Raw genomic sequence first — 72,089 nt, forward strand, 5'->3', positions numbered from 1 at the left:
CCTCGGTTAATCCGTATTAACCGTGGTGGTTATGTTACAGTGCCCGCCCAGGTTAAGGATTAAACGAGACGGTTGCTAGCCTGGCTACCCTGCCTTGAATAACCGAGGCGGGCAGCCATGCCAACCATCACGGAGCCCCAAAGTGAAACGTTGCGCAAAAGATTTTCTGTAGTAGTGTGTTCAAGGTGCAAAGGAAATCAAGAGTAAGAAAGCGCGAACCTTCACTTATGCATTCTTTACTTATTCTTCAACAATTGATCAATGCCAGTCAACTATGCAAAGCAAGCCACTATTGAGATCAAACCATATTCACTCTTTGTCTTGTTTTGCCTTATCAAATGTACTTGCTTCTTCTTCATTTAAGACATGGCATGAGTTTGATATAATCATTAGCAACGAAACCTATTGATCGAAAGACTCATCAAACTCATTAGTCTTTTAATTGTTTTATATCATCCAATGACAAAAAACTACTAGATGAGGACCTAGATGCACTTTCACTTGGCTATAAACCCTGAGGCCTGAGGTCATATATATGCCTATCTTTGTAGCAGTGGTTCACTTTTTTTTTTAACAATTGTCGTTTGATATATTCTTATTAACAAAGGATAGCTGAAGCTGAAACAAACCAGTAACGTTTGTGTGAAAGATAAGAACGCGTAGCATGCGAGGAGGCCTGTGTGATGGAAGCTTAAAGTTAACAACCCAAACGCCTTTGGTTATTTCTTTTTTCTCATCCAAGATTGTCTCTGGATCGGAGGCGCGAGAGGAACAGGCACTGTCTATCGAGATCTCTTAGCCTTGCTTGTGTCTAGTCTCAGGTATTATTCTATAATAGCTTGCAAGGTACGAAAGATTTCCTAGACAGCTTGTCTCGTATAGAAAACCTATACGCAAGCACGTGTACGGACGGAATATATATATATATATGTATATATATATATATGTATATATATATATATATATGTATGATCGAAACTAGTGTTGTGCGTGGCCGCGCGCAACTGATGAAACAGTGCGTGCATATGCAAGCATGCCAAGTGATACTGGTAGGAAAACCATGGATTCATCGGCTGACGATCGTGATGAGGAAAACAACATCTTCCTGCCGAAAGAGTGCCTCAACATCGCCATTCTCTGCACCGCCTTCGCTTACAAGGCCATGGATGGCCTTGGGACGCTGGCGACTATCTGGGCGACCGTAGTCCTGCTTGGTGGATTCTCCCCCCTTGTCAAGGAGCAGGACTTTTGGTATGTCACCATCATTGCCTTCGTCCAATCCATCGGGTACGTACGTGTTTATATTACTCTGAGCTTGTTAATTAATGTTGTTGTATTTCGTTCTCTTCGATCTCTGAATTGCACAATTTCAAAGTTATTATCCCCACGTCGAGAATTAAGATTTGTGCGCCAAGTGAAACTATATTGTTTTTTGCTGAAGCATATTTGAATTGTTAATTAAACTGCACTTTATGAATTTACACAAACTGACAATATGAACATGATTTTATGTTGAGCTGTTATACAGTTCAAATCCAAACCCTATAATGCGTCAAGTCGTGGGCCGGTACCAGCTGGTACCAGCTAGAGGATTAGAAATTTCAGAAGTAATTTCATTCGATCTCTTTCTCCAGAAATTAGATCATTGGGTACTATAGTGTCGCGGAGCTCAAGTGGCCGGTGGCACACATGTCATTAGCTATTTAGCTAGCCGGCGCTGGATGGAAGGATGCTGTCTGAATCCGGTGGCACGGCAACAACGCCATTATGCCAATGGCCGATAGCCATTGCGCTCGAGCGTGACTCGTGAGGCCGAGGCAACACAGCTTCCTGTCACTACGTTAGATATGATTTTCAGGGGCGACTAATGGGCATTTGTAGGGATGGTTCGGTCAGCCGCCCCTACCATACCGTCTCTATAAATCATGTATTTGTAGTGGCGGTTCCCAGACCGCCCCTACAAATCGATTTGTAGAGGCGGCTAGTGTGATCAGCCGCCCCTACAAATCGATCTGTAGGGGCCCCTACAGATCGATTTGTAGGGGCGGCTACAGTACCAACCGCCCCTACAGTGTATTTTTTTGCAAAAAAATTTTCAAATTACCAACACGTGCTCCCCCAAATCATCCTGTGACGAGTAAAATACATGATCAAATATACTGGCAAACTTGACTGTAATATTGTGACCCAAACAAGATTGTTTAGCCAAAAATTTCTAAACATCTTCTATAGTACAAGAACCACAAGACTAACAAACAGACTCATATTATAACAACAAAACATATATCTATATCACAAAAAGACCAAGCAAGCATGGTGCATTGAGCTGTGTAGATGGCAGCAGCAGCTAGCATAGACGGGCAGAACTGGAGCATCTCGTATTCGACAAGACTCAGCTCGATCATGAAGAAAGACAGGAGTTCGAGCTGTCCAGTAGTATAAAGATTTTGTCAGGGTTTATGTACTTGTACAGCAAACCTATAGCTTACATGATTTATTGATCACAAAAACAGGAGTATGTATTAGTATCTTACCTTCTTCTCAGATTGTGCTGCCTTTAGAAACTTCTCATGAAACAGTATGGAGTCGGCACTGACATATTGAAATTAAGCGTGTTCACTATCCTCCTCTCCTGCGGAGATTTCAATGTCAGTTATCTGGTTTATTGGTATGTTTTCCGCTAAAGAAGACGTAAGCTGCCATGAAACTGATCATGTCACATATAACATGATCCCACCAAATAGTAAAATCTTATATATATGGAAGAAAGAGTGTGATCCCACGAAAAGTCACAAAACATGAGTCCAGTAGTTCAACTTACAGCAGCAATGGAAGGGCTGCTATCTTCACCTGGATGAGGATGGGTCACATCAGCACCAAATATGATGGTAGGCCTGTCAGTCACCAAAGGAATGCGTCTTGACACTGCATCAACCAGCACTGTGTTCCTTCCTCCAACCTTTGAAAACAAATAAAATTTTCTTTTTGGACTCGACAACTGAAAAAAATGCTAGACAGACAAAAGCATAGTCGATAGAAAACCAACCTTGACATTTATCTTCAGAGCGAGATTTGCCAGTATCTGTTTGTTCATCTTAAAAACATGCTTTGCACAGCAGCACTGTGAAACTAATCCAAGGTCAATTTCACAGATACGCTTCCAATCACCTGAGACCAACACAGAGCATTAACACCAATCATGAGCAAAGTATATCTTGAGGCATAGTACATACATAGGTGTCTTATTAGCAAAGTATAAAGCTACTACTAATAGTTAGGCAAAAACACAGTGGAATTAATACAGTGGTTTTACGGATTGAACGACATTTTAACATAAGCCAAAAATTCGACCGGAGGATCAATAGCTGGAAAAACAATTATCTGAACATGAATGCCCAGCAAAACTCTAGTCATAGTGCGCTGTGAAGAGAAATTGATCAAGTGGACGGCATCTTAAAAAAATTTCATGTTTCTGAACAGAACAACTTATGCATACCATTTACTCATATAGATACAGCCAATATTTTTAACTATTTGGTTATAAACATTTTTACAAAATACAAAATACTATTTAGAAAAATGTAATCGAATTGAATTTTGATAATTATACAAAGGACCTACTGACACCCTTCACATATCACTCACCTCTGACATACCGAGGAAACCAAATTGGCAGAGAAGTCTCTAAGTTCCCAGTGGTTATCTGAGAGCCTATGCCCTAGCCTTTTTGCAACAATGCAAGTGATCATTGATGGCATCAGCTGGTGCAACTACAAATCAAGATAATCATTGCTAATTTAGGACTAATATGATGAGAAGAATATACAAAATGACTAAAAAATAAGTCACACACATGAACTATCAAAACTTTATGGTTTACCACTTACATAAGTTTCAATATGAATATGTGGATTACGGAGAAGACTTTGGACTACTCTCATTAGGGCAAATAAAACAAGAAGATCACCCAAACTCCGGGTAACCTAAAATTCAGATGGTTACACACTTAATGCCATCTCAAAAAAATAACACCAAAAGCAAGAAGCTACTGTAAAACCTCGTCTGCAATGTAGTAGGAAAAGTAAGGAACCAAAGGATGGAGACAAGCAAACGAACTAGCCTGAGTTCCTATCACGAATCCCATAGCAATCGAACAGATCTAAGCGCCATGCGCACCATTCCCACACAAAGAAATCTGCATCTACGGCTACCTGAGCTCAGATATGATCCACTAATGCCACGTCGGAGGGGGGGTGTCGCTCACCTTGCTTGTGCCCGGCGCCCTTCTCAACCATGTGGCACTGCGTGCACTTGGTCTTGAAGATCTTCTCGCCCGCCTTGGGGTTCCCGGGGGGAGCCTCCGAGAACGACGCCATCGCCACAAGCAGATATCTGAGTCTGAGCCGACGGAGATGAGGAGGAGGCCAACCGCAACTTCGTCACCCCCTTGAGGAGCTTCATGGAGCAGACAAAGAGATAGGCACATCCGGAGAGAGAAATCGAGACAGAGGGAGAGGCAGAGGAAGAGACAGGCACCTAGGGTTTCATGGAGCAGATGAGATGTCGCATCGGGGGCAACTGAGCCGGCGACCACCGGTAGGTGCCGTGCCCGGGGACGCCCACCCACCACCCGCTGCATCGGCGACTTGGCCGGGGCCGCCGTTGCTGCGTCCCTGCGGCGCAAGGGGGAGGGGGCGCGAGGGGGGAGAGGCATGGAGGAAGAGGAGGGCGGCTGTAGCATCCGCTGCCCGCTCGCGCCAGCCGCCGTCGCCCTGGGCACTGCTCATGTCGGGAGGGGGAGAGAGCGTAGAGGAGAGAAAGAGAGGGGATGGGAAGAGAAGCTCTGAAGAAGAATATATTTTTTGACTATGCTCTAGAATATATAGCTAGAGTGATTTGTAGGGTCGGCTGGTGATTGAGCTGCCCCTACAAATAGAAACACCGAGGGCGGCTGGTGAGAGAGCCGCCCCTATAAATCAGACCCATTTGTAGGGGCGGCTCGTATCACTAGCCGACCCTGTTGTTCCATTTGTAGGGGCGGCTGGTTTCTAGCCTCCCGAGCACGCCACTGTAGGGGCGGCTCCATCACCACCCGCCCCTAAAAAAATTTGTCCCATTGATACAAACCATTTTTCACGTAGTGTGTGGTGGCTAACAACGCCGTGGTAGTTGGCGTTGGCTTTGGGATGCCACGTTAGCTGGTGTATAGGCGCAGTTGATTTTATTTTTTTAGCCTAGACTCCTATGTATACAAGTTGTAGTATCTAAACTCTATACAATACATTTATACCACATGCATGCATACCCTAGTACCACCAACGTCCTTCTGGACATCACCTAAGTGACTCAACCATCCAGCTAACAGCTCGCTCGTGTATAGGCATGGCGGATTGGCGTGACGGCAAGGCATATAACATATACTAGTAATAAATATGTCCATATGTTCTAACAGGAGCAAAACTATCAAATATTAACAGGAAACGAGGATGAAAATGTTATATTTTTACTTTTTTACCCTATAAAATTAAAAAGGTAGAATTTATTTTATGACGATGATGTCATCTATAATATACTCCCTCCGTCCAAAAAAACGCAATTCTAGCTTGTCCAGGTTTAAAGCTAGAATTGCTTTTTTTGGATGGAGGAAGTAAATTAATATGGTAAGGATATGACAATATCCTATTAAGTCTGTCTCAAATTGAAATACAACCTTGATAGGTTTTTTTTCTTTCATTATAAGGTATAAAAAATTTATATATCATAACTTTAATTTTCGTACTTTCCTTGTGTTGGTAGAGTTGATATTAAGTTTTGTGATTTTTTGAGGATCCATGAAGATATGTAGTTCTACTACCTGATTAAAGTCAATAAGGAATTAGTTACATCATGTCAAGGATTGGTCTGTCCATTCATAATTAGGATGGAGATCTCCCCCTTGATTTTCACATGACAGCCCTCTTCAAGGATTACATTGGTATATGCCTACAACATGAAGATAGATTTATTTTGGTTAGATTAATAATAAACTCCTTAATTTTAGTTTATGGTTCAACTAGTTGGACCATCGGCTGATCTAGGTTCTAGTAATAACAAGTTTTATTTTTTATTAAAACTATCCAACAACCTAGTGGTCGAAATATTTGCTTATATATTAGGAAAAATGTCGATGATTCAAAGACATATATTTATCATTTATTTTGATATTTATAATAAAAAAACATAGATACTCTAGTCTAGAAAAGAAAAAAAATTAAAACAGTAGGGAACGGTGGACGGAATGAAAAAGAGAAAAAAGGGACAAACGCTCAGAAAAACTGACATAAGGGAAACGATAAAAATGGATGCTATACTAAAAAACTGATAGAAGGAAAAAAACACGGTGACTAGATGGGGAACAAAAAGAAAAAATAGACGTGATTACGGATGTTGAAACAAGAAATTTACAGGCAGAAATTTTGACTCTAATATATAAATAAATGATTTTTATTAAAGGCATCATTTTTTTAAACATGATTGGATAAAAACCATATGTAGAAAATGTTTTAGAGACAGACTATCCACTCCTAAAATTGATTTGTACTAACTGCCCATGGAAATATCCTCTATTTTACTTCCAGTGGTGGTCAATGTAACCACCGACCCTAGAGATGCTACTTCTGGTACCGACCGCCGCTGAGAATAGAGGTATTTGAGGGACGATTAGAAACACCCATCATACAAATCGATTTTCAGTCAATTGGTAATGTGATTCACCTCTAAAAATATGTGTCACACAAAAATTCACAATATTTTTAAATAAAGTCAGACGAAGATAAACTTTATATGAAAGGTGTAGAGCTTAATTAGATCTAAAACTTTATATGTGATGAAATTTTTTGTTACAAATTGTTTAGTGGCCCAAATATATGTTTTAATATGTCCTATCTTGAAATATAATTTTTTCAATTTTTCAAACAACCTTCAACATAGATATGCCCTATACTAAAGTCGCGCTCAAAGAGATATGTAACACCCAAAATTTTTCATTCTTTTAAAATAAGTAAATTTGATTTAATTATGTTATTAAGTGTGCAATCAATTATAGGAAATTAATAATTTTTGGGGAATTAAAATCAATTATAAGATTAGAAACTTTTGATGCATACATGCTACTGCAATATTTATTCATGTGATGATTGTTCTTGAATTAAAGTTCAAATGAATTCAAAAATTATTTGAAAATGCTTTTGGAAAATTTGTTTGGAAAATAAAAAGGAAAAAGGATTTATTCTTTTCTCCTCTCCTTCCTCACTTTCGGCCCACATGGTTTTTTTTCCTTTCCCGCGGCCCGTTCACCCTCCTCTCTCCCCTTTCCCCGCGTCGGCCCAGCAAGCTCCGCCGGCCCAGCTCCCCTTCTCCCTGGCGCAACCGCCCGCGCGTGCGCCTGGGCAACCGCCGCCCGCGCCCGGCCTTCTCGCGTCGTGGGAGTGCCCCTCCCCGCGCCTGGCCTCTTTAAATCGAAGCCCGCACCCAAGCCGCCCCCCTGCTGCCCCTCTCCACTCCGTTTTCGCCCACGCCTCTGAGTTCGTAATTGCCGCACGGAGGAGCTTCACCAACGCCGTCCGCCGACTTCTCCCTCGCACGGACCGTCACCGCCGTGCATCGCCGTCCTCCTTCTTCCCCGCGGTGAGAGCCCCTCGGCCTCCCTCTATCTCCCGGTACCTCTATTTTCTCGTTTCTTGGCTTCTCGAGCCTTGGCTGCGAGCTTCGCGAGCCATGGTCGCCGACCATGGCGGCCACCGTGCTACCCGCCGTTTCCTGCCGCCGAAATGGCATGGCCGCGACCCCCCTTCTTCCCCCGCGCTCACCGGTGCCCTCAGATGTCCGTTTGGTGAACCCTAGCCCCTAACCGCGCGTGACCGAGTCCTTCACGCCGCCGGCCATGGCGCCTGGTCGCCGATGACACTGTTCTGGCCGGCCTTCCCTCCCCAGGCCGATCCTAACCACCCATCGCGAGATCAACGGCCAGGATTAGAAGTTACCCCTTCGCGTGGCTGTTTTGCAAAAGAGTCCCTGGACTTTTCTAAGTCCTAACCCGCAGCCCAAAGCGTATTTCCCCGAATGCGCAATCTCGATTGGAAAGCGTAAACTCCACGGCTTAAGTCAAAAATACGTTTTCAGTATTTATAGAAATGCCATTTGAACTGTTTCGCTTATAAAATTGTTGTTTTAGCTCCGAATTGATCTATTCAAATCGCGTTAGCTTTGTAATTTCATAAGCTACATGTTGGAGCTAGTGTTAGTCAAGTTTGGAACTTTTTAATTTCATGATTAGATTTAAATAAATATATGGCTATAGGAAAACCCGTTTAAATCATAACTTTCGCATTTTAGCTCCGTTTTTCGTGAACTTCGCGTTGACGTGATCGTAGCGAGACGTAGATTATGTTTACAAACATTTTATCTTGTTTTCAATACTGTTGGTGTACTGTTCTAATGATAGAAATGTTTGCTTTGCATGAATGCTTTTGGAATGTTGTATGTTGCCATGTTGGTCGCGTTCAGACGGTGAGGAAAACGTTGGAGACCAAGAACTCTTCGACGACTAGCAGGACCAGCACGAGTTTGTGAACCAAGGCAAGTATAACATGGGCCTTCCTTGATGTCCTATTTCACTTTAAATCAACTACTCATTTGCATGTGTCTAATTTTGATACCCGTAAGGACATCCTAGTGATTGTTTATCATGTTCCTTGTCTCCTATGGGTTAAATGCATATGGGTAGATTGCTAGTGCTCTAACTGAACTTGATATACACGATGATGAATGATTCTATGGAATAAAGTGAGTAACATGATTTATAACAACTGTTCCATAGGGCGAAAGTGCAAATGACCTTTGTTCATGTTGCTCCTAGCCCTCCATAAGGACTTATCTGTCGGCAAAAGCTGGGACTGACAGTGCAACCGGGAGAGTCATATGGCTCTGACTTTAGCTCAGTAATAGGATCTTTTCTAGCTAGTTAGAGGTTACCTTTTTGGCACAAATGGGGCTTGCCACGTTGGGTATAGGGCTGCCTCTGTTCCTATGAGTATAGCCACGATGGATATGTGTCATAGGAAAGGGGGGTTCCTACATCTGCCTGCCAAGGAAACCTAGCGGCTTTAACTTGTTAGGGAAACCTATGAAATGGCTTCATAGTGTACCCTGCCCGCTCACCTTGGTAGTGACATGGGAGTAATTAACCCGGGCATATGGGGATCACGACTCGCGGTGAATGTGCACCACCTCTGCAGAGGGTAACAAACTGTTATAACAGCTGTGCTCACGGTTACGAGCGGCCCGAAAAACTCACAGAATAACTGGTTACTTGTTGATGATCATTTAAAGTTATTCAATGATGATATATGGTACACTTGACCCCGATATATGTTCTTATGGGAATTAAATGGGAGCTTAAGCATAACTTGATAATACTTGAGAATAAAAGCTTGACCTATTAAAAATGCTAACTGCAGTAAACCAAAGTCTATCCTTTTTGAGCTTCATAACCCCGTGTTAGCTTGCTAAGTACGGAATGTACTTACACTTGTTTATTTTCTTTACTTGGATAAAAATCCCGGATGGGTAACAGATGACAACGGGTATGAGGATTTCCCGGAGGATTATTAGGCTTGTGGTCAACTAGTTGACCTTCCCTGTGATGAAGCCCACGAGAGTTTATTATCTTTTTATTTTCCGCTGTGTGATGTAAAACTAAGTTGTTTTATGGATCTGATGTAAGGACACCGTGATGATACTTTCTGTAATTTGTCAGCTTGTGTGTGTGATTGATCCCTGGGCACACGCGAGTTAGTGCATTCAATTTTATCCTTAAAATTGGGTGTGACAAATTGGTATCGGAGCCGTGTTGACTGTAGGACGCAAGCCTAGTTAGAAAATGGTTGTTTTAGCATCTTTGCTCCTCTAGTTTCTTGCTTACTGACTTATTCTTGTTATTTTATTAAAACATTTATGCTTTTCATACCTTAATCTATTATTTAAAATTGTTGATTTAATTCTATCTCACTTTAAATCTATAGATGTCTCATAATCCGAAGACTGCTCATCTCAGCACCGCCGGCTATCGTGCCATGTTCACCCCGCGTGCCCCACTGGCGGAGAGGGAGATTGTGATCATCTCCGACGACGAGGAGATGGCTACACCGACGCCTACACCGACTCCTACACCAGTCGCCGTGCTAGTCTATCCTGTTGTAGCTACACCTGAGGAGTCGACGGCTACTTCCCCTACACCTGCACCCTCCCCAGCTATTCCCGTGGAGGACGAGGAGATTGGCTGGAAGTGCAAGTACTACTTCAAGCCAGCTCCAGAGACAGCCTACTACCACACTCTCCTCACTCACGTGCTGGACGACTACTACCCCGACTTGCATGCCTCCATCAGCTACCACTGCGCCGAGTATCAGCATCCATTGGAGGCTACCTTCTGGAAGGTAGAGCTGGTGGTCACCGCTTGGAACGATATCAAGAATGGACATGAGGTGGAGACTATCCACTGTGCCCCTGCCAGGAGAGCCCATGCTTTGGATGGCATGGAGGATGCAGCACAGAATGCCTACATCCACTACCATGGTCGTCGCTTTGAGGCCATGAGGGAGGATCACTTCAGGTTCCTTCCTCGAAATGATCATGAGGGTGTTTGGCAGGTTTTGGCTCCACCAGAAAATAACCCAACTCTGGAGGCAACGGTGCAGCATGTCCACGCTATGCAGGGAGTGGATGATGAAGTCAAAGGAGAACTGCGTGCATCTCAGAGGGCGCAGAGATGTCTTCAGAAACAAGTGGATGAACTTCGAGCACAACATGGACAGCCTTCCCTCTACAAGAAGAAGTGCCGTTCCTTCACCATGATTGACACCGCTCCATAGGTGTTAGGTGCCTTGATCTAGATTACCACGTTGTTAGTTCGTGTTCTTATTTAGTCTTGTTGGTCTTGTGAACTTGGTTGATTAGATGTTTAATTTGTGAACTTGGTTGATTTGGTATTTTGCTTGATTGCTGGAAGTTTGTGGGCATGTCCACAACTTCCTTAGATTGGAACTTTTAGTTAGAATGAAATCTTAATGCAGATGTTTCGCTTTATCTTATCTCTGCTGTGCTGATTTCTGGAGCAGCCTGTGTTCTTTATCTGGTATCTCGAAATCTGGGATGATAAAAATTCTGAAATTTTTGTGGAGATAACTAGACCTCTGTATTTTTTAAGTGTCTTTGGAATCACGTCAATAGCTGTTCAGGTTTGGGAGATCTAGCTGACAAAAGTTGATGTTCCTGCGCTGTCTGGAACTCAGAACAGTTTTGGTTTAGCTCTACTTTTGACTATGTGTGAGTCTGAATCTGTAAAAGTGGTCTAAAAGAAAGTTGTAGCTGATGTCCTAAGCTTTCTAACGAATCTTGGTGCATCTCTGTTGGATCTCTGAAACTCGAGTTATAACAGTTTTACTGAACTGCTGAATTTGAATCTTGTCCAGAAAATTCTCGGCATTGTTTCTTATCTTTTGTAAGCTCTCTATAACTGGAAAAATCTCTAAATTTTGCGCATTTGTTGGAAAACAGATGGCCGCAAGAGGAGGAAGAGGCAGAGGCCGTGGTCATGGGCATGATGCTCTTATAAATCCACCACCGCCACCTGTGACCATGGAACAGATATTGGGAATGCAAGCGCAGCTGATGCAAGCTATGATGCAGCGCTTGGACAATGAACCTGCAAGAGGGCCACCGCCTGTCCAGGTTAGAGATAAGCGTGGAGAGTTTATGAAAGGTCGTCCACCGGTGTTCACCCATGCCTCAGACCCTATGGAGGCCGATGATTGGTTGCGTGCTGTGGAGAAACAACTAAACATAGCTCAATGCAACGACCTTGAAAAGGTGTTGTACGCCTCTGGGCAACTCCAAGGAGCTACTCAGGATTGGTGGGAATCATTCCAGTTTAGACGTCCCAACAATGCTCCTGCTATCACTTGGCAGGAATTCAAGGACAGTTTCCGGTCATACCATATTCCTGATGGACTAGTGGAACTGAAGCAGGAAGAATTCAAATCTCTCAAGCAAGGATCAATGACTGTGGTGGAATATCGGGACAAGTTCGCCCAACTATCACGCTACGCTCCTAATGATGTAGCGGGTGACAAGGATAAGCAACATCGTTTCCTCAAGGGACTCTATGATGGACTGCAGCTCCAGCTGATGTCTAATACTTATCCTAACTTCAGTCTTTGGTGAATCGCGCAATCGTGATTGATGATAAGCGCAAGGAGATGGAAGCTAAGAGAAGGCTCCAAGGGCAAGCTTCTGGAAGCAACACTCACCCACGTGCTTATCCCTAGCAAGGTTTCCAGCAGAGAAATCAAGGACCAACTCACCAGGGAAACCGTGGTCAGTATCCCCAGCGGAACCAGTTCTAGCAACACCCTCAGTACCAGCAATAGTTTGGAAATCAGCGTCCTCCGCAACAGACCAGCAATCCTGCAACACACCAGGGAGTGCCTAACAATGCTCCTGTGAAGAGTGGTGCACCCAACAATCCCAATGCCTATTACCGATGTGGAGAAGTAGGTCACTATGCTCATCAGTGTCCTAAGAAGCAGAACCAACAAGCACCTCAGAACCAGACCAACAATCAGAAGTTCAACGCCCGACCACCTCACACAGCGAAGGTGAACTATGTGTCATCTGATGCAGCTCAGGAGACGCCTGAGGTCATGTTGGGTACGTTCAGCATCAACTCTATTTCTGCTACCGTACTTTTTGATTCTGGTGCTTCGCATTCTTTTATCTCCCAAGCTTTTGTTAGAATGCATAGCATACCTTTGTGTGCCATAAAAAACCCCATACTAGTGAATTCCCTGGGAGGTAGTATGCCCACTTCTTATTGGAGCCCCTCAACTAGCATTTCCTTAAGGGGGGTAGACTTCAAAGTGAAGCCTATTGTGTTGAGAACAGCGGGAATTGATCTTATCCTGGGAATGGATTGGATGAAACAACACCGGGCAGTGATTCAGTGTTAGGAAAAATCTGTGGTTGTGACATCACTCAATGGGGATAGAATCTGTGTAGAAGTGGTAGTGCAAGCTCAGCCTATAGCCACAGTGAATCAGCTAGATGGTGAAGTCAATGAACAAGATCATGTCATGGAGGAGTTCCCGGATGTCTTCCCCGATGACTTGCCAGGTATGCCACCTGACCGAGACATTGAATTCATTATCAAATTATTACCTGGAACTGCACCAATAGCTAAACGTCCATATAGAATGGGAATTAATGAATTAGAAGAGCTTAAGAAACAACTAAAAGAGTTGCAAGAAAAAGGTTTCATATGCCCCAGTTCTTCCCCATGGGGGGCACCTGTGATCTTTGTGGATAAGAAGGATGGTAGTCAACGGATGTGTGTGGATTACCGCTCACTTAATGAGGTTACCATCAAGAATAAATACCCTTTGCCTAGGATTGATGATTTGTTTGATCAGTTGAGAGGAGCTCACGTGTTCTCCAAGATTGATCTCCGATCTGGTTATCATCAGCTTAAGATTCGGAACTCGGACATACCCAAGACAGCATTCACTACACAGTATGGACTATATGAGTACACCGTTATGTCTTTTGGATTGACCAATGCACCTGCATACTTCATGTATCTGATGAACAAGGTGTTCATGGAGTTTCTAGATAAATTTGTGGTAGTATTCATAGATGACATACTAATATTCTCCAAAACTGAAGAAGAACATGCGGAACACATAAGGATGGTCTTGCAAAAGCTTAGAGAACATAAGTTGTATGCTAAGCGGAGCAAGTGTGAGTTTTGGTTAAAGGAAGTCTCTTTTCTGGGTCATGTTGTCTCCAATGGTGGAATAGCAGTGGATCCAGGCAAAGTGCAAGATGTACTGAATTGGAAACCACCAACAACTGTAAGTGAGATTCATAGCTTTTTGGGATTAGCTGGTTATTACCGAAGGTTCATTGAAGGCTTTTCCAAGCTAGCCAAGCCCATGACAGCTCTGTTGGAAAAGAATGCTAAGTATGTATGGTCGGATAAATGCCAGGCAAACTTTGAAGAGCTAAAGAAGAGGTTGACTACAGCTCCAGTATTAATCTTGCCCGATTTAAACAAGAACTTCTCTATATATTGTGATGCATCCCATTTGGGTCTCGAATGTGTGCTTATGCAAGAAGGAAGAGTGGTTGCATATGCATCTAGACAACTAAGGAAGCATGAGTTGAATTATCCTACTCATGACTTGGAATTGGCAGCTGTGGTTTATGCTTTAAAGATCTGGAGACATTATCTGATTGGACATAAGAGTGATATCTATACTGATCATAAGAGTTTGAAGTATATCTTTACCCAACAAGATCTGAATCTAAGACAACGTCGTTGGTTGGAATTGATCAAAGACTATGATTTGGAAGTGCATTATCACCCAGGAAAGGCAAACGTCGTAGCTGATGCACTTAGTAGAAAGAGCTATGCCAATGGAATTTAGATAACATCTATGTCAGCAGAGTTGTGTGCTGAAATGGAGTATCTCAACTTGAGCCTGGTCACTAATGCAATGGAATTGATGATAGAGCCTACATTGGAGCAGGAGATACGCAAAGGTCAATTGGAGGATGAAAAACTTAAGGAGATAGCAGAGAATGTAGTGCTTGGAAAGGCACCCGGATTCAGAATAGATGAGAATGGAACTCTTTGGTTCGGGAAAAGGATATGTGTATCGGAAGTGAAAGCTATCTGAGATGCAATTCTGCAAGAGGCCCATGAGTCTGCTTATTCTATACATCCCGGAAGTACCAAGATGTACTTAGATCTCAAGGAGAAGTATTGGTGGTATGGTTTGAAGAGAGATGTGGCAGAATATGTGGCTTTGTGTGACACTTGTCAAAGAGTGAAAGCTGAGCATCAAAGACCTGCAGGGTTACTACAACCAATGAAGATCCCTGAATGGAAATGGGAAGAAGTTGGTATGGATTTTATTGTAGGACTGCCCCGCACTCAAAGAGGTTATGATTCAATATGGGTAATAGTGGATCGACTCACCAAGGTTGCTCACTTTTTACCAGTCAAGACTACCTATAATGGTGCAAGATTAGCAGAGTTGTACATGGAAAGAATAGTGTGCATACATGGTGTTCCCAAGAAAATTGTGTCGGATAGAGGCACCCAATTTACATCGCAATTCTGGCATAAAGTGCATAGATCCTTGGGGACAAAGTTGAATTTCAGTTCTGCTTACCACCTGCAAACTGATGGACAGACTGAAAGGATCAACCAGATTTTGGAAGATATGTTGAGAGCCTGTGCACTTCAGTATGGTGATAGTTGGGATAAGAGTCTGTCTTACGCAGAGTTCTCGTACAACAACAGTTATCAGAAGAGCCTCAAGATGGCACCTTTCGAGGCGTTGTATGGACGTAAGTGTAGAACACCTTTGTTCTGGAATCAGACTAGAGAAACTCAAGTGTTTGGTCCCGATGTCCTTAGAAACGCGGAAGAACAAGTGAGAATGATTAGAGACAATTTGAGAGTAGCTCAGTCCCGACAGAAGAGTTACGCTGATACCCGTAGAAGAGAGCTAACCTTCGAGATTGGTGATTATGTGTACTTGAAAGTGTCACCAATGAGAAGTGTGAGAAGATTCAATATGAAGGGAAAGTTAGCACCAAGGTATATAGGACCTTTTAAGATCCTAGAGAGACGTGGAGAAGTAGCTTATCAGTTGGAACTGCCTGAGAGTTTGTCTGGTGTGCACGACGTATTCCATGTTTCCCAATTGAAAAAGTGTCTGAGGGTACCAGAAGAACAAATTCCTTTAGAAGAACTTGCTGTCAAGGAAGATCTTACTTATGAAGAGTATCCGATAAAGATCTTGGAAACTGCCGAAAGAGTTACGAGAAGCTGAACAGTAAAGATGTGCAAGGTGCAGTGGAATCATTATACAGAGGATGAGGCTACTTGGGAAAGAGAAGAGGATCTGAGAAAGACTTATCCCCAACTGTTTGAGTAAGCAATCACTCGAATCTCGGGGACGAGATTCATCTTAAGGGGGGTAGAATTGTAACACCCAAAATTTTTCATTCTTTTAAAATAAGTAAATTTGATTTAATTATGTTATTAAGTGTGCAATCAATTATAGGAAATTAATAATTTTTGGGGAATTAAAATCAATTATAAGATTAGAAACTTTTGATGCATACATGCTGCTGCAATATTTATTCATGTGATGATTGTTCTTGAATTAAAGTTCAAATGAATTCAAAAATTATTTGAAAATGCTTTTGGAAAATTTGTTTGGAAAATAAAAAGGAAAAAGGATTTATTCTTTTCTCCTCTCCTTCCTCACTTTCGGCCCACATGGTTTTTTTTCCTTTCCCGTGGCCCGTTCACCCTCCTCTCTCCCCTTTCCCCACGTCGGCCCAGCAAGCTCCGCCGGCCCAGCTCCCCTTCTCCCTGGCGCAACCGCCCGCGCGTGCGCCTGGGCAACCGCCGCCCACGCCCGGCCTTCTCGCATCGTGGGAGCACTCCTCCCCGCGCCTGGCCTCTTTAAATCGAAGCCTGCACCCGAGCCGCCCCCCTGCTGCCCCTCTCCACTCCGTTTTTGCCCACACCTCTGAGTTCGTAATTACCGCACAGAGGAGCTTCGCCGACGCCGTCCGCCATCTTCTCCCTCGCACGGACCGTCGCCGCCGTGCATCGCCGTCCTCCTTCTTCCCCGCGGTGAGAACCCCCCGGCCTCCCTCTATCTCCCGGTACCTCTATTTTCTTGTTTCTTGGCTTCTCGAGCCTTGGCCACGAGCTCCGCGAGCCATGGTCGCCGGCCATGGCGGCCACCGTGCTACCCGCCGTTTCTGGCCGCCGAAACGGCATGGCCGCGACCCCCCTTCTTCCCCGCGCTCACCGGTGCCCTCGGATGTCCGTTTGGTGAACCCTAGCCCCTAACCACGCACGACCGAGTCCTTCACGCCGCCGGCCATGGCGCCTGGTCGCCAGTGACACTGTTCCGGCCGGCCTTCCCTCCCCAGGCCGATCCTAACCGCCCATCGCGAGATCAACGGCCAGGATTAGAAGTTACCCCTTCGCGTGGCTATTTTGCAAAAGAGTCCCTGGACTTTTCTAAGTCCTAACCCGCAGCCCAAAGCGTATTTCCCCGAATGCGCAATCTCGATTGGAAAGCATAAACTCCACGGCTTAAGTCAAAAATACGTTTTCAGTATTTATAGAAATGCCATTTGAACTGTTTCGCTTATAAAATTGTCGTTTTAGCTCCGAATTGATCCATTCAAATCACGTTAGCTTCGTAATTTCATAAGCTACATGTTGGAGCTACTGTTAGTCAAGTTTGGAACTTTTTAATTTCATGATTAGATTTAATTAAATATATGGCTATAGGAAAACCCGTTTAAATCATAACTTTCGCATTTTAGCTCTGTTTTTCGTGAACTTCGCGTTGACGTGATCGTAGTGAGACGTAGATTATGTTTACAAACATTTTATCTTGTTTTCAATACTGTTGGTGTACTGTTCTAATGATAGAAATGTTTGCTTTGCATGAATGCTTCTAGAATGTTGTATGTTGCCGTGTTGGTCGCGTTCAGACGGTGAGGAAAACGTTGGAGACCAAGAACTCTTCGACGACCAGCAGGACCAGCACGAGTTTGTGAACCAAGGCAAGTATAACATGGGCCTTCCTTGATGTCCTATTTCACTTTAAATCAACTACTCATTTGCATGTGTCTAATTTTGATACCCGTAAGGACATCCTAGTGATTGTTTATCCTGTTCCTTGTCTCCTATGGGTTAAATGCATATGGGTAGATTGCTAGTGCTCTAACTGAACTTGATATACACGATGATGAATGATTCTATGGAACAAAGTGAGTAACATGATTTATAACAACTGTTCCATAGGGCGAAAGTGCAAATGACCTTTGTTCATGTTGCTCTCAGCCCTCCATAAGGACTTATCTGTCGGCAAAAGCTGGGACTGACAGTGCAACCGGGAGAGTCATATGGCTCTAACTTTAGCTCAGTAATAGGATCTTTTCTAGCTAGTTAGAGGTTACCTTTTTGGCACAAATGGGGCTTGCCACATTGGGTATAGGGCTGCCTCTGTTCCTATGAGTATAGCCGCGATGGATATGTGCCATAGGAAAGGGGGGTTCCTACATCTGCCTGCCAAGGAAACCTAGCGGCCCTAACTTGTTAGGGAAACCTATGAAATGGCTTCATAGTGTACCCTGCCCGCTCACCTTGGTAGTGACATGGGAGTAATTAACTCGGGCATATGGGGATCACGACTCGCGGTGAATGTGCACCACCTCTGCAGAGGGTAACAAACTGTTATAACAGCCGTGCTCACGGTTACGAGCGGCCCGGAAAACTCACAGAATAACTGGTTACTTGTTGATGATCATTTAAAGTTGTTCAATGATGATATATGGTACACTTGACCCCGATATATGTTCTTATGGGAATTAAATGGGAGCCTAAGCATAACTTGATAATACTTGAGAATAAAAGCTTGACCTATTAAAAATGATAACTGCAGTAAACCAGAGTCTATCCTTTTTGAGCTTCATAACCCCATGTTAGCTTGCTAAGTACGGAATGTACTTACACTTGTTTATTTTCTTTACTTGGATAAAAATCCCGGATGGGTAACAGATGACAACGGGTATGAGGATTTCTCAGAGGATTATTAGGCTTGTGGTCAACCTGTTGACCTTCCCTGTGATGAAGCCCACGAGAGTTTATTATCTTTTTATTTTCCGCTGTGTGAAGTAAAACTAAGTTGTTTTATGGATCTGATGTAAGGACACCGTGATGATACTTTCTATAATTTGTCAGCTTGTGTGTGTGATTGATCCCTGGGCACACGCGAGTTAGTGCATTCAATTTTATCCTTAAAATTGGGTGTGACAAGATATAAAACTTTGTAGCTGAAACTTCCTTATTTGAATTCGTTTATGGGCTTATAAAATTTACAAAACTTAATAAAAATATAGCATCATACATTTGGTCCTAAAAATATGTCCATTCAAACATAATTTCACATACCAAGGAATGCTTAATTAAAATACATATTCCCTGTTTTCTAATATTTAATTGGTTCTTGTTTCACTTCAGATTAAGGTCTGTTGGGAACTGCTCCATCAACTCCGCCGTGAAGTAGCATAAAAAAACTAGAGTTTCTGAAGCACCCATTTGGTGCTCTAACAACTCCATATTTTTCCTAGAGAAAGTTTGTGGAGTTGTATCTATTTATCTGAGAAACATAGAGTGAACCTGAAAAACGTAGAGCAGAGCAGCCCAAACGTAGCATAAAGCTCCCTCTTCTTATTAGTGGTACCCATATATTTTTTCAATTTTTCACAGTTAAGCCATATATTTTTACTAACTGTGATGTTATGAATTTTATTCACGGGATGACGCATAGACCAGTAGTGATATCATGAGTGTCACTTCTGGATTGACGCATCACCCGACAGCGACACTCATAATATCACTACCGAATCAATGCCACACCTAGGAGTGATTTCATGAGTGTCACTATTAGGTCAATACCACACTCAGCATTGAGTAATATAATACAACAAATAGATATTATATATAAAATAATGCACCAGATAGTACACACACGTACATATCAAATTAGCGATTCGCACATCTCTCAGCCCCACCGCCGCTAGCGCCCCCTGGCCATTCTTTCCATCAAACTAAAGCAAATGTAACTGTCTATTCTCGGGTTATAATTTTGTTTGTAATGTAGTTACAACTTTTCATGGCCCCACACATGTCTTCCCACCAAACTAAATCAAATATAACTATCTACTTTCGACCTTACAAATTTGCTTATTTGATTAATATTTGAGTACTACACTCCAACAACTCCTGACACAATTCTAACATGCATGCATGTATGAAAACTTTTCATGATTCAAAATTTCAAAATGCAATATCTCTAAGTCCAATTGATGAACTGTTTCAAGATTATTGTTGAAAAAATTGTGATGAACAAAATGAGATCTATGGCTATGTTTTGACAAAGTTTTTTTTTTAAAAAGGTAAAAAGCAAAAAGGTTTTAAACAACTGCAATCAAATAAAGATACAATTACAAGATGAGCTACTACTTAGTTATAACTTAGTGTAATTTGTAGCTAAATTAATTTTTTTGTAAAAAATAGTTATATTGTCTTAGAAACACAACTGCCACCAAATAAAACACAAATTTACAAGATAAGTTACAATTCTTGCAACTTAGTGTATTTTCTAGTGATAATTTTGATTTTTTTAGACAAACAATTACATTGTCTTAAAAACACTATTGCAACCAAATAAAAAGATAAATTTAGACTGAGTTACTTCTTAGTTATAACTTAATGTAGTTCGTAGTTATATTTTTAGATAGAAATAGTTACATTGTTTAAAAACACAACTGCAACCACATAAAAGACACATTTACAATATGAGTTACTGCTCGTTACAAAGTATAGTTAGTTATAAATTAAATTTTTGTAGAGAGACAATTACGTTGCCTCCAAAATATAACTGCAACCAAAATAAAGAACATAATTACAATATGAGTTTAATTGGCTTGATGCCTCAAACAATACCATTGTGAGAAATAATGAATATTCCAACACCTTGGCCTTCTTTGCAAGCCAATTAATCAAATTGTCACATCCATGAGGTAAATTTCTTAAAAATGCATATACCCTGCCCCTCTCGGCCAACACTCGCGCCACCGGCTATAATTGACCAGACACGCCCGGGGTGAGTCTGATCACCCCGCGGCCAAAGTCCGGTCGCGCACCATCGCCTCCTTTTCTTTTTCTAAGTCCACAAACACTTCGCCCTTGCTTCCAACTTGCTAACCACAAGGTGTAGAACTTATGTGCATGTGTGTTAGCATTTTACAAGGGTCAAAGTTAGCACACTAGGTTCCTAAATGCATACGCAAGAATCATATCACCTAGTGGCACTCGATAAACCGTTTAGCCAAAGATTCCCCCACATTATAGTATAGCTATCGATAATAAATGTGATCACCAAAACCAAAACCCTAAGCAATACCTTTGCCTTGATCTCCGAAAGGGTTTTGTTTTTCTCTTTCTTCTTCTCCCAGTTGAGCACTTGATCATCTTTTGCTCAACACCATCCACCATGATCATCCTCTTGCGCCACCAGTTGGAATGGACTATCCTCTCTTATCTACACACTTAGCACTTAGGATTAGTCCATAGGTTTCATCAATTATCCTGTAGCATCCAGTTTTAAGAAGAAAACCAGATACACACCATATGTGAGCCTAGGAAGTCAAATCTCACATATAGCTACAAATAAGGGTAATATCGAAAGACAATGCTCAATATATAAGGAACTTAGTATAAAGAATATAACCTTAGATAGCAAACAATGGAAAGACAACTCCGATCTTTCGGTGAAGACTCCAATTCCACAGGGACAACTGACTGGTTGATCACAAACATAATTTCTCCAAACTCTAGCAATCTGGTACCCATCCGGGATTTTTCCAAAGATTTAAAAAGTAAAGCAAGCGTAAGTACATGTCGTACTCAACAAATATAACATGGGGTTCATGAGGCTCGAAAGGCTGACACTAGTTAACCGCGATTAGCTTTTAATGAGTCATGATTTTAGCAATTGAGTAGCAACAAATTTATCACAAGCCCATAAACACATGATCAGGTAAACATGAATAATGAATAGTATAAACAGTAATCATTAGTAAGCATCTTTATCATCAGTATCATCAGTGTTCATCATCTATTTCGTAAGGGTTCCAAGGCCGCTCATGACCATGAGCACGGCTGATATACCAGTTTTACACTCTGCAGAGGTTCTACACTTTCACTGTGAGTCATGATTTACCCTTTCGCCCGAGGTGATCAGCCTCTTGACCCACTACCAAGGAAGGTCGGCAGAAGATATGAAATTCTAGAAATAGTAATATGGTAACCACTGTTGCTAACGCGTAGATCTCGTTGCTATGAATCTAACGCAACTTGAATGGATCAAAACGGAGCTAAAACGCAGACGATGTGAAATAAACAAGATTTCCTTTATTAAAATAATAGATTAAATCTAATCATGAATTTTAAAAGATGAAAACCTACTTAACAGTAGTATTAACATGTAGATTATAAAATTATGAACCTAACGTAAGTTGAACGGATCAAATCAGAGTTAAAACGGAGAAGTTATGGCTAAAACAAAATCAGTGGTAAATCTATAAATAAGTGAAAGCGTATTTTGGATCTAAACCGAGATACTACGCTTTCAAAACAAGAAAACAAAGTCAAGGAAAGGCGCTAGGGTCTGTGGGTTCAAATACAAAAAAGTAAAGGGGCTCTTTAGCAAAATCTCATGCGAAACGGTACCTTCTAATCAGAGCCACGGATCTCAAGATGGACGACCGAAAGCAAAAGCAAGGGAGAGAGAGAGAGCTGGCCACCGGAACAGTGCCTATGGCGGCGATTCAACCGGCGTGGAGGATTTCTCGCCGGAGATTTTGGGGAAAACTACGAGGGGCTCAATTGGACTCAGAGTTTGGCATAGGGAGCAAGATTGGGAGGCGCCAAACTCAATTCAGCCATCTACAGCAGCTATGGGCGAGCAGAGCAAGCTAGCAGCATGCCATGGCAGCGGTGGAGCGACGGCGTAGCGTTGCAAGGTGACTCAGAGCGAGGGAGAGGGCGTGAAGGGGTTATGCGGGTTCAAGAAGTTCACGCGAAGCTTTGTGAGATACTTACCGTGGCTGAGGACCAACTAGGCGGCTCGGCGACGTCAGGCTCCTTTGGCAGATGCAGGACTACGAGACTAGGGCTCCTGGTGGCGCTATGGTTCGATCTAGGGCACGGTGGGGGATGCACAGCACCGGGAGGCTGCTATTTAAGGGTCGGGTTAGCTTACGGCGCAAGGTACCGAGGTGACTCGTGTCGAAGAAGGACATGGCCATGGCGAGTCCATGCCGATTATGAGCTAGGAGAAACATCTGACGAGTGGGCCAGGGCAGTCAGCGAGGGAGAGAGGAGAACGCGCGGCGCGGCGCGACTTGGGCCAACGAAGCTGGGCCGTTGCGGTGCAACGCGGAAGAAAATGCGGCAGTGCTGGGCTGCGGCTTGATAGGGCTCTGGCCCAAGCGAGAGAAGGAGAGGGGAGCGGCCCGAGAGGAAGGAAAAGCGGGCCGACCCGGCTGTTGGGCTGAGCAAGAGGAGGAAATAGGCCTTCAGGCCAAGAAAGGAAGAGAGAGGGAGAGAAATGAAAATACTTTTCCAAATTTCTTTTCTATTTTTCCTTTTTCATTTTCAAACCAATTTCAATTAGAATTTTGATTATACTTTTCAACTTAACTAAAAGTGAGATATTTTAGTAAGTTCTCAAAAATAAATTTTAGAACCTTTTTAAATTCTTTTATTTTCTTTTTTCCTCTTTTCTTTTACTTCAATGCCATTTCTATTTTTTTCCAAAAGCATTTTGAATGTTTTCAATTTGAACCAAATCCACACAATTCAAAGAAACAAATGCACCGGCATGTATGCTCAAACATGTTGCTAAACCTTATGATGAATTTTAATTTAATGGGAAAATTTATTTTCCTATATTTATTGAGCACAAAATTCACAAATAAATCATTTTACCCCATTTTCAAAAGTGGCAAATTTTGGGGTGTTACATATCCAAAACCAAACTAGGCATTTTGGCTTAACCGAGGAGGGCAAGCCAACCGCCTCGGTGCAAAGGTCATGGTTAATCGTGGCCTTAACCAAGGCGGTTGGCCAACTGCCTCGGGGCATTATAAGCCAACTGCCTCAATTAATACATATTAACTGAGGTGGTTGTCCTAAAGAGCCCACCTCGGTTAAGATTTTAACCAAGGCTATTGGCTAAAGGCGCCCACCTTGGTTAATGATTTCTAGATTTTAAAAAGATGATTTTTGAAATTTGAAATTGAATTTGAATTTCACTAATGAAAACACAGATAAAGAAGAAAAATAGATGACAAACATATATTACATTCATTCTTGTTCGATGAACCAACATTACATTAGAGATGGCTTCATCATTGTTTCACAAACACACATCATTCATACATGAGTAACTAAGGTCAGTCATACATATCAACTTTCCCTGGGAAAGAGGTCAGGCAGAATGTAATCCGAGATTTGTAACTGGGTGCTCCAGTTTCTGATCCTCTTGAACTTGAGATCCCACGCTAATTCGCTTTCCTTGTTGAAGAACGTATTCCCTTCATGTGCACTCTCTGTGACAAACTTACATATGTCTGCTACTATTTGTCTGAAGTTTTGGTTGACCTTCTCCCTTCGCCACCATCCTTGTGCTTTCTTGAGCAGCAGCAGCAGCAGTAGTAGCAGCAATAGCAGTAGCAGCAGTAGTAGCAGTAGGAGTAGTAGCAATAGCAGTAGCAGTAGTAGCAGTAGCAGTAGTAGCAGTAGTAGCAATAGTAGTAGTAGTAGTAGTAGTAGTAGTAGTAGCAGTAGCAACAGTAGCAGTAGTAGTATTAGTAGTAGTAGCAGTAGCAACAGCATCAGTAGTAGTAGCAGTAGTAGCAGTAGCAGCAACAGTAGTAGTAGTAGTAGTAGTAGTAGTAAAGTAGTATATTAGCAGTAGTAGTAGAGAGCATGCTCGATATAATAGCACAAACAACTTTTGATATACTTACCAGGAACTCGTGCCTGAGTTTCAGTTTCGTGCCATTCTTAATTCTTTTCTTCTCAGATCTTCGGTCATAACACTGCTCATCTTGCACATATTTCTTATAAGAGCTGTACGAAAAACCACTAGTGTCAACGATAATTTCAACACATATGTTAACTGTAAATGAATAAGTTCTGTCACTTACTATCTCAATACGCTTTCAAAGTGCTTGTACCCAGCTTTGTTTGTTTCTCACAAAGAGTCAAATATGCAGGCCCTTTCATCCTGGGGATAGATTATAAATGCAATCTAGTGGCCCATGATGCCCTGGCTGTACCATTCAAACAATACAGATTTGAAATGATCAAAATGAGAAGTCATGATGCATGCACCTATATATATGTTCCAAGTATCTTTTGGACTTACCCGAACTGGAGGGCGGCCATCACACACCCATTTCCCTAGACCTTCTTCATGGCTTCATAGATGTACATTCCCGCCCGATACTTATATTCGATTAGCAGATCTTCCCTGTATTTCTTTCTCTCCTCTAGGTGTAAGTTCACCAGCTTGGCATGAGTGTCTGGTATATCGTAACTCGCTATGGTTCTCTCTGTAATAAGCATCGGAGAGAGATAGACAATATCCTTGCCCAATTCCTTGCTTACATAGGCGTGCATCCTGCAAGGAAAAGTCATCATGGCATTATTAGTGGTTCGTAAAGTACTTACAGCGATGCAGTGGTGTCAAAGTCATAATGAACTTACAGGGCAAATAAGGTGACTTGGGCAACGTCGAGGTCCTTTCGTTGCAGTAGTCTATACATGTCATGGAAATCTACAATGACTTGACCATCCGTGGGCGTGTGGAAGTACTCCACCGGAATCTTGATGATGAAGTTGCGCAGGCCCACTTTCGCCGCTTCCATGTACCTGAGATGGAACCTCCTTACCTCCCACTTCTCTTCAAGGAGGTTGCCCAAGGTCAACATGAACTTCCCATGCTCCTAGTGGTCGGGGCAATCATTTCACAGGCCCCAAACTGACACCGATGTTTTTGGCCAGCAACACCGGGGGTTGAGATGTTAGGGAGTGAAAAAAGCAGCTAGCATCTCCAAATGAATTATAGATTGACTATGCTTACTAGTAGCATACCTTTCAAACGTAGTTGAGTATGGGTGCCTGGCTACCTAGGTCCAGAAGTAATCATGGTTTATAAAAGATACCTGCGCTTCTGACATAGCTAGAAAAGTAGGTTGTAGATGGTGAGGATGACCGGCCAAGTGCTATGCGAGCTGCTAAGGTCAATGAATGGATTCATCCCATTGGTACTCAGTGCGAACCTGATGTTCCTCGCCTCATCGCCAAACTCCGAGAACTTGGTGTTGAAACACTTCCATCGCTTGCCATCGAAAGGGTGCCGTAGCTTGCCATCATCCCTCATGCGCTCATCAGATGCAGGCCAGGACATCAACTTGGCATCCTCGGGGTTCCCGAATATAGCACGCAGGCGATCGATCACAGGCAGGTAGCACATCGACAGGGCCGGACTTTTCCTCTACGTGTAACCCTCTTCTTCCTTGTCCTCAGGAGACAGGATCAACTTCTTCGCCCGGTAGGTATTGGTGGACACCTTGTTACCCTCTAGGTATGTGCTAGCAAGGATACATAACAGGTCGTTGAAGCTAGTGTTGGACCAGCTGTGGCGAGCCTTCGGCATCAGCATCTGGAGGTTAAAACATAGCGTTGTCCAGCGCTTCGTACAGTCCTTATAGAGGGGATCAATTACCGCCTGCTTCATCTCTCTGAAATTCTCCAGCCACCTCGGGCTCCCAAACAGAATGTCATCGTGGTCAAGATGGTTAGCGATTGACTCAAAAAGCTCCGCTTCCTCGGGATCCTTCATAGGCTTACCGCCATCGCCATCATCACCGCCCCCACCACCGTCGTCGTTAGCCGTTTCTTGGAGTAGATCATCTATCATGATGTAATCACGATCTGCATTGTCACCAGTAGCAGCATTGCCATGCCCGACCGCTGCTTATGAGGTTTGTTGTTCTGCATCCACCGCTGCCGTCGTTGTTGTTGACGAGTTTCCTCCAGATGCATGGGCACTCGGATCCTCTGCTTCCCCGTGAAACTTCTAGACGGTGTAATCCTTGACGAAACCATACCGGACCAAGTGAGATTTCACCACGTAATCTTCGTGCAGTAGAAGGTTCTTGCAACTCTTACACGGACAGATGGTGTGTTCCCGCTTCAGACTCAGACGATGCCTTTTCGCAGCGGCAATAAACTTTGTCACATGATCTAGGTAAGCTTGATCTTGCCTCGATGTCTTGTACATCCATTCCTTATCCATGACCGCGAACACCTTGCACACACAACCAGCGAAAATGGCGCATATAAGCGTAGCAGTATGGAAAAAAGGCAGCCAGGAAACTCTAGATCTGATTTCTCTCTCCTCCATATAGATCTAGATCTAGATCTTGAGAAAAGGCGCCCAAATTATGAAAAAGAGAGGAGATTGAGGGTTTGAGAGCGAAAATCAACCTCATGCAGTGCCCCCTTCTACAAATCCAAGGGCAAAACCTCTCCCTCTAGAAAATAGCCACTTTTTAGGGTTTGAAGGTCAAAACCCAAAAAATGGAAGAGGAGCCGTGGGGAAGAAGGGTGGATGCGGCTGCATTTATAGCCTAGACTTAACCGAGGTGGGCATTATAAGGACACCACCTCGATTAATCGCCTGTTAACCGAGGCGCTTGCTTTAGACCAAACGCCTCATTTAATTCATTAACCGAGGCGGTTGCGTAAGGGCATCCGCCTCGGTTAATCCGTATTAACCGTGTCGGTTATGTTATAGTGCCCGCCTCGGTTAAGGATTAACCGAGACGGTTGCTGGCCTGGCTGCCCTGCCTCGAATAACCGAGGCGGGCAACCATGCCAGCCGTCACGGAGCCCTAAAGTGAAACGCTGCACAAAAGATTTTTTGTAGTAGTGTATTCAAGGTGCAAAGGAATTCAAGAGTAAGAAAGCGCGAACCTTCACTTATGCATTCTTGACTTATTCTTCAACAATTGATCAATGCCAGTCAACTATGCAAAGCAAGCCACTATTGAGATCAAACCATATTCACTTCTCTTTGTCTTGTTTTGCCTTATCAAATGTACTTGCTTCTTCTTCATTTAAGACATGGCATGAGTTTGATATAATCATTAGCAACGAAACCTATTGAAAGACTCATCAAACTCATTAGTCTTTTAATTGTTTTATATCATCCAACGACAAAAACCTACTAGATGAGGACCTAGATGCACTTTCACTTGGCTATAAACCCTGAGGCCTGAGGTCGTATATATGCCTATCTTTGTAGCAGTGGTTAACTTTTTTTTTAACAATTGTCGTTTGATATATTCTTATTAACAACGGATAACTGAAGCTGAAACAAATCAGTAACGTTTGTGTGAAAGATAAGAACGCGTAGCATGCGAGGAGGCCTGTGTGATGGAAGCTTAAAGTTAACAACCCAAACGCCTTTGGTTATTTCTTTTTTCTAATTCAAGATTGTCTCTGGATCGGAGGCGCGAGAGGAGCAGGCACTGTCTATCGAGATCTCTTAGCCTTGCTTGTGTCTAGTCTCAGGTATTATTCTATAATAGCTTGCAAGGTACGAAAGATTTCCTAGACAGCTTGTCTCGTATAGAAAAGCTATACGCAAGCACGTGTATGGACGGACTATATATATATATATATATATATATATATATGATCGAAACTAGTGTTGTGCGTGGCCGCGCGCAACTGATGAAAGCTAGAATTGCGTTTTGTTTTTGATGGAGGAAGTAAATTAATATGGTAAGGATATGATAATATCCTATTAAGTTTGTCTCAAATTAAAATACAACGTTGATAGGTTTTTTTTCTTTCATTATAAGGTATAATAATTTTATATATCATAACTTTAATTTTCGTACTTTCCTTGTGTTGGTAGAGTTGATATTAAGTTTTGTGATTTTTTGAGGATCCATAAAAATATGTAGTTCTACTACCTGATTAAAGTCAGTAAGGAATTAGTTACATCATGTCAAGGATTGGTCTGTCCATTCATAATTAGGATGGAGATCTCCCCCTTGATTTTCACATGGCAGCCCTCTTCAAGGATTACATTGGTATATGCCTACAACCTGAAGATAGATTTATTTTGATTAGATTAATAACAAACTCCTTAAAATTTTAGTTTATGGTTCAACTAGTTGGACCATCGGCTGATCTAGGTTCTAGTAATAACAAGTTTTATTTTTTATTAAAACTATCCAACAACCTAGTGGTCGAAATATTTGCTTATATATTAGGAAAAATGTCGATGATTGAAAGACATATATTTACAATTTATTTTGATATTTATAATAAAAAAACATAGATACTCTAGTCTAGAAAAGAAAAAAAATTAAAACATAGGGAACGGTGGACAGAACGAAAAAGAGAAAAAAGGGACACAAACGCTCAGAAAAACTGACATAAGGGAAACAAGAAAAATGGACGCTATACTGAAAAACTGATAGAAGGAAAAAAACAAACACGGTGACTAGACGGGGAACAAAAAGAAAAAATAGATGTGATTATGGATGTTGAAACAAGAAATTTACAGGCAGAAATGTTGACTCTAATATATAAATAAATGATTTTTATTAAAGGCGTCATTTTTTTTAAACACGATTGGATAAAAACCATCTGTAGAAAATGTTTTAGAGACAGACTATCCGCTCCTAAAATTGATTTGTACTAACTGCCCACAGAAATATCCGCTATTTTACTTCCAGTGGTGGTCAATGTAACCACCGACCCTAGAGATGCTACTTCTGCTACCGACCGCCGCTGAGAATACAGGTATTTGAGGGACGATTAGAAACACCCATTATATGAAAGTTGTAGAGCTCAATTAGATCTAAAACTTTATATGTGATGAATTTTTTGTTACAAATTGTTTAGTGGCCCAAATATATGTTTTAATGTCATATCTTGAAATATAATTTTTTCAATTTTTCAAACAACCTTCAACATAGATATGCCCTATACTAAGGTCGTGCTCAAAGAGATATAAAACTTTGTAGCTGAAACTTCCTTATTTGAATTCGTTTATGGGCTTATAAAATGTACGAAACTTAATAAAAATATAGCATCGTACATTTGGTCCTAAAAATATGTCCTTTCAAACATAATTTCGCATACCAAGGAATGCTTAATTAAAATACATATTCCCTGTTTTTCTAATATTTAATCGGTTCTTATTTCACTTCAGATTAAGGTCTGTTTGGAACTGCTCCGTAAACTCCACCGTGAAGTAGCATAAAAAAACTAGAGTTTCTGAAGCACCCATTTGGTGCTCTAACAACTCCATATTTTTCCTAGAGCAAGTTTGTGGAGCTGTATCTATTTATCTTAGAAACATAGAGTGAATCTGAAAAACGTAGAGCAGAGCAGCCCCAAACAGACCATAAGGCTCCCTCTCCTTATTAGTGGTACCCATATATTTTTTCAATTTTTCACAGTTAAGCCATATGTTTTTAATAACTGTGATGTTATGAATTTTATTCATGGGATGACGCATAGACCAATAGTGATATCATGAGTGTCACTGCTGGATTGGCGCATCACCCGATAGCGACACTCGTAGTATCACTGCCGAATCAATGCCACACCTAGGGGTGATTTCGTGAGTGTCACGGCTAGGTCAATACCACACTCAGCATTGAGTAATATAATACAACAAATAGATATTATATATAAAACAATGCACCAGATAGTATACACACACGTACATATCAAATTAGCGATTCACACATCTCTCAGCCCCACCCCCGCTAGCGCCCCCCGGCCATTCTTTCCATCAAACTAAAGCAAATGTACTGTCTATTCTCAGTTTATAATTTTGTTTGTAATGTAGTTACAACTTTTCATGGCCCTCCACGCGTCTTCTTACCAAACTAAATCAAATATAACTATCTACCTTCGACCTTACAAATTTGCTTATTTGATTAATATTTGAGTACTACACTCCAACTACTGACGCATTTCTAACATGCATGCATGTATGAAAACTTTTCATGATTCAAAATTTCAAAATGCAATATCTCACAGACTATAAGTCCAATTGATGAACTGTTTCAAGATTATTGTTGAAAAAATTTGTGATGAACAAAATGAGATCTATGGCTATGTTTGGACAAAGTTTTTTTTTAAAAGGTAAAAAGCAAAAAGGTTTTAAACAACTGCAATCAAATGAAGATACAATTACAAGATGAGCTACTACTTAGTTATAACTTAGTGTAATTTGTAGCTAAATTAATTTTTTGTAAAAAATAGTTATATTGTCTTCAAAACATAACTGCCACCAAATAAAACACACATTTACAAGATAAGTTACAATTCTTACAACTTAGTGTATTTTGTAGTGATAATTTTTATTTTTTAGACAAACAATTACATTGTCTTAAAAACATTATTGCAACCAAATAAAAAGATACATTTACACTGAGTTACTACTTAGTTTTAACTTAATGTAGTTCGTAGTTATATTTTTAGACAGAAATAGTTACATTGTTTAAAAACACAACTGCAACCACATAAAAGACACATTTACAATATGAGCTACTTCTCGTTACAAAGTATAGTTTGTTATAAATTAAATTTTTTTAGAGAGACAGTTACGTTGCCTCCAAAACATAACTGCAACCAAAATAAAGAACATAATTACAATATGAGTTAGTGCTCAGTTATAATTTAGTGTAGTCTGAATGTGGTTATAAATTGATTTGTCTTAGAAACAAACATTTACATTGTCTCAGAAACATGACTTCCACAAAAATAAAGGATACAATTACTATATGAATTAGTAGTTGGTTACAACTTATTGTAGTTTATAGATATAAATTGACTTTTTAAAGAGAAACAATTATATTATCTTAGAAACACAATTTGAAACAAAATAAAGGACACAATTACAATTTGAGTTACTTCTCAGTTACAACATGAGTTAAAATTTTAAAAAGTTTTTTTTTTAATTTTGTCAAAACATAGTCTTCGTGGATCTCATTTTGTTTGGCATATTTTTTCCAACAATAATCTTCAAACGGGCTATCAAACGGACTTACAATTTAGGGGACATCATATTTTATAAAGTTAAACATAAAAAAGATTCTGTTCATGCATGGATATGTCATGTGAGTCAGGGAGCAGGGGCAGATATGGGCCTTGGGCCACTAGGGCCGTGGCCCTAGGCGTGGCACAAAATATATACCTTCTATAGTGTATGGAAATTTCTGGGCCAATTGGAAAGCGTTGGGCTAAATCCTCTACTCCAACCGGCCCAGTCACAGTGAGAGAGAGCAGGAGCGCCTCCACCCTCACGACTCCAGTCGGCATGATTCCACGAGCGCCGCCATCTCCGAGTCACGGGTTGCGGCTCCCGTCCCCGTCGTGTCCGCCGAATCGCAACTCCTCTCCCTCTCCTGCAGTCTGTGCTGCACTGGTTCCCTACTCCGGCTAATCCCTGACCGCCATCGCCGCCGTCCGCCGCTAGGGGCTGTCTGCGCTCCGTGTTGGGTGAGCGGCGAGCTGGCTACCTGCATCTCGCCTTGGCCGCGTCACGGTATGAGGCAGCACCGTAGCAGAGCAGGGCCACGGCCCACAGAATGCGACAAGACACCAGAGCACCTGAGCCATGGAGGCTTGGAACTTGGTAAATTTCCCCTTCTCCAATCAAGTTCTATTTTAATGTTATTTTAAATGTTGAACTCTTTCTAATCTAAAAATTCAATGAATGATTAATTGATTAGAGCAATATTTGTATATTTATTATTATGAATTAGATTAGTTATATCTATATTGGTATTTTGATCTCAAGCAGATGGTATTTTAACTCAGTGCGATCGGTATTTTGACTCGGTGTGGGTGGTATGCATGCTTTAATAATTGATAGTGGCCCGAAAATAGATGAGCTCTGCCACTGTCAGGGAGGGTGGGATTCAAATAAACAACGGAGTATCTTTGACTGGTGGGACAAAACATATGATTTAGTGGAAAAAAACGGAAGAGAAGTGCACATAGCAGATGCATATTACTACCATCAAGATTATACTTCAAGTTATTACACAACATACACGAATCAATCCATAATATCTATCTAATGTAGAACAGTGAACCTCCTTGAAACACATGGTCCATGATGAACATAGTTAGTTGGTGTTGCAGTTCTACAATCTCGGACGTTAGCAGCTTACAGGTGCGAGGCTCTTCTCCTGGCAATTGGAAAAAAGGTATTAAAATGCATAAAATGTGCTACCGAAAATAATGCCATGTTTTGTCAAATTAACTACATAAAATGGAGAGCGTACACCCAACTTGTCTCTTACCCGAAAATCATCACCAGTGTAGAAGTGCATTGTATGCATCAGATAGAACCCGCATTCGTCGTTGCTATCTGATATAGGGTATGTGACGGTGCCATACTCCCAGGATTCCCGACTACCGGATATGCTGGCTACCGAATCCGTACCGAAGAGGACCCGAAGGTTCATGACTTGCCTATTCAAGGAAGGGTATCTGCAGATCACTTAAGACTTCAACTAGGGCACGACTATGTAACTTGTAGGGCAAGTAGGCCTCGGATATAAATAGCTAGCCATCTACTCTGTTTTAATCATCGAAACTCTCATAGGCATAGCCATCTTGTACTCGCCATCTCGCCATCCTGACGAAATTGTAATACAAGCAAGTAGTTACTGGACGTACGACTTTTACTCGCTTCCCGGGGGCCCAAACCACTATAAATCTTGTGTCTCCATCATGTTTGCCCTTCGCATCAAGCCAGTTCCGCTAAGAACCAAATATCTGCTGGTAAAAAACACCGACAGAGGCGCGCCAGGTAGGGGATTTCGCGCAAAGAGTGATCATGCGGATCTTCAACAACGCTTGTGTCCAAGATCCAATTGCTTTCGACGCAACCATCTGGCCAAGCTCCATTAGATCCGAGGCAACAGGTGTAACACCTTGGGTGTTTAAATACTAAAACCTGTCATGTCATCATATGCATTGCAAAGCATTTGGCCTTTAGTGAAAATTTTGATATGCATACACTAAAACAAGTTTACCTTTAGGTGGTATGTGTTGAATTGTATTGTTTGAATCAAGTTCAAAATTTGGTTTGGATTTGAATTTTCAAGAAAACCCTGATTTTTAGTATTTAAATCCTACCCTGAAAACTCATTTCAAAATCTAAGCATATTTTGGGGTTGAGCCTAAAAGCAAAAGTGTAGAGCTTGTCAAGTTATACAAAGTTTGTTTTTGGAGTTTTCAAAGTTGTTATGAAAAATTTGAAGTAATTTGAAAAGGCGAAGTTCTTTAAATGTCCCATATTTGAATTCACATTTGCATTTCAAAATGTAGACTGAATTAGGGGTGGTTACAAAAGCAAAGTTGTAGAACTTTGAATTTTGAGCAACTTTTATTTTTGGAGATTTTTGAGTTGTTATACAAATTTGGGAGTAATTTGGCTTTGAAAACGAATGGCAATTTTGTAAATAAGTGGAACAGTGCCATGGCGACCGCCCCACCGCCGGCGTGCTTCTCCAGGCTTCTAGTCGCGCCTGTGGCCGCCCTTGGCTTCGCGCTGGTGCGGAGAAGGCCGCGACGTGTCTTCCTCTTGCTTCCTTGGCCACCTTATAAAGCCCTGGTGCCGTCGCCATTCTTCCTTTCCCTTGCTCTGTTCTTCCCGTCGCCACAGCTCAACTCCAGCGAGCCCGCACCGTCGCCGTAGTGCTCCACTGTCGTAGCCAAGCCACTTCCAGCTCCGTCTCCTTCTTGCGTATCCATCCAGCCAGCTTGGGTCGCCTGATTCTGCCGAGAACCCGCTTTGCGAACCTTTCTTCCTCGCGGCGGGCAACCTCACCGGTGATCCCGTTTCACCGTGGCCAGCCCTCTCCGGTGAGTCTTGGCTCTTGCTCAGTGTACCTACAGTTTTGTCTCGATGCTGTGGTGCTAAATACCTCATTGCTTGGTCAATTTGTCCATCACAGTCACCGGTTCACCGCCGTCGTCGTTGTTTGCGCCGCCGTGATCACCGTGGACGTCGACCAACATCTCTGCTGATCCTCCGACCTCGCTCTTTGCTCCATCGCGTTCGGGGTGAGCTACTGGACCTTCCTGTGCCATTTATTTAATCACTACCGGGCTCCTGTCGCCGGCGTAGTGTCGCCGAGCCACCGTGTCCGCCATGGCCGGCGAAGTGCTTGTATCGTGTCGTAATTAATCTCAGTAGTGCCACAAATCGATGCGCCTAGTCATGGTGAATGTGTTGGTATCTTCGCCGTCGCTGTTGATCTCACCGGCGGCGAGATTACGTCGGTCAGCGCCGTCGTCGCCGTAGTCAAACGCGGGAGGTTGAAGATGACATGTGGGGTCACCTTGTCAGTGACTCAGTGGTTTGAAAATGGTTTTTTCTATTTTTCATATTTGAGTGAATAGTGATAGTTTTTGTTATTTTTGTGTAGAATTATTTAGAGTTCCAAAAATTATGAAAAAATTTTTGTGACCTCTCTGTGATATATATTATTTAAGAAAAATATTAAATATTGTTTTTCAGTAATTTTTGAATGTGATGCAAATTGCTCAATTAATTACTAAATGGGTTTATATGATTTTTCTAGGCTTAATTAATTATCCAAAAATTATGAAAATTGTTTTGCACTTAGTTATCATGTGATGAACATTTACAACAATTTTGAGCTCAATTAGAATAAGTTGATTTATTTCATAATTTTGAATTAAATAATTAATTCATAAAAGCAAATAGTAACCTTTAATGATTTAGGTTTTGTTTGAAATTTTGGATTGAGTGATGACCTTGGGTCATTAGTTGATAATGATCCTTGGCAATTGATGTATGTGTTACGAAAAAGGTTTAGTTAGTTTGACTTGCAACTGTACCACGAAGAAAAGTTGTATTCGAATTGTTAATTTTGCATCCATCATCAAGCATCATGTTTCGTATCCCGCATCATGTTAAACATGGCATTGTTACTACGTGTAGTGAACGAAGGTGAACACATTATAGTTAATCAAGTTGCGGAGGAGATTAATCCGTCTGTTGAGGTCAGATCGGATAATTGTGGAACATCGTAGGAACCTAACTTTTCCGTCAACGAAGGCAAGCCCCGGATGCATTTAACCCTACCTTGTGTTTTACAAATTTTATCACTTTTGCTTTTCTATACTACATTAAGTGATTAGGAGTCAAGTGGAAACCTAATTGGTGCATTACCAACCTTGTTTCTCCATATCTACCTTGTTACCTATTTTATTCGTAAATGCCTGGTTATGCTTAGTCGGGTGACTACCTGTCACCTGAGAGTTTTAAATGGATCTTTGGTTACTTATGTTATCATGAGATATGAGCATGGGAAGTAATAAATCTAGACCGGGCGGACTCGGTGTGTGAGAGCCACAAGACATGGAGGTCTTGTGAGCGGCTTTTTTCCGCCTGTGTCGATTAAGGTCCGTCCGTTGTTGAATTGCATGAGGTGAGACTTTGTAGTACTAACCACATACTCCGGTAAGCCTTAACTCGGCTATTCTATTACGAGAATGGCTACTCGCGCACTGGGAGTGGAGAGATGGCAGGAGTAGCGTGTACCCACGTAGCAATGGGCTGGATTGGTGGAGTACTGTATTCTAAGGTGGCGCGGACCTGTTCTTGTTTTAGAAGATCCGAGGGTAGGTTGATATATGTAAGTCGGGGACCTGCATATGTCGTGTGGTCTGGAATCCCCAGCTGGGTTTATAATCGGTTCGAATCATCGTTGCTCCTCGGTTATGGAGACCCAACTCACTATTCATCATCGTAGTTAATAACTAGAACTTGAGTAAGGTTTGAGAAAGTGTGGGATATGAAGTTTCATGTTCTCATTACGGATCATGTCAGCTTTGTATATGATCTTTTTAAAGATAAAAATGTTGATATAAATAATTTTGTTAAAGAGCTTTTACGCAAAAGAACTTTGATTATTGTTAAAGTCATACCTTGAATCCCTGAGCCTGCATTCCTGAGTTTTCTCAGTTTTATTTTGGTTAAGTCTTGTTGAGTACTTTTGTACTCAGGGTTCGTTGACCCTTGTTGCAGGTGAGCCTCATGAGCAGGTCTGTTTTGGACCTTACTGCATGACTGTTGTTCCTGTCGATGACGATAAGTGAATGTGTGATCCTTGGGCAGGATGCTTATTTTGTGTGTTATGTTTATGTTAATTATGTCACTCCACTACTACTATGGTTTGTAATAATAATCGTACTTAGTTTGTAAGGTTTGAAACAACTGGTTTGTAAACTAAGTTACCGTAAGACTTCTGCTATTTTACTCTGATGTATATATTTGAATAAATGTTGTAATACTGCAATGACTCTATAATGTGATCCTGCTCGGAAATCGTGGATGATTCGGGGTTCCCCGAGGACACCCGACAAACTTATTAAGTTATCAGGAACATATGCATAGTCGTCAGAGGTCGTTGGACAGTGACAAGTGCATGTGGGTCCTATAATTTAGGAGGTTCTGCCACAGAATGGTATCAGAGAATGCGTTACAAAGTCTTTGTTGTATTGTTTTACAAAAAACTTCAAAATGATTTGGGACAAATAGATATAACTTGTTAATTTGGTCCAAATTGCTTCTGGCTTATCTTATTTCATTCTCATCATTCCTTAATTGATTAAAAAGGCTTTGTGTGGTGGAGTAGTAATCTTATTATGCCCTATATAAAAATAACTGTGGTTATGTACCTTATAAGCTTTGATGTTTTTGTTCGTAAGAACGATTCATGCATCATGATTAATTCACTTGTTACTTCCTTCACTCTGAGTCTGGGTTGGGTAGTGAGTCTGGGTTGAGTTATGTAATCCATCTTGGCTGCTCTTTAGATTTTGATTAGATTATCTTAATTGGATTAATCTTGCTTCCTACAGTATGGCTCGTACCAATGTAACACCCCATAAGTCCGTTGGACCTAAAGGAGTTCCTCGTCAACAGCTTGCCCCTAGAAATGATGGTGCTAGCAGTAACAGCTCTAGGCCTGATCCCCAAGCAGAGATATAGAGACTTTCAACAGAGTTAGCACAGACTACTAGGGATAGGGCCTTGGATGCCATCTAGGTGGGCAAGTTAAAGGATCAATTGTGGTGTCGCACCACCGCTCATAAGAACTACGAGCGTATGTTAGTTCGTATGGTGGAAGGGGGAAATGAGGCTTGGCATAGGGAAGATGTAGCTAGAGCTAGAGCGCATGAGCTAGAATTTTATGTAGAAGATTTAGAAGAACATAATACTACTTTGCATGAAGAAGTCCATAGGCTGAGCAACCTCCTGGATCCAAATCATGAATCTCAAGCTGATGCAATGGACCCTAGTGTCATCATTGCTGATAATGATGAACTTGAAGAGGAAGAAAAAGAAGAGTGTGTCGTCTGGATCTTTTGGTGGAAATCAAAAGAGGCAAAAGATAATCTATCATCCAGTCAACCATTATTGTCCTCCTTATCGTTCGCCGCAGTTCCAAGCTGGGCAACAATCAAATGTCCGTCCTGCTATAACTTACCTGAATTCACAACAGACAAATGCTCCTGGTGTCAATGCTCCAACATCCCAGGGTCATAATTATCCATGTTACAATTGTGGAAGGTCCGGTCATTTCTCCAGGGAATGTCCGTATCCCAAGCAGTCTAATCAAAATTATCAGAAGGCCCCTGCCAATCGACAACAGGGTCAAGCACAAAACAAGAACAACAATCAGAATGCTCAGAAGGGCAAAGATGAAAGGAAGACAGGACGGGTGTTTTATATTCAAGCTGGGGAAATTCCGAAAGGAGAGCCAGTGATGATGGGTGTGTTTCCTATCGCCGATCATCCTGCTGTTATGCTTTTTGATTCTGGTGCATCTCATTCATTCATTAATAGAACCTTTGTCATAAAGCATGTAATTCCAATTGGGGAAACAAAGGAAAATTTCTTTATACAGTCGCCCGGGGGACGTCTGTGTACTAAGGAAATGGTATACTAGGTACCCATAAACCTAGGTGGGCATATTTTTTCCACTACCATGATTATTCTTAAGGATCAAGATATAGATGTGATCTTGGGAATGAATTGGATGCATCAGCATAAGGCTATTATAGATGCTTTGCATAGGACATTAAGGGTGAGTTTGCCTGATAGTAATTCTCAGCTTCTTATCCAACTTCCTACCTTAAGAAGATCAGTGGAAAGAGTTTGTGCAACTTTTGTTAAGGAGATTAGAGATATCCCGGTAGTTTGCGAATTCCCTGATGTTTTTCCTAAGGATTTACCCAGTCTACCACCAGATAGGGATGTTCAGTTTAACATAGAGTTAAAACCTGGAACAGCTCTGATCTCTCGGAGAGCTTATAGGATGCCTCCTAAGGAATTAGCTGAGTTGAAGACTCAGTTGCAAGAGTTGATTGAGAAAGGGTTTATTCAACATAGTTCATCACCTTGGGGATGCCCTGCAATTTTGTGAAAAAGAAAGATGAGACCCTTAGGTTATGTGTTGACTATCGTCCGTTGAATGAAGTGACCATTAAGAATAAGTATCCCTTACCTTGGATAGACTTGCTTTTTGATCAACTGGCCGGAGCCAAAGTTTTCTCCAAGATTGATTTAAGGTCAGGCTATCACCGAATCAAGATTAAGCCTAAAGATATTCCCAAAACGGCATTTACCACAAGATATGGGTTATATGAATACTTGGTAATGTCTTTTGGTTTGACAAATGCCCCAGCTCATTTCATGTAACTGATGAATTCAGTATTCATGCCTGAGCTAGACAAGTTTGTGGTGGTGTTTATTGACGACATCCTAGTTTATTCCAAGAACAAGAAGGAACACGCAGAACATCTCAGAATTGTCCTGACCTGCTTAAGAGAACATCAACTATATGCCAAATTCAGTAAGTGTGACTTCTGGCTTAAGGAAGTACAGTTTCTTGGACATGTCTTATCAGCTGAAGGAGTTGCTGTTGATCCAAGTAAAGTTAAGGACGTGCTTGATTGGAAACCACCAACCACTGTTCATCAGGTTCGGAGTTTTCTTGGAATGGCGGGGTATTACCGTCGTTTTATTCTAGATTTCTCTAGAGTATCCAAGTCCATCACTGGGTTGTTGAAGAACCAAGCCAAGTTTATCTAGTCGTCTGATTGTGAAGAAGCTTTCCAGACTTTGAAGAGATTGTTAACCACTGCACCAGTATTAGCACAATCAGATACCAAGAAGTCGTTTGACGTTTATTGTGATGCTTCTGGTATTGGTTTGGATGTGTATTGATGCAAGAAGGCCGAGTCATTGCCTATGCTTCCAGACAACTTAAGCAACATGAAGAGCACTATCCCACTCATGATCTAGAGTTAGCAGCAGTTGTCCATGCTTTGAAGATTTGGCGGCATTACCTGCTTGGGAATACATGCCATATTTATACAGATCACAAGAGTTTAAAGTATATCTTTACTCAATTAGATTTGAACATGCAACAAAGAAGATGGTTAGAACTGATTAAAGATTATGACTTGGAAGTACATTATCACCCTTGTAAGGCAAATGTAGTTGCAGATGCCCTCAGTTGAAAGAGCCATTGCAATTGTCTGACAGTAAGAACAATGGGTTTGACTTTATGTCAAGAGATGGAGAAGTTGAATATAGAGGTAATTCAACAAGGTAGCTTGACCAATATAACTGTTGAAGCCACTATTCAAGATCAGATTATTGCTGCTCAGAAAGAAAACAAGGGTATAGCCCATATCAAAGAAAGAATCAAGAATGGGAAAGCAGAATGCTTCAAAGTAGATGATGAAGGTGTGTTATGGTTCAAGAATCGCCTAGTGGTACCAAAAGTTCCTGAGTTGCGATAGTCAATTCTTGAAGAGGCACATGCTACTAGGTTATCTATTCATCCAAGAAGTAATAAGATGTACCATGACTTAAAACAAAGGTTTTGGTGGACCAAAATGAAGATAGAAATTGCCCGGTATATAGCCAAGTGTGATACTTGTCAAAAGGTGAAAGCTATACATTTGAGGTCTGCTGGAGAGTTACAGCCATTACCTATTCCAGCTTGGAAGTGGGAGGATATTAGTATGGACTTTATTGTTGGTCTACCCAAGACATCAAAAGGTTTTGACTCAATATGGGTCATTGTAGATCGACTAACTAAGTCAGCACATTTTCTTCCAGTCAAGAGTATATATCCTACTATCCAGTATGCCAAGATGTATCTAGCAAGAATCATGAGTCTACATGGAGTACCAAAGACCATTGTGTCAGATAGGGGTACACAGTTTGTCTCCAGCTTTTGGAAACACTTGCATGCTTCGTTAGGTACCAAACTCCTATATAGTACAACTTATCATCCCCAGACTGATGGTCAGACTGAAAGGGTCAATCAAGTACTTGAAGATATGTTAAGGTGTTGTGTCCTTAACTATTCCAAGAAGTGGGATGAATGTCTGCCTTTGGCTGAGTTCTCATACAACAATAGTTATCAAGAGAGTATTAGAATGACTCCATTTGAAGCACTCTATGGTCGTAGATGCAGAACATCACTGAGTTGGTCTGAGCCCAGAGAAAGAAGGTTCTTTGGAGTTGACCTTGTGAAAGAAACAGAAGACAAGGTTAATCAAATACAAAGTAATTTAAAGATAGCTCAGTCCCGACAAAAGAGTTATGCAGATAAACGACGTAGACCATTGGTGTTTAACAAGGGAGATTTTGTATATCTGAAGCTATCACCAATGAAGGGAGTTACCTGTTTTGGTGTTAAAGGCAAGTTGGCACCTCGATATATTGGGCCATTTCAAATTTTAGAGAGATATGGAAAAGTGGCATATCGCTTGAAGCTACCCGAACATCTTTCAGCTGTACATGATGTGTTCCATGTTTCTCAATTGAAGAAGTGTCTCCGAGTGCCTGAGCAGAATGTTGAGGTTGAAGGAGTGGAACTTGAACCTGATTTGACCTATTCCGAATATCCTATCCAAGTTCTGGATCAGAAAGACCGTGTTACTCGAAGGAGGACAATCAAGTTCTACAAGATACAATGGAATCAACATTCTGAAGAAGAAGCTACTTGGGAATCCGAAGATTACTTGCTAGAAAAATTTCTAGAGTTTCTTGCGTCAATATAGAGTAATGTTAGTTGAGCTCGGTTGTTACAAGTTGTGTTTTGTAAAGGGACCTCAGCTGTTTTATGGACAGATTTTGTATGTGTTTGCGCGACACATTTCCTTTTCCATTACTTACCCTATGGCTTTGAATCTTGGGACGAGATTTCTTTTAGGGGGAAGCATTGTAACACCTCGGGTGTTTAAATACTAAAACCTGCCATGTCATCATATGCATTGCAAAGCATTTGGCCTTTAGTGAAAATTTTGATATGTATACACTAAAACAAGTTTACCTTTATATGGTATGTGTTGAATTGTATTGTTTGAATCAAGTTCCAAATTTGGTTTGGATTTGAATTTTCAAGAAAACCCTGATTTTTAGTATTTAAATCCTACCCTGAAAACTCATTTCAAAATGTAAGTATATTTTGGGGTTGAGCCTAAAAGTAAAAGTGTAGAGCTTGTCAAGTTATACAAAGTTTGTTTTTGGAGTTTTCAAAGTTGTTATGAAAAATTTGAAGTAATTTGAAAAGGCGAAGTTCTTTAAATGTGCCTATTTGAATTCAAATTTGCATTTCAAAATGTAGACCGAATTAGGAGGTGGTTATAAAAGAAAAGTTGTAGAACTTTGAATTTTGAGCAACTTTTATTTTTGGAGATTTTTGAGTTGTTATACAAATTTGGGTGTAATTTGGCTTTGAAAATGAATGACAATTTTGTAAATAAGTCGAACAGTGCCATGGCGACCGCCCCACCGCCGGCGTGCTTCTCCTGGCTTCCAGTTGCGCTTGTGGCCGCCCTTGGCTTCGTGCTAGCACAGAGAAGGCTGCGATGTGTCTTCCTCTTGCTTCCTTGGCCGCCCTATAAAGCCCCGGTGCCGTCGCTGTTCTTCCTTTCCCTTGCTCTGTTCTTCCCGTCACCACAGCTCAACTCCGGCGAGCCCGCACCATCGCCGTAGTGCTCCACCGTCGCAGCCAAGCCAGTTCTAGCTCCGTCTCCTTCTTGCGTATCCATCCAGCTAGCTTGGGTCGCCTGATTCCACCGGGAACCCGCTGTGCGAACCTTTCTTCCTCGCGGCCGGCAACCTCACCGGTGATCCTGTTTCACCATGGCCAGCGCTCTTCGGTGAGTCTTGGCTCTTGCTCAGTGTACCTATAGTTTTGTCTCGATGCCGTGGTGCTAAATACCTCATTGCTTGGTCAATTTGTCCATCACAGTCACCGGTTCACCGCCGTCATCGTTGTTTGCGCCGCCGTGATCACCGTGGACGTCGATAAACATCTCTGTTGATCCTCCGACCTCGCTCTTTACTCCATCGCATTCGGGGTCAGCTGATGGACCTTCCTATGCCATTTATTTAATCACTACTGGGCTCCTGTCACCGGCGTAGTGTCGCCGAGCCACCGTGTCCGCCATGGCCGGCGAAGTGCTTGTATCGTGTCGTAATTAATCTCAGTAGTGCCACAAATCGATGCGCCTAGTCATGGTGAACGTGTTGGTATCTTCGCCGTCGCTGTTGATCTCACCGGCAGCGAGATTACATTGGTCAGTGCCGTCGTCGCCGTAGTCAAACACGGGAGGTTGAAGATGACATGTGGGGTCACCTTGTCAGTGACTCAGTGGTTTGAAAATGGTTTTTTCTATTTTTTAGATTTGAGTGAATAGTGATAGTTTTGTTATTTTTGTGTAGAATTATTTAGAGTTCGAAAAATTATGAAAAATTTTGTGTGACCTCTCTGTAATGTATATTATTTAAGAAAAATATGAAATATTGTTTTCAGTACTTTTTGAATGTGATGAAAATTGCTCAATTAATTACTAAATGAGTTTCCATGATTTTTTTAGGCTTAATTAATTATCCAAAAATTATGAAAATTGTTTTGCCACTTAGTTATCATGTGATGAACATTTACAAAAATTTTGAGCTCAATTAGAATAAGTTGATTTATTTCATAATTTTGAATTAAATACTTAATTCATAAAAGTAAATAGTAACCTTTAATGATTTAGGTTTTGTTTGAAATTTTGGATTGAGTGATGACCTTGGGTCATTAGTTGATAATTATCCTTGGCAATTGATGTATGTGTTATGAAAAAGGTTTAGTTAATTTGACTTGCAACTGTACCGCGAAGGAAAGTTGTATTCGAATTGTTAATTTTGCATCCATCATCAAGCATCATGTTTCGTATCCCGCATCATGTTAAACATGGCATTGTTACTACGTGTAGTGAACGAAGGTGAACACATTGTAGTTAATCAAGCTACGAAGGAGGTTAATCCGTCTGTTGAGGTCGGATCGGATAATTGTGGAACGTCGCAGGAACCTAACTTTTCCGTCAATGAAGGCAAGCCCTGGATGCATTTAACCCTACCTTGTGTTTTACAAATTTTATCGCTTTTGCTTTTCTATACTGCATTAAGTGATTAGGAGTCAAGTGGAAACCTAATTGGTGCATTACCAACCTTGTTTCTCCATATCTACCTTGTTACATGTTTTATTCGTAAATGCCTGGTTATGCTTAGTCGGGTGATTACCTGTCACCTGAGAGTTTTAAATGGATCTTTGGTTACTTATGTTATCATGAGATATGAGCATGGGAAGTAATAAATCTAGACCGGGCGGACTCGGTGTGTGAGAGCCACAAGACATGGAGGTCTTGTGAGCGGCTTCTTTCTGCCTGTGTCGGTTAAGGTCCGTCCGTTGTTGAATTGCATGAGGTGAGACTTTGTAGTACTAACCACATACTCCGGTAAGCCTTAACTCGGCTATTCTATTATGAGAATGGCTACTCGCGCACTGGGAGTGGAGAGATGGCGGGAGTAGCGTGTACCCACGTGGCAATGGGCTAGATTGGTGGAGTACTGTATTCTCGGGTGGCGCGGACCCGTTCTTGTTTTAGAAGATCCGAGGGTAGGTTGATATATGTAAGTCGGGGACCTGCATATGTCGTGTGGTCTAGAATCCCCAGCTGGGTTTATAATCGGTTCGAATCGTCGTTGCTCCTCGGTTATGGAGACTCAACTCACTGTTCATCATCATAGTTAATAACTAGAACTTGAGTAAGGTTTGAGAAAGTGTGGGATATGAAGTTTCATGATCTCATTACAGATCATGTCAGCTTTGTATATGATATTTTTAAAGATAAATATGTTGATATAAAAAATTTTGTTAAAGAGCTTTTACGCAAAAGAACTTTGATTATTGTTAAAGCCATACCTTGAATCCCTGAACCTGCATTCCTAAGTTTTCTCAGTTTTATTTCGGTTAAGTCTTGTTGAGTACTTTTGTACTCAGGGTTCGTTGACCCTTGTTGCAGGTGAGCCTCATGAGCAGGTCTGTTTTGGACCTTGCTGCATGACTATTGTTCCTGTCGATGACGATAAGTGAATGTGTGATCCTTGGGCAGGATGCTTATTTTGTGTGTTATGTTTATGTTAATTATGCCACTCCACTACTACTATGGTTTGTAATAATAATCGTACTTAGTTTGTAAGGTTTGAAACAACTGGTTTGTAAACTAAGTTACCGTAAGACTTCCGCTATTTTACTCTGATGTATATATTTGAATAAATGTTGTAATACTACAATGACTCTGTAATGTGATCCTGCTCAGAAATTGTGGATGATTCGGGGTTCCCCGAGGGCACCTGACAGACTTCTTAAGTTATTAGGAACATATGCATAGTCGTCAGAGGTCGTTGGACAGTGACAAGTGCATGTGGGTCCTATAATTTAGGAGGTTCTGCCACAACAGGAGAAGTTCTTCTATTTTCTCGGCCTATGTCGACGTCTCGCTACGTGACACCAACCATACTCTTTGGGAGTTTGGTATTCGAGCACCAGGAAAACGTTGACTCGTAGCTCTACAAGGCACAAGGGCCTGGTTCGGTCCTTGTCGGGAGTATCCCAATCAATCTATCCTCAGGTCAGATGTCTACTAAACAGAATAGCAGGAGCGATCCCGACTTCGACAACTTGAAGGATGAAATCCACCTTGTGCAAGATTGTCGCGTCTGTGCAGCATCTCAGCATCGGAAGGTTATCCACACAAAGCGATCAGAGATCTACACATCCCAAAGTACCGATGAAAAATTAGAAAACGTGCACTTCGTTGAGATAGCCCAGCTAGGATTTTACATGTACCCATGCCCAGGAGGTTGGTTAGACAATTCCATGCCAATCAAAAAAGGAGATCCTGGCCGCCCGGTGATTTCTATACAAATTGGCCAGCAATAGTTCAACGAAGTCATCTACGACATCGGCTCTAGCGTCAACATCATACCTAAGGTAATCTACGATGACATTCTACAATTTAGGCCCCTTCTGCATACAACCATGCGTTTGAGGTTTGTAGATCGGTCGACTCGTCGGGTAGAAGGAATCGTAGATAACGTCTATGTGGGCATCGGGCATTCATATGTGTCTGCAAATTTTATAGTTCTGGATACCGATCAAAACCCAAACGCCCCCATAATTTTGGATCATCCTTTTCTACATACTACCAATGCCACCATCTACATAGGAACAGCCAAGGTCTGTTTCTACCTTGATCAAAGAATAGAGCAATTCCCCTTTTACCTTCCTGCCAATGCATCCATCAAACGAGTGCGAACCAGGAGGCCAAGGAGAAGGGCTCCGAGGTCTCGTGACCTCAACAACACTGAGCGTTACTAAAGCAGCCCAAGTAGGTCTAAAATTGGCTCCATCAACACCTTTTTAGGGGAGATAAAACCCCTAATGAAGGCAAGTTGAAAGCCTAATGGATAGCTCCTCAAATTCGAAGGAGGCCATTATTAACAAATGTAGGTTAGAATTGCCAGGGGCTTAAACTCAAGGCAGACCTAACTAGCTAGACGACTCAACCTCTTCTCAAAGGAGACGATTGAGCACTTTCTCTTGGGAACCACCAAGCGTGGCGAAGAAGACCGAGCACTCAAATGGTTGGACGGTCAAGAAGACCGATAAAAAAGAAGTGCCCTCTTCATTGCAAAACGCTAATTCCTAGGAGCAACTTTACAACCAGAAGATAGGTGACCCGTACTAAAGGAAAGGTCAACAGCGTAGATTCAACCTCCAGCTGTAGATCACTATGCATTCAAGGTCTCCCTTTAGAAGATCGGCAAAGTAGCATATGCAACAACTACGAGGATTAGGCTACATTTGTAATTTCCTCTGGTGTACACTCTTTAAATAATAATAAAGATGTCTTCTGGTTAAGTTTTTGCTTATTGTCAATTTGTGTGCGAAAGCTATTTAAAGCTAAGTATTTTGTGAAACACATTTATGACAATGTCAAAAAAGTAAATTGAGCCATATTTCTCAATTGAAATGATTGACATAAAAACAAGCAAATTCCCGATCAATACATTCAACTCGGGAAATAACTATCTTTATATCAAGCTAGAGGCGCGTGATGATGATACCCGAAGGGTGCCATCAACCCAAGCATCTAGCAAAGTCCCAGTCACTGAGGCTAAGGTACACAAGTTTGAAACTTTTCTCTCATTCAATTATGGAAGATTATGGAAACTTGTGAAACACTAGCCCCTTTTTCGCGTTGATATATAGAGCTCACCTCAATTTGTAACCCTTTTGTTTTTTTTCTTCCATGGCTTAACCACTTGTATAGCGAGTTCAGAATCACAATACCCATGTCATGCGAATCACAACTTTATGGAGATAGCGTCCTGTACATGAGCATTGCTGCCAAACAAATAAAATACGGGTAAATCTAAGTCAAAGGGGGAGAATAATAATCTGATAAAAGACAAAGTACTTTTGTGACATATACTTTAAAACCTATAGTACTTGATCATACAAGAACCTAATGGAGTAATACTACACCCAATCTCAAACGAATCCAAAGTACAATTCGAAGCATTCAACCAGCTGAGGGTCCAAAGGCTTGACGGAGTTCTTGACCTCACACGATTCAAATGCTCATTATCTTCAAAGTACACATCATGCGAGGGTCCATTGCGCTCGATGGAGTGCTCGACCTCAAATGATCAAGGTACTCATCTAATTTCAAAATACCATCATGCGAGGGCCCAAAGACTTGACGGAGTGCTTGACCTCAAAATGACCGAAGTACTCGCAAAAGACAGAAGCCCAATCATGAGAAGAAACATTGTGCTTGACGGAGCACTCGGAGCTCATAAATACACCAGAAATTAGTAAGTCATGAAAAGTACTCCACCTATTACTGTCATCTACAAACAGGGGCCGTGTATACAGACCTGTACATGCTCGCCACCCCCAGGGGTATTCAAACGTAGACCGAGTCAAAAATAACTCGCCACCCCCAGGATATCAGAACCTTGTCGTTGCTTCATTTCCTTCTTCCAGACCTGTACATGCTCGAGGGCTGGAGCCTGCCGGTAGCGTCATATGACCCCATTCTAAGGGCTCGGGGACTACCCTAAAATGATAGTTGTTCAATCACCCCTTACCTAGGACAAAGGCTAAATGTTCAAATGAAGGGGAGAACATATTTGGAAAAGATATATTTAGTTTCTACTCTTCATTTCAGTAAATTCCTCACTCAAATAAAGAGTCAGGGGCTACTACACATACATCTCCATTTGTCCATAATTTTTGGATCTGGTAATGCTGGAACGCCTGCACGTTCACTAGGGGAGATAGGAGTCTCAGCTACTCTAATCCTATGATCAATGTGAATACGGCACATAGCAACCAGAAAAAGGAAATCACAAATATACCAGGTTGCTTAGAAGACAAGTAATGATAATGTGCCCAACATTACAAATTGTCTTTAGGCAAATTCCAGAACATGGTGTTTGATGCAAGATAAAGATTCACTCACCATCTTCATCATCATCGTCAATGGAGAAACCGAGCTTCTCAACAAAAGCTACGGCCATCGGGCGAATACCATCAAGTAACTGCTGAACATCATCTGTCTGACTATAGTTATAACCTTGTAATATGAGGTTCGGGTCAAAATCAGGCTGGCGACTCTTGATGACTCCCACCACATGCTCGACAGCACTGACGGCTCCCTCGGTCAGCTTCTCCTTGACGGTGGACTGACGTCCTTCGGCAGCCTCAAGCTTCTTTTGCAACTCCTCAGCTTGCTGCTTCAAAGTCACCTTCTCCTGCACCAAGATATCGACATACTTGTGCAAGCCTAAAGAGAACAACAAGAAGTTAACACCCGATAAGCAATGTGCCTGCTCCAGAATAACATCCAAACATACCTTCAGTACCCTCCAGGAGCTCATATACCTCCTGTTGCAGCTTAGCATTGCCTGAGTCAGACTGCTTGGCCTTTTCAAGATCTTCTTCCCAAAGATCACAGAAGCCTTGCATCTCTTGGATAAGAGCGCGCAGCCGAGAAGGATTCCTCTCTGGGAGTACTGCTCGGGCCTCCTGAGCCTGAGCACTGGTCGTTATGACCAAGTCGAAAGCCTCAGGGGTCATAGTAGCACCAGGCTCTTCAATAGCAGCCTTGGTTGCACCTTTGGGCGTTTTTGCTCTCCTGTAAATAGCAACAAAGCGTCAAGGAGGAGTTCAGGAGAAACATAATTAAAGTCATTATTCATGTGCTTATGAATCAAGCGATATTCTGCATCTCAGCTTCTTCTGGTGCTGAGTCGTCAGTTTCGGCGCGGGCGGGGTTATGGCTTTCTCCAGAGTACAAACCTCCTGAACACGTTCAAGGCTATCCAGATGGCTAAAAACCCCAATCAATCGGTCAAAAACATGTCTAAGCGGTACTTGATTGCTGGAGCATGGCGGTATCTCCTGCTCGATCTCCTGAGGCATTGCTGACTGGTTTTCACTAGTCCCGGTGACTAAAGTGTGACTCTTGGACTTACCTCGGCTTCTTTTGGAAGCGGGTAGCTCGAGTTCTTCTGCACTTCCATGCGATCTGGTCTTCCTCTTGTCAACAAACCGAGGTGGCTTGGGTGCTGGCCTTTTTGTACCTGCACCCGCCTCAGCTTGCATTTCATCGGGCACCGCCTGATGCTACGTACCCGAGCCTGCCTCAGGAGCAGACAACATAGTTCAGGTGGTGCCAGCCTGAGCTGCCTCACCCTCGAGGGCTGGGCCAGCTGCTAGCTGCTCTGGGTTGTCATCATCATCATTCATGTCCATGCCCCTGGCAATAGGGCCCAAGGGGATAACATCCTGGCACACCACAAGTAACTAAGTATTAAAATTGTTAAAGAAGCAAGTCAATAAAGATCCTGCCTTTACCTTAGGTGGAGGGTTTTTGGCGTTGTACGGTAGAGGTACACCAGTTCAGTCTGGCCGAGCAACATAGAGAATGTCTTTCACTGGATCTCTTCATCTGACACTTCTAACACAATATGACAAATCAGGCATTATAAACAAAAAGTCACAACCAAAACTCCCAAGCGTGAGGCAAACTCGGAATAAAGGTTTTTACCTTCAGTCGATTCCCTGTTTGGGTCTAGGATCCCTTTGTAGGTGTAGGTGTAGGCGGCATCCCGCTGCTTCAAGGGGACTATCCTCCACTTGACAAAAGTCTCCACTACATGTGTCATAGTAAGCCCGGCTATCCAGAGCTCCTGGATATGCGCGATATGCCTTTGCATCCTATTGTTCACAAGGGGGTCTATCTCCACCTTTCATTGGACACAGGCATCAATGCCTGACCCCTGATCGGGTTCTCCTCATGGAGCTGGATGTAAAACCATTTCCTCTGATACCCTTTGCAAGAGGTCTTGATCAGGAACGTTATGTAGTCGTTGCCCTTCTTTAGGGAGAAACCGACCGACCCGATGGCCAAATTCTTGGCATAATAAGTGGCAGAATAAAAGTAGCGCCACAAGTATAAATAAGGCATAACCCCAAGCCACGCATCGCACAAGAAGGCAAAAACACTAAGCATTGCTACCGCATTCGGTAGTAGATGAGCAATCTCGATCCCATAATGTCTACAGATCCGCTCTAGGAACTTAGACAAAAAAAACCCCAAAGCTGCACTTGAAATGCGCAATAAAAACTACAGCCTGATGGGTGTCGGGGGTGGGACAATCCTGACTTTTTGTTGCAGTCCACTCGTGGATCTGTGGATCTAGGAGTAAGCCTCGCTCCCTCAGTTTCTTCAAATCCTTTGCCTTCGTGGTTGAAGCCTTCCAATTCTCATCGGGCTGCACCACCTTGGAGGGCTAGGAAGATTGTGACTTCTCGGCGCTCGTTTGGCTGGAAGCACTCATTGAACCCTCAAATTGTTGTTGAGCGAAGGCCATGGCGGTGCAAGGAAGACAAAGAGCTCAAGGGGGAAAATCAAGCAGAAGGCGGATGCAAAAATGTGAAAGGGTGCAACAGTGGTTGCCACAAAAGCGAAATAAGGGGTTAAATGACCGTGCGGCCTGCATGATCCTCGAAAAACCGCTCGGTGGCCATAGTGCGTGCCTTGATTTGTGTGACTGAAATTATCTACTGGTTAGTTTCAATTTACATTGGGTTTAAAGATATTTTCTTTGTTAATAAGAAAATGTGATTGAGACATTTCCATATTTACAAATGATCAAACACTAAATACCCGATCAGCTCGGGGTAAGTGCAGTGACTCATTAATGAACTAAGTCACTGAAATCATCGATCTATTTCTATGCACGTAATGTAAACACATTTTAACTGCAAAAATAGACCAACGATATTTCTTCTATTCATAAACTTCGCTTAAAACACAGATTTACAAGGGGGGTTCCTAAAACCCTAACTAATTATTCCTAGACCGAACACCTAATCGGGCCTAAAACAAATCCTGATCCACAAGGATGAAATCCTTGCGGTACAGGGGCAAAAGGGCCCGACCCAGGTGATCATCACCAAGCTCAGGCGCTTGGTGGAGGACTAGGAGGCGCAGTGGCCTGCTCCGGTGGCCTGTTGACTACCGCGGTGCCCTCCTCATTGCCTAGCACTACCTCCTTCTTGCCCTTGTCAGCGTCATCTTCTGCGGCCTCTTCGTCATCGCTCACCAGGTCCACCAAGACCCCGTCGCCGGGGATTCCGATGGCCTCCTAATTCAGCTCAACAAAGAACTTATGGGCAAACCCCCAGTCGTCGCTCGTGTCAGGCACGACGGTGACCTGAGGAACGGAAGGCCCAGCCTCAGAAGGACCGATGCTGGCGGCGGCAGTGACAGAGACGGTCAAATCCTCTGGCTCATCGTCGGAGAGCTCAACGACCTCCTCGGCGGCGTGCTCGACTCTGGCTCTGCTAGGGCCTAGGTGGTAATCTCCTCGGTGTTTACCGAAGTCTCCTCCTTCCCCTTCTTCATGACCACGGTCTCTTCTTGCGAAGATGCCGTGACTGAAGACGGGGTCGCGGACCAAGCTACGGGTGATGCCGGGGTTGGAGACGATGACGCCTAGGGGGAAGACGGAGGTGAGGCCCCCGTGGACTGCCCAGGCGAATCCCCGAGCAGCAGCCGAGGGATCTTGCGGCGGCAGCTAGCGGTTTTTGTCCTCATGACTATTAACGTGGAGATGCTAAGTGGATCTAACCCAGCACTCAGATGCCTAGTTATAAAGCCAAGGCCAGGGTGATTGGGAAAGCAAGCCAATCGTCACCCACGAACCGAAGCGGTGCATTAATCGTAAGCCATGCGTAATCCTTGGAAGTGGAGCCGGCGCGGCTACTCGAGTGCCTAACAACGCCGCCTGACTCGGACGGAGACCGCGTGGACAAGACAAAACAATTCCTGAGTATAGCTTATTTTATTTTTACAGCTCGTCGCCCAACTATGTGACCCTGTAACTTCTATCTAACCAGCCTCGATTACCACGGGTGTAAGTCAGACCTTTTCAATAAAGTCCCGATTCCGAACACCCTGAATGGCCTGAGTGTAGGAAAGTTACCGAGTCTGACTTGCTCGATAAGCGTGGGGGATATTGACGGTGCCATACTCCCAGGATTCCCGACTACCGGATATGCTAGCTACTGAATCAGTACCGAAGAAGACCTGAAGGTTCACGACTCGCCTATTCAAGGAAGGATATCTGAAGATCACGTCAAGACTCTGACTAGGGCACGACTATGTAACTTGTAGGGCAAGTAGGCCTCGGATATAAATAGCTAGCCATCCGCTCTGTTGTAATCATCGAAACTCTCATAGGCATAGCCATCTTGTACTCGCCATCTCGCCATCCCGACGAGATCGTAATACAAGCTAGTAGCAACTAGACGTACGGCTTTTACTCGCTTCTCGAGGGCCCGAACCAGTATAAATCTTGTGTCTCCATCATGTTTGCTCTTTGCATCAAGCGAGTTCCACTAAGAACCGAGTATCTGCTTGTAAAAAACACTGACAATATGGTTGTCCATACGGTCTACATTGAATTCTTTGAAGTAAGGTCTACAGATTATTTTATTTAAATAAAAAAGTAGAGATGTAAAGAATATTTGAGTAGAAGAAAATATAGTAAGTTAAACTTCAATGGGTTTCTAAATAAGAAGTTATGTAAGTTTCAGAAGAAAATAATGCATGTAGTATTTTATTATATCAATGTATGGATATTATCTAACTTTAGATAGTCCACCATCATTTCGAAGTACCTGGCTTATGTAATAATGTTATTCACGAAATATGTAGTTACTTATTCAGTAATTTACTCTAAATTTAATTTTTTATCATGTTGCAATGTATGTAGATATTTGCTAAAAACAACAAGACTAACAACCAAGCGGCCTTATTAAAAAACCAAAATACTAAGTCAAGAACAAAAATGTCCAAAAATAAGCCAATCGACTACGATACCAATTGAAGGAACTCCGTGGATAGCTTCGGGTCTTCCCCATGCGCAAGTGGGTCTTCGGAATGCCTCTCCTAGACCGCTCCCTGACGTCTTCTCTGTCGAGCTTTCCAGCCAAACCGCCGCGGGCCTCGTTCTCTCCGATACACGGTAGCGACCACACCACAAACACGGTTGGTGTGGTCTCAAAAGAATACAAGCCCTGCCGAGTACAAACACGGTGCGCGCAAGCACCTAATGGCAAGAGGTGTGCAAGCCTCACTAAACACTAGGCCTAACCTAGAGCAAGCGCAATAAGCGGTGGTCTAACTAATCTAAGTATTTTGCAAAGCACCTACGCTAATCACCGAGTGATTCTTTAAGCACTTGTGTGGCCAAGAGCACTACAATGGAGCAACAACTCCCTAGATATGATCCTCAGCTCCTACTATCTTGTTTTGGCCAGTTGAGATCCCTTTTATAGTCCTAAATGTGCGAACTAGCCGTTGGAGTCGTGCAGGCCATTGTGGCTATCGTCGGACTGTTCGACGCTAGGACCGTCAGACTATTTGGTCCGGGTCTAACTCTCATTACGGCTCCTGTGTCAGTAGCTGTTAACTCGACCATTAGGGCGCGTCTGCAACATTCGGTCTGACGCCCACCGTCGGACTTAGTCCAACGCTGATTGCCCCTCTCTGGAACACTCTATTGCTCGTCGGACTCGACCTTAATTGGTCCGACGCTGCCACTGTGGACAGGGTCCGACGCCCAGTCTCCTCTACGTCTGATACTTCTCCCATGTAGCTGACTAAGACTAAAGTTTGTACCGTTGGACTCTATCCCAATTGGTCCGACGACCTTAGGGTCCGACGCCATGTAGAAACCCCTTCTTCACTTGTTTCTTCGCGATCTTTGCATTCGGCTTGGTTTTATTCTTGTGCCTCGGACTTTGCTTGATCTTTTAGGTCTTCAACAAGTCTTCTGATGTCTTGCTTGAGGTGTTGATCATCTGGATCACCACTTTACCTAAGTCCAAGCCATTTTTGCACCCTTTGAACTATATACAAAAGCATAGCAAATGATGTTAGTCTAAATGATTATATTGATCATCAAACACCAAAATCCAAACTAAATGAACCAAAGGGTTCATTTTTCTTACATATATAAGAAAACATAACAGTTTTATATGCTACGTACGCTTGATTCCTAGAGAAGAGAGCTCGGAGTTGGTCATTAGCATATGCTAGTTTAACATTATTGTCCTATTGCAATGCTTTGATAGGATTTTGGGAGGCTACAAGGACCCCGCGCATCTAATTTTCATGGGCGCAACAGGAGCACTGCAAAAGGGCAGGACGAAGGCCGCAGATCACGAGCTGCAACATAGTTGGTGGAGGCATAGAAAGATCCAGCCTCAGCGGCAGCACGTAGCCGGAGGCATAATTTTAAGAAGAGAAAGTATGAGGATGAGCAAGCAAGAAAGGCTCAAAAGGAAGCAAGAGGAGGACAAGTGGAAGTTGAATATGATGTACGGGTTCCAGTCATCCTTCGGGGTGGCCATCTTTGTCTCCCAGCAGTTAGGCCAGGTCACGGCTGTGACCACCTGCATGCTCTTATCCTTGAAGCGTCTGAAGAAGCAAGACTACGTGGAACCCCAGCAGCTTCATCAAGACGACCACCGGAACATCAGCCGGTCCCTCAACATTTTCTATGGTCTGGTTGTTGCCCAGGGAATCATCTTCATCTGCATGCTGCTCAACGTGTTGGTTTTTCATCTTAAGATGCTGGCCCTACAGCAGTACAGGCTATTTGGGCCCTCGGGTCACAATATACTCACCCGTTACGAGAAGGAGAACTATCTAGAGTTCGTCATTGGGAATGTCCGTGCCACCCTCAACACGGACCTGGTCACCTTTGCCTACAACCTGGCAGTTTCCAGCTCCATGGATGACCAGTTAGTTGGCATCCGGGCCATGGATCGCATCCTCAGGGCAGTCAGGTACAGAAGCCTCACCCTTCTGAGGCTTCGAGCTTCCCTCGATGATGACACTTTGAAGAAGTTGGTCAATATGCTAGGCTTCGTCAGGACCACAGAGGAGCAAGCTATCAGAGGCCACGCTGCAAGAGTAGTGCTGAAACTCACCCCAGACCTTCTGGTTCAAAAGTTCCCTGAAATCCTCTATCTCATATTTTCTTCCTTGCTCACCGCATCTAATAAGATGGATCTTGACCTACTCTGGTTCGGCCTTCGAACTCTCAACAAGCTCACAGACAACCCAGAAAATTGTAGGCGACCAAAAGACGACGATGGTGATCTACTGCTAAAGATTATAGACCTCATCACCAACCTTTGAGGTCATGGAAGCATGAGCAACAGAATTTCTAACTCTTGGATTGAACAAGAGATTATTCCTGTACTTGAGAAAGAAGATGACTTTCCTCCTCCTTTCATATAGAAGATTGACCATGAGATTATTTTTGGCATGTCACTCAGTATCTTGAGCAAGCTGCTGGCCGCTTCACCGGTTGCTGTGCTGCGGTATTTATGAGGGAAAGCTCATCACAAGATTTGCACTTCCTGACCAGCTCTGGGATTATCTCAAATCATTTCAAAGCAACAAAAGTGATATCGTGCTTAGCAGTGGATGAGGCAGCAAGGAGACAAATTAGCAAGTTGCCTGATATCATTGAGAATCTCAAGGATTGTCTGCTTTCCAAGGCTCCATACCTGAATTTCAGTAAAGTGGCTGCAAAGTTATTGCTTCTAGAGTACACCGCCAGCGACCACCTAGACCAACTTAAGTGGTTCATTAACAAAAATAATATCTTGCAAGATCAAAGCTTCTCATTATCGGTGTCTGCCATCATACAAGAACTTCATATGCATGAACATTCAATACCGATGCAAAACGTTGTACAAGACCTTGATCTGGAAGATGTACTTTCAGCACCACGGGTGAATCACTCTGAAGAAGCTGCTAAAGCATTAATTCTGCTCACCACAGAGTGTGAGAACAATGTTGAAGCTTTCCTACAAGAAATCAATCCACAAGAGTTGGAGAAGATAGTTAACGTGGTTTCTTCTGAAGAAGGAGAGAAAGACAAGAGAAAGATGATGGCCCACTTTCAAGGACGTAATCTAGACAAGGAAACATTGTGCACCATCAGACAAATAATTTGTGCTGAGTGTGAAGAACATAAAAGAAGTATGCATGCAAAACTCTTGCAGAATTTACGTGCCTCTTCAGGAATAAAAGATTTTAATTAGCACATGCAAGTAATTGACTGAGCTCTGCCAATGGTAATTTTTCTTAATTCGTTCTTTGGATGCAGTTTACTCTATGTATTCTGTTTGCATCATCTCACTATGTTGCTCACCTTTTATCTCTACCGAAAAAACACTTCCATTGACTAAACTAATTTGGAAACAATAACATGTCTCTCTGAAACTTGAACTAGGTTTTCAAAGCAATCTCATATGGAGTGTTAAGATTGGAGGATCAATCATCTACTAATGAAAATCATTCCCATGTAAGAAAATGATGGTTTCTTTGATTCTTCCTTTTGCTATTTTCTATTTCATTTTTTAGTTAACAATGAATTGCACATTTTTGTATTCTTTGGACATATGTAGGAAAATAGCCTTTGGATTAAAGAAGGCAAAGTAATAGAGAGCTTTATTGGACTTGCCGTGTAGACTTGTAGGTCCCAGAATGCAATTGATTTTGCCAAAACATTGCGTGATGCCAATGTTGCTGCAGACACGTTGGTCAAGAGGCTGCAAAAGATATTCGAATTGTACAAGTGTCCAACTATTGATTTTCCATGCATAAGGAGATCCACACTTGAACTACTGACTTGGATAGTAGACTACAACAACAACACAGAAATACTCCTGCAGTGCGGTGTGTATATGAGCAATTGATTGAAGTGGCAAAGACTGCCAGAAAACTTGAGAGCTTCAAGCTGTTTCACAGTGGTGTCGGAGTTCCTACTGAGCCTGGAATCTCATGCATCTCTTCTCTTGCAACTAAATTACGGCAACAGCTTCAATGCAGCCCTAATTTCAAAGAAAGGTAATATTTTTGACCATTTACTCCAAACATCAGTAAAACCACACTTAGATTAATCTAGATAATCCATTATTTTCAAATTCTGAATTTTGTCATCACTCTTCCAGTGGTCAAGGATTCTACCATTTAAAAGGTTAAAATTGTTGATTGGGATTCATAATTTCTGCTGGACATAATTGATGTGTCAAATATATTTTGCCAAGCTGACTGTGATCTCGTCTAAACTAACATTTTTGGTTGTTGCAGATCCTGTTGCTATGGGGAACGTTCAAGCACCATATCGGTTTTAATTGATTAAGTCCTTCGATTGTTTTCTGTCACCAACATCATCATCTTCACTTCATTATGCCAGAACATATTTTCGTATCTACGTGGTTGTGTTTTTGTTTTGATCGTCTATTTGAATGGTTGTGCTTTTAAAGTGAGCGTCAGAATTGTTGACCTTAAAATAATAGCCGTGGATACCATAACCACAGTATGCTACAAGGTTGTGTAAGTGTGTCATGCATATGTGGTGCTTGTATAAGTTTTGTTTGTACAACATCTAGCAGGTGTTCAGAATAAACTTCAGTATGGTGTTATTGCGTAAAAAGCATTATATTGAACAACTAATATAAACGCTTGTATATTCTTTCCTTTCTTTTTACAGAATCTAAGTCTGCATCTGGATATGCTGCAACTTCTATTGGACAATAAGAAACTGTACCAAAAGAAAAACTTTGTGGTCGTTGAGATGGAACTTTGACCAAAACTTATTATAACTTTATTTAGGATAATGTTATTGAACCCCCCTTGTAATTCAACCGGGTTAAAGAAATGAATATCGCGCATGAACAAACGGTTGTAATGGAATATCAAATCAATATGAGTCTTATCATGTACAGTAAAATGTTAGACTTAATGCTTAATCAAAATATTATTTAGCCTAATACATAAACACCTAATTGATCACTTAACACTTTATTAATCACTGACCTGTAAAACACGAATATGCACATATATACGGCCGCTAACGTCCCCATGCCTATTCGGGAAGCAAGCATTCACCAGTGTGTTGTGTGGGAGGAGATGGAAAACGCCGACACTACCTGTTGGCCGGCGACTGACATAGGTCTTTAAGCCACTCTTGAGCAGACCTTGATTAGTGGGTTTAGGACTAATTCACCTCACTTGGGGAGAACGAATCTTACTAACTTATAGACTTTGAGTGACTTGGGACCAAGCCATCAAAATGTTACATTGTACCCTAGATCAGGGAACCAAGTAGGCCTAAGCTCTTAGGCCTCGATACTTTTGATTGAGCCTGAGATCAATTCTAATATTCTTCCCCTTGATCGAAAGGCTTTGTATTTTGATTATTAATCCATTCTCAATAGCATAGTATACCAAGATGAAAAATAACAATGGTCAATTAAGCACCATTGGACCTATCATCTATAGTAAACCACTCTAGGGCAATAACTTGTGCTTACTAGAAAGTGCTTGATGGGAGATAATATGTATCTTAAAACCATTCTTCAATAAAACAATACACCAAGATGAAACAATTGAAATGGTCAATTAAGCATTGATGAACTCAATCACTATAGTGCACCATCTATATCTTGGAAAAATACATTCTTAATCTTACGATACACCATCACAATTGTGCAACTTGTTTTCACATATGCTTTTGTGCACATTCAGAGAAATATTTGTACTTCTAGAATCACAATTTTGAGAATTCAATCTTATCCCATGTTATAGGATACCAACAACTTAAGGTAAGCCTACAGTGGGGAACAATCAAACTGAATATGGTGCTCAACACTTATGTAAGGAAAATGGCATCTGACTTGGGCCATTAAGTTGATTTTGGTGTTTGATGAACAACATAACCATTTGGACTAATAACGTTTGCTAGTATCCAAGGTATAATTCAATGGATGCAAGGTGGACGTGGACTTAGGCTATGTGAAAATCGACATGATCAACACCTCAAGCAATCGATTAGAAGATTCTTTGAAAATTCTAGGACATATGTATGAAGTCCAAGTGGAACCAGCCTAGATGCGAAGAAAACAAGTCAAATGCTGCTGAAATAGCAGCATCAGAATTATCCAGTGCCTGCCCAACTGGAGCACAGGAGAATGCGGTTAGTCAGAGCAAAAACTAGGGTTTCATACCCCACCGAAGAACTCTGGTGCATTTCAGAGCCAACATCGGGGTATGAGGCGCCGCTATTCAAACAAGGGAGTTGAACTCATGGGAAACTCTAATGTGAACAGAAGGACGAGCACTGAAAGGATATGTCACTACTAGAGAGGTACCAGAGATGAAATTTGGGCACTAGATTTGTCCGGTGATCTGCATCGGAGAAATTGGTATGAATAGTGTCCAACGGTTGGCAACGATCAGTTTAAAAACAGCTAGTACACATGGCATCGCCGACTTTCTCTGGTGGGTAAACCAGACCTTTTTTATGCTACTGCAACAAAATGCTGCAGCTGCCCAATGGCTAGTTACTTTATGGGGGCTATAAATATGCCCATGGCAAGCTCTTTTAGATGTGTGCTGAAGATAGAGGGGTGTTGTGACACCATTCCAAGTGCTCTAGCTACAATAAGTGCTTAAGGAAAGATTAGGTGATTAGCATAGTACTTTGTAAGGTGCTTAGGCTAGTTAGACCACCGCTTTTATGCTTGCTCTAGGTTTAGGCATAGTGTTTACTGAGGTTTGCATACCTCTTACCACTTTGTGCTTGTGCGCATGTAACACCCCAACCTGTTAGAGCCTGTAGTAGTGTTATTGGCCCATGTGTACCATGTGGCATGTGTGGTTGTGGTTGCTGGGTTTAGTACCATCTTGGAAGTTTAGGATGGTGAGGGCCCGCTTATAATCCTTGTAAGTTCGTGTAGAGATCAACGCCTTATTATGCAATCAAGGGGCAACTTCTGTAGTAGTACATCAGCTCACACACATTCTATGTTAGCGTGGATTGCTATTGTAAAAACTAAACTTGTTGCTGGGCATGATGTATGGACTTGATAATTATATATGTATGATGTGTTTGTTAAGCTATTAAGGTACATCTTAATCAATTAATATATTATGAAAACTCGGATGCAATATCATTCTGTCAATGAAGGTCATTGACACTGGCTCAAACTACCAACAGTGATGTAGTAGTGATCACCAACAATTATGATTGAACTGTTGTTGATCAATTGCTCATCATCACTGGATTGACCACTGACCAGTGGTGCTCAAATGCTAGTCACCGCTAGACTGCATCATTGATCGGTGGTGAAGAACACTACAGGTGTTGATGTCTGCACCAGCGATGATTAAATGACCATCACTGTCGGATCACTATGTAAATCGACGACGACTATAGGGTCATCAATACTAGATTATACTGTGACCTGGCGATGATCATGCCATTATCATAGCTGGACTGAACTCTGAACCGGCACTGATAGTATACTGTCACAGCTGGTTGTGAACTAGCGGTGAAGACCATGTCCATCGTCGTTGATATTTCACCGTTGAGGGCAAAAATCAGCGGCGATGAGGGGTTACGAACTGGCAGTGATGAGCTTTCTGTAGTAGTGTAACTTCACATTTGGCTTCATTGTTGGTGCAAAAGCAGTTTAATTGGCTTGATGCCTCAAACAATACCATTGTGAGAAATAATGAATATTCCAACACCTTGGCCTTCTTTGCAAGCCAATTAATCAAATTGTCACATCCATGAGGCAAATTTCTTCAAAATGCATATACCCTACCCCTGGGGCCTTAAATTCATCAAAGTAAACTCAATGGAGCCCTTCTAATAATAAGATGGTTGCAAGTATTCATTGGCTATATTTTTACACTAAGGATGATAGCAAAGTATCGTCCATATGAACTCATCCACAAGAGTATGTATAGCCAAAATAAAATATTTTGGCTCTTGATTAGAAAGTCATCGGTAAGCAAAATGATTTGGCAACCCTCTATAATATAAAGACCCATACCAAGGATCCAAATAAAGAGCCAAGGGATGATTCCATGACATAGGTGTAGGCAGAGAGTATGGATGATATCTTGACCAATAATCTTGATGATTGGGTGCAAACCTCTAGCTTGGCAATTGTTTATTGCATCTTCTTCTTTCCTTTGCTTCTACTTGTTTGAGCATCATCCTTCTAAGTTTGAACACTCCTTTTAGGAACCAACACTAAGCCCTTTTCTTTTAGCTTTTATACACCAAGCTTTTGCAACTTATTTTCTTGCCACTTCTTTGGTTCACATTTGGCATCTAGCATATCAACACGTGATTTTCCTATGTCTTTGTCATCAATAGTTGGATTTTTCAACCATGTAATTGGTTTTTCAATAGTTGCATTCAGATCTAAACTTTTGTCCTTACAAGTTGTGACCATCTTATTTCACAAGGTGAAATTGTTTTACCATTTTCTTCTTATGCTGAGCTCCAGACCAATTTTGATCAAAACAACCTTTACAAGATGATGATATCTCTGAGTATCTAGGAGTTTCATACTCTATGTAATATGGCCTTAAATATGGTGGAACATGTGCCTCTTGATCAAACCAGCCCCAAGATGAGTACAGATGAAAACTTGTGGGTTGTGATCCATATGACATAGGAATAGGCCACTCTAAAGGAGAATATATTGCTGCCGTGTAAGATCTATTCTCTTGCCAATTCCACTTTTGACACTTGCGCTTTAGAGGCAATCCTAATGATTAGACCTTTCTTGGCGATATTTGCTTCGCCTTCCTTCTTATATTTAGCTAGAAGTTCATTGAAACTAAGCTTCGGCCTTTTACTCTTGTACTTGTCATGTCCTTTACCTTTGTCAGCTCTATGAACATCTCTCCTTTTTCTCCCCATCTTGATAGACATGTATCATAGGAGGATCTCTCTGATCCTGGGCCTGTTTCGGCTGCTGCTCCTCTAGACACGATTGGCAAGAGCTCAATCAGTCATATGTAGATTGCGATAGCTTACCAACCACTTATGATTGATTAACTACTACAGCACATGGGATATAGTAACATCAACTTGTGTTACTATAGGTTGGAAAAAGTGTTGCTAGCTCTCTTAGTAACACATTTTTTCTAGGGGCTATTGCGTTCTTGCCCCTACTTTGACATCCAGTTGTGATTTTACCCCTGCTTTTGTCATCGTTGTGATTTTACCCCTGTTTTTTTAAAACAAAACTTAAGTTTACCCCTATTCCATGAACAGCAGGTAATGGTGTCAAATGGGCTCAGTAAGGACAAGTTTGCCCATATGAAATTGCCCCTACTTATCTGAATACATTGTGATTTTACCCCTATTTTTAAAAAAAAATTGGCAACATCATTGCACAACTTGTTACATAAGATTCCACACAGCATGCAAATATAGATATATAATATCACATCAAGTGAAAGTGTAGCGAAAGTATCCATACAGCACCAAGCCTCATCCAACATACAAGTCCAATAAAAGCAGTAGCTAATAGTGAGATATTACATGTTCAGTGTCATACATCACATTCATGCATCTATTCCTAACAATGCAGCCAACCTCCCTCCTCTTCCTCTTCCTTCTGTTCCAGCCCCTTCTGTTCCTTCTGTTCTAGCCCACATGTAGTGCTCAGCTATGAAATTAACTAGCTGCAGCAGGTCAAAGCTATGCATGTCAACAACTTGAGTAGGCAAGGTTCTACCCTGTCGCCATGATTTTGGTCCCCCATCATGCACACGGCACGCTGCACCTTGGCCAGGTCACCATCGGGCACCACGCTGGAAGGCTGGTAGTTGATGCCGCACTTGAAGCCAGTCAAGCACCAGTCCACGAACTGGATTGTGCGCTTGGTCTTGATGGTGGCCACAGCAGCGTTCACATCCTTGGGGACAACATCACCACGGTACATTAGGCAGCAGGCCATGTACTTGCCATGGCGAGGGTCACACTTGGCCATCATGGAGGATGGCTCGAAGGCGCTGTTGGTGATTTTAGCCACGGACAGCTGCTCGTTGTAGGCCTTCTCCGCAGAGAGCACTGGAGCGTAGGAAGAAAGCATGAAGAAACTAAGGTACACCTATCGACCACATTGTCAAATGAACTTCCTATGTAAGGACATGCATTACCTGAAAATGACAACAGCAAGTCCCATTAAGCTCAACACTGAAGTGTGGCATGAAGACACAGGGCTAAAACATCATGGCAACACTGAAAGGAAAAACCGAAGACATATTGGTAGTGCACACAATTGTATCTAAAACTTAAAGGAACAGGAGAACCAAAAGCGATCGCAAGCAAACAAAGTTTTTGATGATGTAATCTCTGGGAATAGGGCATGTGCTCAGAACCAACAATGTAATCTTTGAGAAGGCAAGGAGATATTTTGTCCCATGCGAAGCCCAGCTGGAATGAGAGACATGTCTATCACTTGACAGGCAATAAGCAGAAGCGTAGATTGCACAATTATGTGTTATTAACATCACAGGCAATGATCATAAGCAAGGCTGAGCGCAAAACCAAAGGCAATGATCAGATTAGGTAAAGGGAGAAAACGCAATGACATCAGAAGGTCTACATTTCAGTTCGGGCTCCCACGGGCAGAGGGCATCCACATTAGCCAAAAAAAACATGTACCGTTCCATCCAAGACTAACAGTGCAGGATCACTGCACTGATCTGTACTGGACAGGAGGTAGGATTCCTTCTTGCCTCGCTGTCTATTGTCTCTGCACAGCACTATGCCAAATTTCATAATTAAGAGGCAATCCCAATAAACAGTTGCTCCCATTGTTGGCTCCAGAGTGCACAAAACAGAATAGGTAAAGAGAGGCAAAAAAAATCGAACCAACCAACTGACCATTGCCTCAGCTATCATGGAAGAAGCAGAAAGGCTCCAAAGTACACAAAATAGAATAGGTAGAGAGACAGAAAAAATCGAAGCAACCAACTGACCATTGCCTCAGTTATCATGGCAGAGGCAGAAAGAGCTGCAAAAAATAGAATCAGCATCGTTCATGGTCACTGTGTCAGCTGTCAACATAGTAGAGAGATGTAAAAGGAACCATTCCAAAAATAGAACCAACCAATTGACCGTCGCTTCGGTTATCATTCAACAGGTAGAAGGAGATGGGAAAAACAAAATCAACATTGCTCATTATCATTGCCTCAGTTATGAACACAGTGGATTGGTGTGAAAGGAAGAATCATCATAGCTCATGAGCATTGCCTCAGTTATCTTAAAAAAAAGAAAGAGGTGTAAACTGTGGAACGGTATCTCATGATCACTGCATCAAACATTAAACATTGATTGTGTACTCATCACACCACTACCCCATTCCCTCAAATTAATCTAACAGCAAGAGGAAAGAGTACTCATCATTGCACATGACCGAAATCACGAGCGCCGCAGAGCACTAAGAAACGAAACAAATATCATTGACATGGTGATGTCCTCAAATATGGCCACAAAAAATCATGAGCACGCAGTGTAATAACAAATCAAACAAATATCATTGACCTGGTCATGTCCTCAGATATATGGCACAACACTTAGGTAGGCTCAAGATCCAAGCGAACCGAGCAGATGACATGGTACGCAGTGCCAAAAAATCTGCAGTAAGGCAGTACCCATGTAGATTGGTAAGAGAAAAGTGGTAGAACAATAGATGTAGGGTCAAATTGACCTTGGCCTCTTGGATTGCGTCCAAATCGCAGAGCATTGCCACCGCACATGGCAGATTCACTGCATAGAGTAAGGAGGGAGAGAGAGAAAGCGTTAGAGAGAGACAGAGAGAGCAAACCAACAAGTGGACGGATCGAAGCGGAGCCGCACGGATAGCGTGCAGGAGGCCACATGGAGAGAGAGAGGGGGACGGCCGGCGGCCACGACCACCGGCATTGCCTGCCGGCGACACCGAGGCACGCTCAGCCGCACCCCACGCTCAGCCGCTAGGCCCTGGCCGCTCGACGCCCAGGCGCCTGCCCGCCCAACGAACGGGGCCTGGCCGCTCGGGGCCACGCCCATGCCCTCATCGCGCGGCGCAAGGAGCCGCCCAGCCGCACCCCACATCCACGCCGTTGCTAGGGTTTCAGAGGATTGACGTGAGGAGAATGAGAGAGATAGAGAGGATACGGTAGAGGATGGGGGATTGGTGAGGGTATAAGTGGATAAGGGGTATTGTTGTTCTTTGGTCTTACTGTGAAGGGTTTTGTTGTTTTTTAATTTTTTTTTATTCTAGATACAACTAACAGAGTTAAAAGTAAGGGTAAACTGAGCCTTAGTAGTTACAAAGCAGAGGTAAAATCACAACGATGACAAAAACGAGGGTAAAATCATAATTGGACATCAAAGTAGGGGCAAGAACACAATATTCCCTTTTTTCTATGTTCCAATTGGCCATGTTACTAAAGACTGGTTTATTGTAACACATTTACCTGTCTATAGGAATATTTGTGTAGTGTTACAATGATTTTTATTGTAACAATTTTTTTCTCTAGTAACACTTTACATTCTGGTAGAATACATAGTTTGTAACATATTTAGTAATCTATCGGAACATTTGCCTAATGTTACAATGATTGTCTGTTATAACACTTGTTTTTGTTCTACTAACACTTCTACATTGTGGTAGAGGACAGAGTATGGAACAAAGGAAATGGTTTGTAACACTTGTTTATATCTATTGTAACACATTCAGATTATGAAATAAATATTTATTTCATCTATACATGTGCCACACAGATTATTATAGAATCACACAAACATGATACATTGCAAAATCACATAAACCACTAATTTCAATAATCATAGTAATATCCAAATATCATAGGATGATTTTAAACGTAGTGCTTGTTCAGATCAAATCATAGTACATGTACATAATGATATGGCTCTAGAGAGCAAACACACCTAGTCCATACTGGAAAGAAAAATTAAAGAACTAGCTAGGATTCATAAATTCCGTTGATGCTTCTTCCTTTCTCTGTACACATCGATGTAGGAATTCAACCATTAATCATTTCAACCTGCATATCTCATCTCTATCCATTTTCATTTGCACATGTTTATGTCCTTCAGCTGCCCCATCACATCCAAGATTTATGGTCCAAATATCCACCGCCATAGTAACACGATCTAAATAAAATTTATCACTAATAGAAAAATAAGAATAAAGCATAGGATAATTCACAAATAAAAATTAAGTATAACATAATAATAACAATTAGACTAAAGTGCATATTTATAATGTCACTAGATGATTGCCCGTGTGTTGCAACGGGAGCAGACAAGATATGTAGTACCCAAGGTGAAATAAAAAAATTCCCGACGTGACCCATGGTAGAAAGTGAGGTGAAGTCATTTTCTACGACAAGTGAGATCTAAACAAACAGAAACTTAGATTGAAAAAAGAACACCCGCCAGACTTGGATGGAATCCACTTATCCACTGCTGTTTAATGCGACAGAAATTAACGGCCAGCAGCATGTCTGCTGCAACTAACATGGATCCTTTTCATTTGTTAAAGCTCATGTGATTGCAGAAGGAAAGCAACATGCACTAATTGTTTGTAGGTGCATATTTCAACAGAAAAATACAGGGTAAAACGATAGAAATAAGGGATATCCATGGTCTAACATGAAGACTGCAATTTTGGGCTTGGAAAGATGGCTTTATTCAGAGCATTTGTAGCACAAGCTATTCTTTAACTGCACATCCAGTTAAATGATCTATTTCACCAACATTTGTACATAATTCACTGCTAGTAAGTAGTAGTAACTTATCATAAAAGCATCCATCTTGCACACTAAATACCAGACAAATTTGTGAGATGGAGGCCTTCCTCCACTTCAAGTGCTTTTGTATAGAAGAGAAGCAAAGAACAGAGTTTTCAGAGAAATGGTTAAATCAGTGAAGAAATGATTTTCCATGAACACACCTTGGCATAAGAACTCCATCTGTACATGATTTTATACATGTAGGTGCGATGCAGCAGTGCTCATCATATGGTGAGTTGATCAAAATTCTCTCAGATTTTAGATTCATGCCTTGATTTTTTTCATGAGAAAGATCATACCAAATACAATGCCATGGGCGACCATCAGAGAAACCCCCAAGACTGCTTGATACATTGAGGGCAAGGTGTCATTAAGTTTTTCTTACAACGAAAATGTACACACCATATAGCATGCATGATTAAATAATCATATTTAGGCACCAACAGAAACCTTTCTGTTTTATGCATCTTTCAGTGTGAAGCAATGAACCACTCGAACTAAAAGTATAGACAGCCACATAATTTACCTGTCTGTCTGTAAGTTTCAGCGGTTTGGCATTTTCACAGACACTGAGTGGCACGGCGTTATCACCGGAATAATGCTGCAGCCGTGGAAATCCTTGTAAAGGAAACCAAGACAAGATGATGTAAGCATGCAAGATTAGAGAGAAAAATAAATGAATGAAGAAGCGAGGGTAGAATACATTTACACAAGGAGAGTCAGTTCAGTTCAGCAATGTGATCGCAGCAGGGCAGCAGTTCTCGTGTGGTGCATCGGCCACCACCATGGGATGGGCGTTCCCGATCACTTCACAGATGCCAGCGCCGGCACGACGGAAGAAGCGTTTGGTCCTCGCTGCTGCCGCCAACGGTCTCCGCTGGGCCTTCATGAGAGGAACTCCCTTTGTGATATAGATGTATAGTTTGACACTCGATGTTGTCATCAAGAGACTGCGCTGGATCAAATGAAAGTAGATTCATCGGTACTCGGTAGAAACTGTTGTTACACCACACTTAAATCAGAATAAACTAGAGAAGGATAAGGGGTTGTTCTAGGGTTCAGATGCATGCGACATAAACTTGAATCCATTGTGATCGAATAGCATCATCAGATCCGGAGTTGACGGTGTACCTTCAACCAGTGATCTGTTAGACATAATCTGCTGCTCTCCATTTCTCCTTGGTTGGAGACTGGTCGGCTCGGCCGACCACTCCCTGTTGGGAGTTGGGGACTGATCGGCTCTGCCGACCAGTTCCTGTAACTGTAGCATAGTACATTAGTTGGTAGTTATTACATCAGCCATGTCTTGGTAGTAGACTGAGGTAAGCTTTGTACTGCTAGGAATAGTTGGTGTACTATGTACCTTAGGAGTAGGTAGTTGGTGTACCCTGTACTTTAGGAGTAGGTAGTTGGTGTACTCTTGGTTCAGAAGTAGTTAGTTGGCCAACAACTATATACCTGGTAGAGGTACAGCTAGAATTGTATATATTCCATCCAAAGGGCAATGGAATACCAAGTTCAGTTGCCACACTTAGGCTACAGAGCTCTGGTTTAGAGCTGCTCTAGTTCAGAGCTATAGTGGCGAGCTCCGGCCAACGCTGGTGCTTGTGCAGTGTGTGTGTGTGAGAGAGCTGTTCTCACTATTATCTTCTACCTCTAACCATAGTGAGCGAGTGTGCCGATCAGTAGGCTAGCTGCTTACCGGTGTTGGGCAGCCGAGGGACCAATAAGTGGTATCAGAACCGTACAAGCGTCGTCGCCGGACTAACCACTGGCGATAACGGACAGTTTGGAAATGGGCGACAGCAGCGGTGCTACTGTGGTGGCCTAGCCACGACAGGAGGTCATTGTGCGCACGGTGTGGGAGGTCAGCGGCACCAGTTTGCCGACGCTGACTCAAGCACCAACTATGGCGAGTGGGCAGTGACCATGAAGGTCAAGCTCAGAGCCCGACGGCTCTGGAATACTGTTGATAAGGGCACCGACAACGAAGAAGACGACATGTCAGCGTTGGAGGCTATCCTCGCTGCTATGCCACTGGAGTACAAGGAGCCGTTGGGGGCGATGAATTCTACTAAGGAGGCGTGGGACGCTATTGCGGCGATGCGCGTTGGTTTCGACCGCGCAAAGAAGGCGACGGCCCAGCTGCTGAAGCAGGAGTACGCCAACCTCAAGTTCAAGGATGGTGAATCGGTGGAGGACTTCTCCCTCTGCCTGTAAACACTCATCAGCAAGCTGAGGAGCCATGGCATCACCATCGACGAAGAGGAGACGGTCTCTAAGTACCTCCACTCTATGTCGGCTAAGTACATCTAGATCGCTCTCTCCATAGAGACGATGTTGGATCTGTCCACCCTCACCATTGAGGATGTGACTGGTCGGTTACGGGCGGTGGACGAGCGCTTGGAGCAGGCGATAGCAACGATGGACAGCGGCAAGCTGCTGCTGACAGAGGAGGAGTTGGCTGCCCAGATGAAGGAGAGGAAGTCCGGGGAAGCCTCCTCCAGCCGCGGTGGCGATGGCAAGCGCCGTGGCAAGGCTTCTTCGGAGAAGAAGAAGAAGAAGGTTGACCCCAACGCCTGTCGGCGCTGTGGGAAGATGGGCCATTGGGCAAAGGAGTGCCCAAATCGCAAGCAGGAGAGGAAGGTTGAGGCTCATCTGGCGTAGGCTGATGATGATGACGACGCAACTGTCCTGATGGCGATGTTCTATGCACTGCACGATGTTGAGGCAGACGAGAAGGGAGAGGTGATGACGGTGGAAGGGCCTAGGAAGGCTCTGAATGCTGTCAACCTCAATGAATCGCATGCCCAAGTCCACCTCAGACATGTGGGTGGCGAGCAGGAGCAACGGTGGTACCTAGACTCTGGCGCCAGCAACCACATGACGGGCTCCAATGAAGCCTTCTCTGAGCTCAATGGCAATGTGACCGGCATGGTGAAGTTCGGTGATGGCTCAAGGGTGGCGATCCGAGGGCGCAGCACCATCATCTTTTGGTGCCCGAACGGCGAGAACCACGTGCTAATGGATGTATATTACATCCCACAGCTATGTTCAAGCATCATCAGCATTGGCCAGCTAGATGAGCGCTGCAGCGAGGTACTGATCAAGGACGGCGTCCTCAGGATCAGGGATTGGAAGCAGCGGCCTCTTGCTAAGGTGAAGAGGTCCTAAAACTAGTTGTACCTGCTTGACCTAAAGGTGGAGCAGCCCATCTGCTTGGCTACATGGTGCATGGAGGAGCCGTGGTTGTGGCATGCCTGGTATGGACATCTCAGCTTCGATGCTCTTGGTCGGCTGGAGAAGATGGTTACTGGGCTGCCTCACATCGAGCACGTAGGCGAGCTGTGACAACTGCTTGGCCAGGAAGCAAAGATGGCTGCCATTCCCAAAGACGGTGAAGTACTGCACGACAGACGCCCTTGAGCTGGTCCATGGTGACCTCTGCGGGCGCAAATACTTTATCTTGCTGGTGGATGACTACAGCCGGTACATGTGGCTATACCTTCTGACCAGCAAGACCGAGGCGGTGGAAGGGTCAAGAAGTTCAAGGCGCGCGCGGAGGCGGAGAGCGGCAAGAAGCTGCGCGTGCTACAGACTAATCATGGCGGTGAATTCACTTTGGTGGAATTCGCTGCATACTACGTGGATCAGGGCATGGTGCGACACCACACCGCGCCGTACTCACCATACAAAAGGTGTGGTGGAGCGGTGGAACCAGACGGTGGTTGGCATGGCTCGATCCATGATGAAGGCCAAAGGCTTGTCGGCAAAGTTTTGGGGAGAGGCGGTGTTCATCCTCAACCATGCGCCCAACAAGGCCCTAAAGGGCAAGATGTCGTTCGAGGCTTGGCATGGACACAAGCCGAATGTGTCCTTTCTCATGACATTTGGCTGCATCGGCCATGTGAAGAACACCAAGCCTCACCTCGACAAGCTAGAAGATAGAAGCACGCCGATGGTGCTCATGGGCTACGAGGAGGGCACCAAGGCATATCGGCTCTATGATCCCAAGAGAGGCAAGGTGGTGATCTCTAGAGATGTGGTGTTTGATGAGAAGGTGGCTTGGGACTGGGACAGTCTAGGCATAAGGGAAGCTGGTGGCTTCACCAGCACCTTCGTCGTCGAGCGCTTGGTCATCTACGGTGGTGGAGACACTAGAGAGGAGGTGCTGACCACTCCAGCAATAGAGCCGAGCACTCCTGGGGCAGTGCCGAGCACTCTAGGAGGGGTGCCGAGTACTCCAGAGGGGGTGCCGAGCACTTTAGCAGTAGTGTCGAGCACTCCAGTAGTGGAGTCGACCACTCTAGGAGTGGTGCCGACCACTCCAGCAGTGGATCCAACCACTCCAACAGTGGTGTCGAGTGGTCCGGCAGCAATGCCGACCACTCCAGCAAAACAGGGGGGCCGAGGACCTCCAATCGAGTTCATCTCCCCTCCGAGCGACATCAACGAGTTCGTGGTTGCTTTCCATGATGGCGAGGAGGTCTAGTTCCGTAGGGTGGACAACATTATCGGCAATGCTAGGGCCGTAGGCCTAGCAAGTCGGCTGCTCGACGATCCAGAGCTGCTCCTTGTT

The 72,089-nt window shown here is 42.7% G+C and overlaps 1 protein-coding gene and 1 pseudogene across 1 annotated transcript; one reads left to right on the forward strand and one right to left on the reverse strand.

Moving 5' to 3' along the window:
• The first annotated feature begins 1,162 nt into the window (after positions 1-1,162).
• Positions 1,163-58,034, forward strand: LOC136543813 (uncharacterized; annotated as a pseudogene).
• Positions 58,035-63,265: 5,231 nt separating this feature from the next.
• LOC136543814 (tubulin alpha-1 chain-like) lies at positions 63,266-63,795 on the reverse strand. The gene is made up of 2 exons (XM_066536158.1): positions 63,487-63,795; positions 63,266-63,385 (listed from the first exon to the last, which is right to left on the reverse strand). Exons 1-2 carry the CDS (start codon positions 63,793-63,795, stop codon positions 63,266-63,268), a joined length of 429 nt encoding a protein of 142 aa, XP_066392255.1.
• Between the last annotated feature and the right edge of the window lie 8,294 nt (positions 63,796-72,089).

Source organism: Miscanthus floridulus, chromosome 3, assembly GCF_019320115.1.
Source record: "Miscanthus floridulus cultivar M001 chromosome 3, ASM1932011v1, whole genome shotgun sequence".
NCBI lineage: Eukaryota > Viridiplantae > Streptophyta > Magnoliopsida > Poales > Poaceae > Miscanthus > Miscanthus floridulus.

Coding starts and splice junctions, on each gene's coding strand:
- LOC136543814 (XM_066536158.1), bottom strand. CDS start 63,795: ATGCTTTCTTCCTACGCTCCAGTGCTCTCTGCGGAGAAGGCCTACAAC. Junction 63,386..63,486: donor CCGATGGTGACCTGGCCAAG/GTGCAGCGTGCC, acceptor GACCTGCTGCAG/CTAGTTAATTTCATAGCTGA.